This window comes from Trematosphaeria pertusa (assembly GCF_010094035.1).
Source record: "Trematosphaeria pertusa strain CBS 122368 unplaced genomic scaffold BU26scaffold_13, whole genome shotgun sequence".
NCBI lineage: Eukaryota > Fungi > Ascomycota > Dothideomycetes > Pleosporales > Trematosphaeriaceae > Trematosphaeria > Trematosphaeria pertusa.
Window position 1 is genome coordinate 43,833 of NW_022987224.1, and position 52,611 is coordinate 96,443.

The 52,611-nt window shown below is 36.8% G+C and overlaps 11 protein-coding genes across 11 annotated transcripts; 5 read left to right on the plus strand and 6 right to left on the minus strand.

Annotated features, from left to right (window-relative positions):
* Positions 1–3,136: 3,136 nt before the first annotated feature.
* Positions 3,137–3,292, plus strand: BU26DRAFT_433786 (uncharacterized protein; the record flags this gene model as incomplete). The annotated part of the gene is made up of 1 exon (XM_033824042.1): positions 3,137–3,292. A coding segment is annotated over one exon (156 nt), but the record flags the coding sequence as incomplete, so codon positions are not given.
* A 19,429-nt stretch (positions 3,293–22,721) lies between these two features.
* Positions 22,722–24,080, minus strand: BU26DRAFT_75780 (uncharacterized protein). The gene is made up of 3 exons (XM_033836312.1): positions 23,304–24,080; positions 23,094–23,253; positions 22,722–23,042 (listed from the first exon to the last, which is right to left on the minus strand). Exons 1-3 carry the CDS (start codon positions 23,912–23,914, stop codon positions 22,779–22,781), a joined length of 1,035 nt encoding a protein of 344 aa, XP_033680041.1. The 5' UTR covers positions 23,915–24,080; the 3' UTR covers positions 22,722–22,778.
* A 337-nt stretch (positions 24,081–24,417) lies between these two features.
* BU26DRAFT_607970 (uncharacterized protein) lies at positions 24,418–25,937 on the plus strand. The gene is made up of 4 exons (XM_033835809.1): positions 24,418–24,914; positions 24,960–25,079; positions 25,127–25,315; positions 25,372–25,937. Exons 1-4 carry the CDS (start codon positions 24,482–24,484, stop codon positions 25,494–25,496), a joined length of 867 nt encoding a protein of 288 aa, XP_033680042.1. The 5' UTR covers positions 24,418–24,481; the 3' UTR covers positions 25,497–25,937.
* A 459-nt stretch (positions 25,938–26,396) lies between these two features.
* On the plus strand, positions 26,397–27,182 carry BU26DRAFT_568343 (uncharacterized protein; the record flags this gene model as incomplete). The annotated part of the gene is made up of 5 exons (XM_033833763.1): positions 26,397–26,442; positions 26,503–26,517; positions 26,566–26,916; positions 26,964–27,002; positions 27,058–27,182. 5 exons carry the CDS (start codon positions 26,397–26,399, stop codon positions 27,180–27,182), a joined length of 576 nt encoding a protein of 191 aa, XP_033680043.1.
* A 381-nt stretch (positions 27,183–27,563) lies between these two features.
* On the minus strand, positions 27,564–28,970 carry BU26DRAFT_462816 (uncharacterized protein; the record flags this gene model as incomplete). The annotated part of the gene is made up of 3 exons (XM_033825105.1): positions 28,500–28,970; positions 27,982–28,447; positions 27,564–27,935 (listed from the first exon to the last, which is right to left on the minus strand). Coding segments are annotated over exons 1-3 (1,110 nt in total), but the record flags the coding sequence as incomplete, so codon positions are not given.
* Positions 28,971–29,396: 426 nt separating this feature from the next.
* On the minus strand, positions 29,397–31,262 carry BU26DRAFT_508397 (uncharacterized protein; the record flags this gene model as incomplete). Its single annotated transcript, XM_033827072.1, has 2 exons — positions 29,397–30,055; positions 30,116–31,262. The coding sequence occupies 2 exons, from the start codon at positions 31,260–31,262 to the stop codon at positions 29,397–29,399; spliced, it is 1,806 nt and encodes a 601-aa protein (XP_033680045.1).
* A 189-nt stretch (positions 31,263–31,451) lies between these two features.
* On the minus strand, positions 31,452–32,581 carry BU26DRAFT_75815 (uncharacterized protein). Its single transcript, XM_033836313.1, has 2 exons — positions 31,586–32,581; positions 31,452–31,532 (listed from the first exon to the last, which is right to left on the minus strand). The coding sequence occupies exon 1, from the start codon at positions 32,421–32,423 to the stop codon at positions 31,695–31,697; it is 729 nt and encodes a 242-aa protein (XP_033680046.1). The 5' UTR covers positions 32,424–32,581; the 3' UTR covers positions 31,452–31,532; positions 31,586–31,694.
* Positions 32,582–34,061: 1,480 nt separating this feature from the next.
* On the plus strand, positions 34,062–35,136 carry BU26DRAFT_522172 (kinase-like protein). The gene has a single exon (XM_033829717.1). It carries the CDS (start codon positions 34,194–34,196, stop codon positions 35,073–35,075), a length of 882 nt encoding a protein of 293 aa, XP_033680047.1. The 5' UTR covers positions 34,062–34,193; the 3' UTR covers positions 35,076–35,136.
* On the minus strand, positions 35,110–36,502 carry BU26DRAFT_533189 (uncharacterized protein; the record flags this gene model as incomplete). The annotated part of the gene is made up of 3 exons (XM_033831135.1): positions 35,110–35,560; positions 35,609–35,661; positions 36,485–36,502. The coding sequence occupies 3 exons, from the start codon at positions 36,500–36,502 to the stop codon at positions 35,110–35,112; spliced, it is 522 nt and encodes a 173-aa protein (XP_033680048.1).
* Positions 36,503–37,586: 1,084 nt separating this feature from the next.
* Positions 37,587–38,227, minus strand: BU26DRAFT_522173 (uncharacterized protein). The gene is made up of 2 exons (XM_033829718.1): positions 38,017–38,227; positions 37,587–37,965 (listed from the first exon to the last, which is right to left on the minus strand). The coding sequence occupies exons 1-2, from the start codon at positions 38,089–38,091 to the stop codon at positions 37,696–37,698; spliced, it is 345 nt and encodes a 114-aa protein (XP_033680049.1). The 5' UTR covers positions 38,092–38,227; the 3' UTR covers positions 37,587–37,695.
* A 1,758-nt stretch (positions 38,228–39,985) lies between these two features.
* On the plus strand, positions 39,986–40,294 carry BU26DRAFT_568348 (uncharacterized protein; the record flags this gene model as incomplete). Its single annotated transcript, XM_033833764.1, has 1 exon — positions 39,986–40,294. One exon carries the CDS (start codon positions 39,986–39,988, stop codon positions 40,292–40,294), a length of 309 nt encoding a protein of 102 aa, XP_033680050.1.
* Between the last annotated feature and the right edge of the window lie 12,317 nt (positions 40,295–52,611).

Below are 52,611 nucleotides of genomic sequence, written 5' to 3' on the forward strand. Positions count from 1 at the left end.
TTTACGTAGTATACCTAGATAAGCTAGAGCTACTATTATAATTAGATACTTAGATTAAGGCGTATAAAAAAGAGGAGACTCTAGAGAAGATAGTAAAGAATTTAAAACCTGTAAGAGTAGAAGACGTAATAGTAACGTAAAGGCGCTGCTAAGTAATTTAAGACCCCGCTAAGCTTAGAGCATTGTTTAAGAAGAAAGCCTATAACAAAGCCACCTTATAAACGCGAAAACAAGCCTTCTAGCTTAAATCTCTACAAAGAATAGAGTAACTAGAAGAAAGGTAGTAGCTATAAAAGCGCTTCTAGTTTAAAACTAACACAAATACGCTTACTACAAGCTAAAAGAGACGGTTAAGAGTATAACGCAGAAGTTTTAGAAGAAGAGAGACCTAGAAGGCGTATTTTAGAGCTTAGAGACGAGCTCTCCCTATAAGAGAGGGTAATATAATAGTCTAGTTTAGAATTTACCTTAGGTTATATAACCTTAGGTTACGTAATTCTATTACGTAACCTAGCCTAGCGTCTTAGCGCTTAGCACCTCTATATATAGAGCCTTTTAGAGCCTTTCTTCTACTTCTTACCTTTAGATAGCTAAATTTAACCTAACCTACTCTACTAGCACCTCTTATTCTTATAGCTCGTAGAGACTATGCTGCCTGCAGCTAACTTACCTAGCTAGGTGTTCTAGAGGCGCTTATAGTAGTAGAGACTATAAACCTAGCCCTTATAGCTATAGTTATAGTTTTTTTCTAATCTATACTATAGAGAGCTAGATATCTTCTACTTTTTAGGCTAGTATTTTCTTTATAAAGTATATATTTCTAATTATTATACTATAGTATTTAGGTATTCTACCTTTATTTACTCTAGAATTATAGGTATAATAGTATAAGTAGTCTTGTATAAGCTTAGATAGAATTTCTAGTAGTTAGCTTTCTCTATTTATATTCTTCTTCTATATATCTTTAGGTATATCTTTATATAATAGTATAATATAGTTTAACCTAGAAGTACTATTAGTTTTTATAGAAAGATCTTATATAATTAATAGTAACTACTTAGTTTATTTATAACTTAGTAAGAAGAGTAGTTTTTTATCTAGAATAGAGACGCGATTCTCTATAGCTAGCGCGAAATCTAGAGATATAAGCGTAATTTAAGATAGAAGCTATATAGAGTAGGTAGTAAAGATTTTACTAGGTACTTAGTATTATAGTACTATAGATACTAGTCTACTATTAGAACTATAGTATACTATATAGTACTAAGAGGTAAAAGTTATAGATATAAAAGTCTAATTAATAGCTAGATTATATTACTATAACGTACTTTATTATCGAACTCTCTATATTATTAAACCCCCCACGATTTCTTAGCAACGAAAATCAACGAAAATTAACACGTTTTTCTTAAATAACTAAGCAAAACCTTAATACTTTTCTATAAAAGTTTAAACATATATTTTTTATAGAATATTACACCTTATGTTAAAGTTACACTAAGATATATTACGTAATTAAAAAGCTATACGTATTTAACTAACTTTTAGAAAAAATCTAGTTTACTTCTAGTTAGTACTATTATATCTCTATAATAATCTATAAAACTTATAGTATATAGTATTTATAACGTAATAAAGGTTTCTACAAAACTTCTATAGTGCTAGCTCTTCTAGGTATAGTATAATAAGAGATAGAACTTTATAAAAAGTCTTTCTAGAGTTTTCTTCTCTAACTATATATATATATTAATAATCTAGCTATATAAAGTTATATATTATAAGATTATATACTATATAAGCCTTCTATATATTTAGAAGTAATAATTTTAAAATAGTTTTAGTATCTTTCTATCTTTCTATACTATACTACTAAAAAGACTTTACTTTTAAATAACTACTTAAAGCTACTATATTATTAGTTAATAAGCTCTATATAGTTAAAGCCTACTATAATTTATAAAATAATACGTTTATATAGCTAGATTAACTATATATATATATAGTTAGAAGAGAAAACTCTAAAGAAATTATTTTTCTAAATTCTATCTCTTATTACGCTATACCTAGAAGAGCTAGCGCTATAAAAGTTTTCTAGAAACCTTTATTACGTTATATATATTATATACTATAAGTTTTATATATTATTTTAAAGATATAATAGTACTTACTAGAAGTAAACTAGATTTTTTTTAAAAGTTACTTAAATACGTATAGCTTTTTAATTACGTAATATATCTTAGTACAACTTTAGTATAAGGTGTAATGTAGTGTAAAGAATGTATATATAAATTTTTATAGAAGGATATTAAGATTTCGCTTAGTTATTTAAGAAAAACGAGTTGATTTTCGTTGATTTTCCTTGCTAAGAGAAAGGTAATCGGCTCGATAATATAGTTAGCTCGATAATAAAGTACGTTATTTACTATAAACGCTTAGTAAATATCTTTAGCTAATAGATAAACTTATTAGAAATTAAAGGTTAAAATTAGTTAGCAATTATAGTATTTATTAACTAAGATAGAATAGGTAGATAGATAGTACTAAGAATTTACTAGTCTTATTAGTATTTAGCGAAATTCTCTAACTAGCTAAGAGTGCTAACGTTTTTCTAGACTCGCGCTACTAATTATAGTTTCTCTTTTCTATATCTCTATATAGTTTATATATTATAAACGCGTACTATTTTATAATTTTTTATAATAATCTCTCTCTCTAGATTAAATATAATTAAAGATAATTCTATTAGATTAGACTTAGATTTCTTTTAGTATCTATTTAAAACTACGTAGAAAGAGCTAGAAATCTAGAGTCTCTTAGAAGCAGCGCTATATATTATTAAGAATAGTAAGCCTTAGTACTTTAGGCTAATTTCTATTACTAACGTGTAATAGATTCTAGAAACCTACTAATTATATAATCTTATACTAGTATTTTAGATCTTTCTAGCCTCTTATTAACTCTCTTCTAAGTTCTAAAACGTAAGGCTTCTTACTCTATATAAATAAGTTATTAGGTACGTACCTAAAGAAGAGATCTAGAATACTCTCTATAACCTTATTACTAAATTAACTCTCTCTTTCTCTTACTCTACCTACTATTATTCTTTTAGTAAATACTATAGCTACGTAGTATAAGTAGTTTTGTAAACTTAACTAAATACTATAAATACGTAGACAAAGTACTAAAGAAGAAGTTAGAACTAATGTATATTAGAATTCTAGGTTTCTTTAAAGCTTTCTTTAGCAAAATTATAAGCCTTAAGCTAGCAGCGCAGGTAGTGTTTAAAAAGTAGAGAATAATCTACTCTATTAGAAGAAGAGTAGCTAGTAGAGCTAGCCTAAAGAAGTAAGAGAGAGAGACGTCTTACGCTAGTTCGCAGAGGTTATAGACTAGTTCGTAGACTTATTAGTAACTACTAGCATAGCCGTACTAGCTCTTGTAAGGCTCTATAGCTAACAAGCTAGATATTAGCTTTATAGACGACCTAGGCGCTAGCGTAAACTTAAAATACTACTAGAAGTAGATTCTTATGCTAGAAGAACTTAAGAGTAACCTATCTACTAATAAAGCCTCTAAAATATAGCTAGACCTTAAGTAATATATAAGAGAGGTGCTAGTTACTTAAGATAGTTGCTACTTTATCTCTAGCTTTACTCTCTATAGATTAGTTATACAGCTATAGAAGTTTAACTAACTAGAGAGTATTATCTTCTATAATAATATCTAAGCCTTGTCTAGAAAAGCTTTATAACTCTAAGTATTTTTTCTTAATTATCTAGAAATCTAGAGGTTGTTTAGAACGCTAGAGCTTAATAGACTCTAGAGAAAGTTACTAATAGCTTTACTTCTATTAAAGTAAACCTACTTAAGAATAAAAGCTATAATATAATAGCTCTATATATTATGTATAAGTTACTCTTAGTAATTCTTATTACTAGACGTAGTTCTAAGCTACTACTACTTTTATCTAAGCTATAGTAATTCTAGCATACGTCTACTATATAGCTCTAAAGCCTTATTTCTAGCTACTCTAGCTAAACCTACTATTTACTAAATAGAAAAAAATAGCCTAGAGATAATTTTATAGACCTAGTTTTAGGTATATATACTATAGAACTATAATTCTAGTATAGAGACTACTTATTAAATCTCTATTTACTATCTAAGTATAATAGATATTAAAAGCTTCTAGCTTTAGTAATACAAGCTTTTACTAGCAAAATATAGAAGTATTATAATTATTTATAAAGCTATATTATACCTTAGAGACGCTAGAGTAACTAACTAAATAGACTAAATAGTACAAAGATCTATAATAACCTATAGATAGCTAATTCTAGAATAGGTAGATACTTTACTAATATTTCTAGAGTAACTTACGTCTTTATAGTTAAACTATATAGTATAGTAAGAGTAAGGCATAGTAGTATAGATTATTAGAATATAGGTATTATAGTATTAGCTTCTTTATAACTTAGAAGTATACGCCTCTAAAAGAAGAGAATAAAAAAGAGACTAGTAAAGTTATAGTTAGAGTTACCTTCTCTAGATATAGGTTAATTACTAGTCTAGCTAAACATTACTATAATATAAGCTTATAGAGAATAATTTACTACTAAAAGAATAGAATAGGTGCTATAGAAAGCGTCTACCTAATATTAGGTATAAGTATACTTTAAGAGAACTTTATTAAAGGTAAGTATAGAAATAAGAAAGTAAGAAATCTTAGCTATATAGCTATAATCTAGAATACTAATACTAAAAGAGCTATAGAAATACTAAATAAAGTTATCTAACTAGAATTAACTTACACGTATAAATTCTACCTAGAGATAGACGCTTAAATAGAGCTAGCAAAGCGAAGTATATAAGAAAGTAGAAATAGAGAGTATTCTTAGCTAGATTTACGCTATATAAAAGAGGCGTTCTAGATAAGATAATAAATTTATTTATTATATAATTTAATAACGCTAGAGATAGCTTAGAGGTATTAGAATATAAGCTAAAACTAGAAGTCTAAGAGTAGTAGTATTAAATTATTAGCTCTTATATAACTAATTCTTTAATAGCTCTATCTTACCTTTATAAAGAGCTAAATAACTAGGTATAATTCTTAATTATACTCTCTTCTACTTTTATACTACTATTCTTAGGTTAGAGTATTTTACTACTTATAGAAGTTATACGCTCTAAGTCTACTACTCTTAAGAGTACCTTGCCTACGTATAGTAAATAACTAGTAATACTAAAGAAATAGATAAGATAGACTTACGTCTTAACGTTAATTAGAAGGCTAGGTAGTTCTACTAGTATAGTAGAGCTTTACGTAATAAGAGAGAGAACCTAGAGACTACGTAATAATATTAGCTAAGCGTAGATCTTTTATATAGAGTAGCTCTCTTACTAAGAAGGCTATATAAAGAAGCTAGTAGTATTTAAGATATTTAGCTAGCCTAGCGTAAAAAGAGGCTTAGATAGTCTTAGAAGTTCTTTTATAATTAGTATCTTAGCTATACGTAGAGATAGTAGTAGGTAGAAGAGACTTAGTATTATAGAGTTCTAAATCTAGATACTATACTAATAAAGATCTAGTAACTCTAAGAAGAGTTAAATCTTATAATTCTTAGACGCGTATAGTCTATAACCTATATATTATTACCTATCTTAGTTAGAGGCCTTTATTTCTCTTTTAATAACTTATAGAAATCTCTACTATAGGTTATATAGATTTATATAAGATAGAATAATATTAAAAAAGATAGATTATTCTCTTATTAGCTACTATATAATAGCTAGTAGATAAGCGAATTTATAGTCTAGAGGTAAATAAGCTAGTTTCTCTAAATAAACTCTAGTATCTATTTACCTTAAAATAGCTATCTATACTAATCTAAATAACTACCTTTAGTTATCTTATATTACTATTACTACTTCTCTTCTTTATCTCTTTGTTTTTTCTCTTTCTTTCTCTTCTATATTCTCTTCTCTCTCTCTCTCTACTCTTCTCTCTTCTCTCTCTCTTCTTCTCTCTTCTCTTCTTCTCTCTTCTCTCTTCTCTTCTTCTCTCTTCTCTTCTCTATTCTATCTACTCTACTACTTACTCTCTCTCTTTCTATTACTAGTAAGATAGAATTTAGCTATACTCTAGTAGTCTCTTATTAAAGTTAGAACTCTATTACTCTATACTCTTCTAGGCTAGTCTTCTAGCTATAAAGGTTTCTAGTTTATATAAGTAAATTATTAATATTAGTTAGCTTATTAGATTAGAGATTTTCTATACTGTTAGACTATAAAGTTATAGCTAACTAAGAATTTAGAATAAAAGTTTTTCTAAAGGTAGCTTAGCTAGATAGCTAAGTAGCTAGTAAAAAATCTAGTATAGGCTAAAACATACTATAAAACACAACTTTTAGTTCTTTCTACCTCTTCTATCTTAAGAGTATTCTATCTATAATAGCTAATTAACTATAGTTAGAGATTATTAAGAATAATTCTATTAGAAAAGACCTTAATACCTTCCACACTTTATTTAGTTTAATCTACAAAGACGTAAGCGTCTTCTATACTCTAGACGCGTTAGAGTAGCTTAGCTAAGAAGGTAAGATAGAAGAGTATAGTTTCTTTCTAACGTAATTCTCTAACTATTATATAGATCTCTAGAATCTTACTCTTAATCTTCTCTTAGTATTATAAAGTCTTTAAGCCTCTTATCTACTTTATTCTAGTAGCTATAGTAAAAATCTCTTTAGTAATCTTTTAAAACTTAATTCTATAGTTAACTCTAATAACTTTAACCTTAACTATATTAAATCTCTTCTTAAGTTAGCTCTTACTAATAATCTAGATAATACCTAAATCTAGAACTAAGTCTATAATACTATTACTAAATCTACCTTACTTTTCTAACTAATAGTCTCTTTATTCTAATAAACTCTATAGCTATATAATATAAGTAGCTTTGCGAACTTCTCTAAGTACTATAAGAATATAGATAGAGTTCTTAGAGATAAGCTTAGTACTATATACGTTAGGCTTTCTTAATTCTATAAGATATTTTTTAGATAGGTAGCAGGCCTTAAGATAGTATCTAAGGCTATCTTTAAGAAGTATATAGAAGATAGCAAACTACTCTTTAGTAATAGGTAGAGTAAATAGCTAATAGATATAAATTAGAATAATATCTTTAGCTAGTTTATAGAATTAAATAAGAAACTAGTAATATTTATAGAAGAGTATAAGTTAACTCTAATATATTAATAAAGGCTACTAGTATAACCTAATAAGCTAATCTAGAATTCTATAGTAGAACGTAAGTTAGACGTTAGCTTTATAGATAACTCTAAGACTAGAAAAGACTCTTAATATTACTAGTTATATATTCTTATACTAGGTAAGTTAAAGAGTAATCTATTAGCTAATAAAGCGTTAAAGGTATAGCTTAATCTTAGAACGTATATAAGAGAAGTTCTTACTACTTAGAATACTTATTACTTTATCTTAGGCTTTACTATCTATAAATCTCTTATAAGAATATAGAAGTTTAATTAGCTAGAAAAAGTTATATCTAAGTAGTTTAATATTAATAAAAATAGACTATAGTTTATATTTATAATTTTTAGGTTTCTCTAGATAAGTAAGAAGAAGCTTAGCTTTAATCTAATAATTATAATAGCGAATAATAAGTAATTTATTAAGATTAAGTAGAATAGTTTAATAGAGCGCCTTATTATTAATAAGGTAATATAACGCGTACGTTATATTACTAGCTAGGCTATAACTTATTAGAAAGTCTATTATAAAGAATACCTATAGATACTACTCGTTATTAAAGACTTATAGTAATACTCTAAACGCGATAGAAAGAGCGAATTATTACGTAAGATAACTAATTAAAGCGTTGTTAACGTAGCCTAATACTACTACTATAAGACTATTTAAGTATATAGTATAGATAATAATATTTAAAATAATATTTATAAAGAACTAGATATTACTATAGCTATAAACTACTAGCTAGAATACTTAATACTACTACTAAGTATAATTACGTCTAGAGCTTTATAGAGAGGTTATAGTAGCAGTAGTACTACTAGTAAGAAGTAATTATCTAGCTAAATTAGCGCCTCTTTACTCTCTAGTAAGTAATTCTATTTAGTATCTCTAATAAAGACTAGTAGTAACGTACTATTAAATTAGGTATATTAGCGTATTATTCTTTATAACTATAAAAAGCCTATCTATAAGATAAGCTTCTAATTAGCTCTACTTACTATATTAGAAAGCTATATTAAAGAATATAAGTTCTTATAGTATAAGGTTAGTTATCTTTATAGAGATATCTCTATTAATAATCTTATAATTAATAAGAATAATAATAACCTCTTCTAGCCTTTATTCTTAATTAACCTAGACCTTACTATTAGAGAGTAACAAGATAGCACCTTTAGAGTAAAGAGTAAGACTAGCATAAAAGCGTTTATAGTAATTAGAGCGCTTCTAGGTAAGTAGTATTTCTTTATATATAATCTTAAGTTATTCTTCTAGGTACTTTTCTAAATATACGTCTACTATAAAGAGTCTAGTAAGAGTAGAGCTATTCTATAATTTAAGAAGTAGAATTACGTTAATATAGAGAAGTTAGCTAGAATAAAACTTAGCGTTATAGTAAAGAAGGTAATTTTTATAAAGACTATTATTAATAACTTTACGCTATACTATAAACTACTTATTCTATTATTAAATTAGCTATAAAAGATTATTTTTTCTAAGAATAAGCTCTAGAAATAGAAAGATAAGAAGCTCTACTCTTAAATAAGAGAAATTCTCTAGAAAGGCTAGAAGAACTTAAAGTAATAAATAAGACAGGCGTATATTAATCTATATATAGACTTACTCTCTTTTTATATCTTTCTACTCTTATTCTTTTTTTTTTATCTTTTTTTACTAGAAACTACTAACGTTAAAATAGGTTTAAGGCCGCGTAGGCTAGTAACCTAAAGAAGATTAAGAGACTAGCTCTAACGTTCTAGAACGCTAACTACTCTAAGGCGCCTCTAAAAATTACTATATTCTATAACTACACGCTCTTTTTATAAACTTTCTTCTATAGGCGCTACGCTATATAGCCTCTAGTTTAACGCTAAGTAGATTAAGAAGCTCTACTATACGCGTAATCTACTACTTAACGCTAAGTAGAACTAGCCTAATAATAGACGCGTATACCTTTACTAGCACCTAGCCTTCTTTAAGAGAGTTAAGAACGTAATCTATAACTACTATAGCTTCTACCTATAGGCTAAGATAAATAAGAAGTAAGAGGTAGCTAAAAAGAAGGTAATTATATTTAGCTCTCTAACCTTTATAAAGAATAACCTAGACTACTAGTAGATTAGGTTATTTAACTCTCTAATAGTAAATAACTAGACTACTATAGTCTACGTAGGTAATATAGCCTATCTCTACTAGGCTATTATTAATAGAAATCTTAAGTAGGTTAAAGTCTAGCTTGCCTAGAAAGAAGAGAGTAAACCTAAATACGTAGAACTATACTAGCTAAACCTCTCTACACCTAACTATAATAAGCTTCTTACCTACTATAGTATAGTATCTAGTTAACTATAGCGTCTACCTTATAGTCTATCTTATAGATAGTAGAACTACGCTTTAAGAGAAGTAACTACTTAGTTTACTATTTTACTATAGATAGAGGGCTTTCTTATAGATTTATTAAAAATAAGAATTAGATAGTAGGTAAGAAGATATATTCTAATTACGTTAATTAGTTACTAGAGCGAAATAGAATTAGCTATAAGAAGCTAACTACTAGAAGCCTTCTAACTTAATAGTGTAGCGTATTAGATATAGAAGTAGTAAGGTTATAGTTACTAGCATAGTTATAGATTATAATTACACGTTATAGTTAAAGATTACGCGAAAATATTAGGCGTATAGCGTTAATATATATAGAAAGAGAGTATATAAAAGAAAGAGAGTTAGTTATAGAGCCTATTACTATTATTTACTATCTAGATTTTATTTAGTAGCTGTTAAGGCTATATATAGTAATAATACTAGACTAAAAGAAAAAAGTTAGTTATAAAAGGTTAGTAGAAGAAGACTAATATAGTAATAATTTAATAAATTCTAGAATATAACTCTAGAACCTTATAATAGCTACTTGCTAGAAAACGTCTACTTAGTATCTATATACTCTTAGAATTACCTCTTAGTATATAGTAGATAGTATTCTTTCTTCTCTAAAAATAAGAGAATTAGACGCTATACCTAGAGGCTAGACTCTCTAAGGTTAATAGTTATAGAAGCTAGAGGTTTAGAGTCTAAAATTATATCTTAATCTTATTAATAAGATCTATAATAGTTATCTTTTCTACTTTTATATTATTACGTATAGCTTTAGTCTATTTTTTTATATTATTATACTTTTTACGTTACGCTACCTTTTCTACTATAAAGAATTAAATATTCTACTTAGAAATTATAGTAGTAAGCTTATTCTAATCTAGAGTTTTATTACGTAGCTACGCGTAAAGAAAGCTATTAGAGTTAATAAAGAAGCTTTAAAGAACTATATAGAACTATATAGTGCTCTACTTCTTAGATTACTATACTAGAGCTAAGAGGCTCTCGCCTAGACCTACTAGTAATACTTTCTTCTCTTTCTTCTCTAGAATCTGTTTAAATATATCTAGATGCTTAAGAAACCTTACTCTTCTATTAGCTAAGACGCTCTAGTTATAGAGCTACTTCTAGAGAAGCTACTATAGTACTATACTAAGTAGCTAGACTAGACTAATATATAACTATTCTAGATTAATAATAGTAATAATTCTTAGGTCTTTAGTATTATTAATAATAATATTTAATAGCCTAAAGTTATTATAGATAAGCTTAAATAGACCTATCTAGTATTCTAGCTAGACGTAATAGTTAACTAGTAACTTTAGAACTATAATAAAGACGTACTTCTTCTTAGCGTTCTATTTACTAAAAGTTATATTCTTCTACCTAATAAGCTATTACTAGTTCTATTTAATAACGTAATAGAAATACTTAGCTATTATTAAAAAGCTATTACTTTATTAGTCTAGATAAAATTATATTAGTAGTTAGAGAGAACGTAAGACTATAAATAGAAGGTAAAAAAGAACTATACTAAAAATATTAACCTCTTCTAAGTAAATAATCTTATATACCTTTAGCATTAGTAGCTATAAATAGGTTAACTCTATAGGTAGGCTACTAATCTAGAGAAAATTAAGCTTAAAGAGCTAGAGAAGAAACTAGGTAAACTACTTATAGATAACTTTAAGTTTATTATTACCTACGTTTTCTTTTAGAAGATTAGTTCTAGGTTTAGCTATAGCTAGAATATTACTAAGTTTTAGGCTAGAAACAAACTTAGATATAATAAAGAGGCCTAGACTAAGTAGATTATAGTAACTAAGGCTCTAGGCCTTAACTTTAGGTATAGAGATATTAGTTTACTTGCGAATAAGCTTTAATACTACTACCTTACTAGTAACCTTCTTATTAGCGTACGCTATACTAGTTCTACTATTAATAGAAAACTAGATTATCTAGGCCTTACTACTAGTAAAAACTAACTTTTAATAAAAGTTATATAAACTATATTACAAATCTTCTTTAAGCTTATAAGATATCTTCTATAAATAGAATTATACTACCTACTCTAGAATACGCTTCTTACGCTACTATAGAAGATATAACTACTATCTTATTCTTTAATACTTAGCTATCTTAAGGCTATAGTTACTATCTATAATACTAGAAGCTACTTTCTTATATAGTTTAGAGTTAGTTAGTTTAACTCTATAGATGTAACAAAAGGTAGTATAATAGAAGGTAGTATAATAAAAGGTAGTATAATAGAAGGTAGTATAATAAAAGGTAGTATAATAAAAGGTAGTATAGTAGAAGAGAGGTATAGTAGAAGAGAGTATAGTAAAAGAAGGTATAAGAGTAAGCTCTAACGCTAGAAAGAGAGTAGAGAGGTTTTAGAGAAGGCGTGCGCATTTATACTAAGCAAGAAGAGAGTAGAGTATAGAATATAAAAGTAGAAAAAGAATAGTATAAAGCTATCTAAGTAAGCTAATTAAGAGTACTCTACTAGGTATTAGAATATCTATACCTCTAATACACGCCTCTTATTATAAGTTCTAACTTACTCTTAAAGAAGAGAGTAGCGTATAGTAAGAGCAAGAGCTAAAAAAAAAAAAGAGCTATTCTAAAATTTTCTTATATTTTCTTTCTATAGGTAGCTAGGTACTAGAAAAGAACTATATTAGCGTAATACTAAAGCCTAGAAGTAAAAGTAGAGGGAAAAACTAGAATTACTATACTTCTTTAATAGTAAAGAGAACTCTAGAAGCTTCTCTACGCTATTAAGAGTGTTATAGAATATATAGAGAAAATAGAGCTAGTAATAACTATAGTAAATATCTATCTAGCTTAGCTAATCTCTCTAAATTAGTAGGTAAGAACTACTAGTAGTTACTCTTACTTACTTATAGAGAGCGCTATTACGCTTAGGTAGTAGTTAAGCTGCTTTTACTAGTAGCCTATTCTAATAGTTAGTATCTAAGAACTTATAAAGTTAGGCTAGAACGCGTTTAAGAATACTTACTCTCTTTAAGATATTCTTCTTCTCTATCTTCTTCTTAGTATTCTTTTTCTCTTATCTTCTTCTATTCTCTTCGCGTCGCCTCTTTAAAGACGCGCTAGTCTTAGCTATAATAGTTATATAGCTAGTATCTATATCTATAGTATTATTAACTTTCTTTCTAGATTAATTATTAATTATCTTATTATAGTCTAATATCTTAAATTTACTACGTATTAGTACGAGTAGTATAGAAACTAGAGATAGCGTAGAAGAGAAGACAATATTATTACTAGAGAATAGTAAATATAGGTAATAATATGTTCTTTAAGTTATACTAGGCTACGTAATACTTAGCGCGGTAGCCTATAGTAGACTATAGTATTCTATTCTCTTAGTTATATACCTTCGCACGCTAGCTAAGTTAGTAAGAATCTAGTATAGCGTATAAATACTAAACGTATTAGATAGAGCTTTATAAGGCCTAAAGTAGAATAAGATAAGTATATATCTATATTTTACGTATTACTAATATATCTAGATAGATACGCTATCTACTACTAACTACTTACTCTACGCTATTAGAATACGTTAGTATTACTAGCTCTATAGAGTTACTAGACAACTCTACTACCTATTACCTACTATTCTATACTATTATACTATCTAGCCTTCTTTATACCTCTTAAGCGCTCTAGAACTAAAGAGTCTACTATTAAATATATAGCGCGAATATAACATAACATAGTATCTAAAGGTATAAAACTTTTACGTCTCTAGGCTAGTCTTACTCTTTACTCTAGAGGCGCCTTCTTATTACTCTCTAATAGTAAGGTCTAGGTTAATTAAGAATAAAGACTAGAAGAGATTATTATTATTCTTATTAATTATAAGATTATTAATTAAGATATCTCTATATATAAGGTTCTCTACTACTATTATCTATTTAAAGAGGTTTATAGTAATTAGCTCTTAGTAGTAGTAGAAGTTATTAGGTAGTTAAAGCTATTAGAATATAATCTATAATTTACGTTTATAAATATAGCTCTATAACTTATTCTATAAGTAGCTATTAATAGTAGTAGGTACTAGAATAGTTAATATAGAGTTTATTCTCTCTTATTACTAGTTAAACTAAGCGTAGATACTAGCAAGAGTAGTAGTCTTAGTAGGCTTCTTATTATAGAGGCTTATCTACTAAGGCTAATAATATCTTTATATAGTAAGAAAAATCTAATAGATAGTCTAATAATAACTAGTAGAAATACTACTAAGGTATAAATAGAGACTTACTACTTGTATAGACAATTAATATAAGTATTAGACGCCTAGCTAAGCTAGATAGACTAAGGCGTTTATTATACCCGCGAAGAAATAAGAAGATAAAAGTAGAGATAAAGCTAGAAGCGCCTAGAAGAGAGTATACAAAAAGTTTACTACTACTTAAGATAGAAAGGTAGTAATAGACTACGCCTATTCTTATCTTATTACGCACTAATAGTATCTAGTATTCTTCTACTAACCTTTCTAAGAGAATTAGTATCTATTTATTTAGATTATTAGAGTATATAGAGTATTATAGATACGCTACTCTTTTACGTTTATATAGCAACCTCTTCTTCGCCTAGCCTCTATTATAGTATAAGCGCTTTACCTATCTTGCTACTATTACTATCTACTACGGCTAGCCTAACCTATTACCTTTTAGCTAATATCTTATTATAGGTAGTCTCTATCTTTTTTAGCTACTCTATTGTGTCGCTTTAAGTATACTATCTCTATAGTAATAGAAGACCTAATACTCTTCTTAGAAATCTCTATAGCATGTTTGTATAGAGCTTTAACCTTATTAATAAACTCTTAAATAGACTACTTTCTAGCTAGCATCTTATTATATATAATCTCTATCTTTTTTAGCTACTTATTATATAGCTTTAAGTACTCTATCTTAGTAGTAATAAAGAACTAAATATTCTTCTTAGAAATTTCTATAGTAAGCAAGTTCTAGTCTAGAGTATAGTCTTTTAGCTACTTTTAGAGTAAGCTACTAGAACTATAGAAGAATCTCTATAGAACTATATAGTACTATATTATTCTCTTAGTTTTAGATTACTTAACTAACTTTAAAAGCTTCTTACTCTAGTACTCTAGCGTGTACTTCTCTTCTTCTTCTAGAACGCGCTTAAATAAGTCTAAGTGTCTAAGAAACTAAGCTCTTATGTTAGAGGTAAAGTTCTAGAGTTCTAGCCTTTTCTAGAGAAGCTACTAGAGTATAGTACTAAGTAGCTAAGCTAGGCTAGTATATAACTACTTAAAATTAATAACTCTAGTAATTTTTAGCTTCTCTCTACTATTAATAAGTATATTTACTAGGCTAAGATTATTATAGATAAGCTTAAATAGTTCTTTATTATACTCTAGCTAAATATAATAATTAGTTAAGAACTTTAGAACTCTAAAGAAGATATATTTCTATTAGGTATCGTCTTTATTCTTAACTAAATTTAGCTATCTAAGAAGCTACTACTAGTATTACTTAACAATGTAGTTAAAATACTTCTTAGTTATTAAAAATTCTTTACTACGTAGACCTAGTTATTCTTAGTATTAGAAAGAGAGAAGGTAAGAGGGCGAGAAGAGTATAGTAATACTAAGAACGTTAACTCTCTTAAGGCGAATAATCTTATAGACTATTACTATAAGCAGCCGCCGCGTATAGGTTAACTTAAAGAGTAGACTACTAATCTAGCTAAAGTTAAGGTTAAAGAGCTAGAGCGTAAATTAAGCAAGCTATTAGTATAAAATCTTAACTTTCTTATTATCTAGGTTATTTCTTAAGAGCATAGATCTCTTAGTCTCTTCTCTTAGAATATTCTTAAAGCTTACGTTTTAGATAAATTTCTCTATACTAAGAGTTACGTTATAGATATATATTACTTACTAATTTTAGATAGCTATAAAAGCTATAGCTCTATTAAATTCTAGTAGTACTATAAGAAGAATAAAAATATAGTTCTCTATATACTAGTATATTTATTATACTTTCTATAGCTACTTAATATTAGCTACTTCTTACTATTAAAGATAGTATATAGCTACTAAGTTAATATTCTAATATATAGCTATATTAACTATATTATAAAAACTAAGTTTCTATCTATATTTTATATAGCTTTTTACGTATTAATTATAAATAATAATATTAGAGTAGAATTTAAAAATACTAGCTTAGTTCTATTTAACCTAGATTTAGTAGTATTAAAGCTTAAAGTTTAATTACGTATACTAATACTTTCTACTACTAATACTACTATATAGAAGTATAAAATATCTAGTAATCTTATTAAAGTAAGATTCTAATTAACTCTAATTTAATTAAAGATTATATAGTATCTTAATTTATTACTAACTTATATTATTAAGTTACTTAATTAGCTTAAGAAAGATAATAAGCTAATAGCGTATTAGCTAGTACTTATAAAGTCTAAAGTTATCTAGCTTTAAGTAGCTAATATATAGAAAAAGAAGTATAATTTATATAAAAAAAAGTAAATTTAGAAAGAAAATACTTTTATAATTAAAGCTAGCTTATAGCTAGTTACTTAAAGAAAGGCTATAGATTAAAATAAAAGTAAAAAGTAGTATAAAGAGATAGTAGTATATAATAGCTAGCTAGCTTAGTAACGCTATAGACGCTATAGTAAGCTAGAGTATAATATATAAATATACTAGATAGTTAAAGATAATATAGATAAGTTAGATAGCTTATCTAGATTTATCTTAAGTAGCTTAGAGTTAGAAAAATCTAAATAAGATAGTAGCTTTTTAGTAAAGGCTTAGTATTTTTAAAAAGTTTATCTATATAAAGAGTTTATTTATAAAGTATATTATACTATTAATTTTCTTATATAGTATTATAATTTAATAATATATAGAGCTAATTATTTATAAATAATTAGAAGGCGTAGCGAGTCGCCTAATATAAGACGAAAGAGAGAGCTATACCTAATTAGAAAGGCGCTAAGTCTATACGGGTAAGCTTTCGCTAGTGCTCTTAGCAAGAAATATTAAAACTTTAGAAAGCTAGCTGCAGGCAGCTCTATAATAGCTGTAAGGCGTAGAAATCGCGATATTATTACTATATATTACGTAAGGATTACTTACAAATATATACAATAGCTATACAAAATTAAGCAAGCACGCGGCTAATAAAGCTGCGGCCGGGCGCACCTAGTGTATCTAGTTGTAGTTGCTCCGCGAGTTACTCCTAGATAACTCTAGGCCCGCAGGCACACCTGCAACGCCTACTAGCGCTGTATTATTACTGCCTGTTGCGCTAGGATCGCTTAGAAATATATGCGACGGCCATATAAAGCCAAGCGAGCGCGGCGTAGGGCGTGGTTATGGGTGGGCGCGCGCGGGCTGGCTAGCTGGCTGGCTGGCTAGCTAGCTGATTAGCTAATTAATTGTATCCGATCGCACCCAATTCTAATCGCACCCGATCACTTTTTAGCAGAACGTCGGAGTCCCTAATTAGGTAATTTTTTTGTCTAAATTAAGGAATTCTGCTAATTTAAATCGGGTAATTTTTTCGTCTAAATTAGGAACCGAAGTTTCGCCAGCGTTCTGTAAACCCGATTGTAATTACTCTACTTATACCTTGCTACGTAATTAAGAATACTTCTACTTATATAAACTAAGTTTATATTATTTTAATATAACTTTAAAAGTAGTATAACTTCTAAACTATAACTAGTATTATAATATATAAAGTAGATACGTATTTAGTAGCTTTCTAGTACTAAATTAGCTTTAAAGTATTTATCTATCTAGCTATTAGATTATTTATTATATCTAGTAAAAGAGATAGGTTCTATATATAATAGCTTAATATAAAGGTTTTTTCTAAAAGTCTAAAGGTACTTTAGGTATACTAGAATATAACTACCTACTCTAGTATTAATTAAGTTTCTAAGCTTAATTATAAGACTATTTATAGATATTTAGTAGAGTAGAGTAAATATAAAACTACTAAATAGCTTTTTATATAAATTTATTACTTTAGTAAATAGCTCTAGAAAGAAGACCTCTTCTAGAGCTAGACTTTTTCTAAATTATTAGATTTATATTCTAACGTATTATTCTTAGATATTTATAGCTCTATAGGCTTTATAAACTTTTTCTCTAGACTAATATTCTTAATAACTTTCTATATAGTAGAAGCGTTTAGATAATTATAGCTTATATAGCTAGATTACTAATATTAGAAGTAGATAACTAGTTTTCTAATTACTAGAGCTTTATCTAAGGTTAGTAGAATATCTAGAAAAGCTATAAGCGTATAATATAGCGTTAATATAAGCATATTACGCTTTTTAATCTTTTTAGATACGTAACCTTCTTCTTAGATAAGCTTTCTAGTAAGGTTTTAAGTAAAATCTATATATTAATTATAATTATTAGTATACTAATATTAGTAGATATCTATCTATATATATAGGTTTACTAGAAGCTTTTTATAAAGCTTTTCTACCTATTAGTCTATTAGAAGCTAGCGCTTCTATACTAGGTAGAAGAAATTAATCTAAAAGTATATAAAGTTAGTAGTATTTTAGTAAACAATTAGACGGCAAGCCTGCATCAGGAAATAGAGGCTTCCTATTCGGGCAATCCGGGCCTCGCTCACGACTTTCGTGCTACGCCCGAACCGGCAATCGACCTCGACGTCCACCATAAAAAGGCCCTCCCTCCGCCGTCATTTTCCCTCCCTCCCTCCACCCTTTTCCCTCTACTCTCCTCCCTCCGTCCGCCAACCCCCTCGCCTGCGCCAACTTCTCTCATTGGGCCTCAGCGAATCCCTTGTGAGGCATTTTTCGAATCCACCGTCGCTGCCGCCCACCGCCGCCGACCACCGCCCTATATCCTCGTCCCTGTTATTTCACCCCTATTCGGACTGCGCCGTCCAGCTTTTCGTGCCCCGGGCGATTGGAGCTGCTGAAGCTGATTCTCAGCTCGCATTTGCACGCGGTTAGCGGCCCCTCCCCCCTCACTTTCCACTCTCACGCTCTCGCGCACTCGCCTCTCGCCTTTCTCCATTGCAAGCTCTCCCTCTTCTCTCGCAAGATGCTCGCTCGCATCGCGTCAGTGGCAGCTGCGGTTGAAGGGCGAAGCTCGCTACCCGTCGCATAGCCGTACCAGCATGTGCGGTCCTGTAAACCCCCCTTCCCCTGCTCCGGACTCGCCGATGGCATTCACTGCGCACCGTCTTATTCCCGTTTTCGGCGAACGAATGCGTAGCTCTCACGCCATTGTCTTAGCTCCGATACGCCTATATTGCGCCCCCCTACTTCGGTCGAATACGCTGGACCAATCCTTCACTTAGTTACCGTGTCCCCGCTCCTGGCTCCAGCTCTTAGCGGTGATGCGGCCATTCACCCGCATGACACATTAATTTGGGCCGTCCTGGCGTCCACGTCAGCGCCATGGTTCCAGCAGGATGCTCCGCCTCGCATGAGGCATACGGCGTTGCTGTAACATCGCAACGCAACCAGCAGGGGACTGATGCCTGGAATCCGGCAGCTGACAGCTCGGAGATGGCCTCGGGTGTGCCGCAAGAGGTGAACGAAGCCCCACAGGCCAATCACCCGACCGCACAAGGCACCGTCGGCGAGAATTGCGCATTCATGCGTTATCCGGCACGGACCCATCCTACGTAAGAGGGTGGTTGACGATCAAAGAAGAAGCTAGCGATCGGTGGTTTTGTTCAAAGTAATATGGATCCTTGGACAGCTGAAAGACGCGCACGACCAGTTTGTAACGACCGCTTGCGAGCCAATCGCCAGATGAGCAAGGCCGACTCTTGATACGATGAAGCCATCTATGCTGCTTAGGAGAGCGATACGCGGCCGTTTCGGAGACGCACCGGCGTGGGTTTGAGTCTAAGCTTGGTCTCGGATTTGCCGACGATCAGAGAATCGTATGTCAATCGGAGAGGCCGCTAGGTTTTGGTGTCATTCAGTCCCTGTCTAGCTGACGAGGCGCGCGTCATACGCAAAGGATACCTGCGAGGACCTGAGACTATCGGGCGGATTCTGGAGAGGGAGACGTTTCCGGTAGCACATCCTTGCCTCCAACGGAGGTGGCGTCACAATCCCCCTTTCTAGCTGACGGATACTGGTGGAAGCGGTGCCGGTGATGGTTTCTCGAGCGTGGAACCTTCGCCTACTTAAACCTCTCCATTTTCGCTCTTCTCGCACCACCAGGACTCGTTCTAGCTGGCAGTGACAGCAGCAGCCGCCATGGCATCGTCCTTTAATACTTTCCGCCTCCCTCCAACACATCTGCACTCTCAGTTCATACCCTATAATGCCCCCGCCAAGGCAAAGCCACCCTCTCGACGTTATCCCCCGAAGAATGCCTCGTCTAGCGCAGATGAATGGCATGACATGGACGAGATTCTGGCGATCGGGCTAGGATCGAACACGAAACCGAAGGATAGAGGGGTTCTGGCGCCCACGTCCCGTAGAGCTGAAGTTGTGGATTTGACATGCTTAGGTAGGCTTCGCTACAGCCGACAAAGCAATATTTTGTTCAAGCTGGCGTTGTATGATGACTAACACGGACGCAGACAGCGAAGTTAACTGTGAAATCGGCGGTGTTGGAGCTGGAGGAAGTGGTGTTAGCAGTGACGACGATCTCTCCACCCAAAACGAACGTGAAAGCGTGGGGTTGGAGCAAAGCGTCTCAATGCGAACTTCTCTAGAAGACACAAGGGATGAGAGCTCAAACCAGCCTGCTCGTTCTGAGGGTACCAGTCAAGGTAAGTGTCCCACGCGCAATCAGGATACGGGCTTACGCATTCTATTTCTGACATTGCGTAGAGAATGCGGTCGTCATCGAAGACAGTCAGCCCGAATCAGATACCGATACCGACGGAGAGAACTGCCCGCAGGAAGACGATATAGGTGCGCAGGTTGACGATTCGCTTGAAGTCTCGGGTATCTCAACCCCGGAGTGTCACGGTAGAAAGTGTCCTACAGGCATGGAGGCTCCTATCTACTCAGAGGCCGTTGAGGGACCGGAGCCTCGGGCTAGTGGGCTCCCGCGTCGCGAACTCATGCCAACGCAGCCAACTGTAGACCACTCACTATCCCGCTCGAGCTGCGATGGCAAGGAGAAGAAAGCCATGCGTTTCGCCGACCGATCGCTGATGACGGATATCGAACGGTCAACGCAAGAGGCCGGTGGCCACACTGTCCTGCAAGCTACAACACATCAGCCGCAGCGACCGATGCAGATGAAGGCGAAGAGGCAGGGTGAGTATACGCCATTGCAAGTGTGTTCGTTCTATCTAATAGTAACAAGGCAAATTTCCTACACTTGAAAACACGAGCAGCAGCAGCGGCGGAACCGATGGCGATGACTACGACAGCGACAATAACCCAACCCGCAAGCGGAAACGCTCACCGCCAGCCAAGCGGCACTGTCCAATGTCGAATACGACATCGAAGCAGCGGCCTAAGCACGCCGCACACTCAGCGAGGCAGCGAAAGCCATCCCCCTTCCGCGGCAGGCCGCTCTCCAGCCGTCCTTCGGCCCCAAAACCTCTTTCAGCAGCGCAATACAGCGGTTACGATATCAATATATTCTATAGTGATGATAGCAGCGACGACAGCAGCGAAGAAAACGCTGATCACGGCCTCCATCTTGGAAGCAACAAGCAACCCAAGTCAACCCCACGCCCCCATCGCTCGCACAGACAGAAGCAGAAGCGCAATCGCGGCCGTGCAGACGACGATGAATACGAAGTAGAGCGGATCCTCGAAGCCCGCGTCTATCACAGAAAGCTACAGTACCGTGCCAAATGGCTTGGCTATGAGGACGACCCGGAGTGGTACGACGCATCCAACTTCAAAAATAGCCCACACAAGCTCCGCGATTTTCACAGGGCCAACCCTACCCGCCCGGGGCCCCCAAAAAGGCTGGGAGGGTGGGTACAGTGTTGGGAGGAGGACAGAGATGCGGACGATCATCCCGATGATAACAAGCCTGAGAGATCACACAGGGGAGGCGGAACACCATAAGGATTTGCATACTGCCGTGTCGGACTCAGGGTTGTTCCATCTCCCGACGTCATGTATTGCGCGTCACAGCGACCTGAGGCTTAGTCACCTATTAAGATCAGTTATATCCCGCAGCATTTTCCAACCAGTATCTTAACGATGCTTCTTTCATCTCCGCTTGTGACCATTTGCTTTTAAGGTAGAAAGTAGAGAAAGTCGAAGAAACCGGTCAAATGATGATCATGTTCTGGTGCTCAAGACCATGATGAAGTGGGGCATCACCCTGCCGAAGTGGAGGTTCTCAGACACTCTCCCACTCTACGTCCATTCTATTAAAAAAGAGTGTCCTATGTACAGTACTATATCATCCTCTTCCGCTCGTCTCCATGCATCAGCTTTCCTACAAAGTGTTAGGCAACAGCGCCCTCGGCCTCCTTTGTATCCGCCAAACACCTTGCCGTGACCACCATCGGTCTGCAATTTCGCTGACGATGTAAATACCGACGAAGGGGAGCAGCCTTGCTACTGAAAATGTCCAATAGCTAAATCGAAGAACTTGGAACCACAAAAATGCAAAATGCAATCGTTGCGGTGAGTCTGAGGGCTGACATCTCGTTTAGAAGCTCGATTGCCGGGTCGCCAGTGGCACATTTAGCAACACCGCCGTGCCTGAACATCATCACCGGCCACGAAAAAGGAGAAGAGCATGCTGATCACAGTTGTGAAAGTGATTAGGAGGAGACGGCAGCCATGATATAGACATGTCAGCATACCGGATGCCACAGCACCCCTTCACCCCTAAGTTGGCTGTGGGGTGTGTTTCGGCAAGTCTGAGTGTCCTTTTCGCAGGACACGTCAATCCTCGCCCGACGTAAATGAGAATTGATTCAACACGGATAAAAGTAAGGGGTCGAGCCCGCATATACGCAGAACAGCCAAAATTAGAAGTAAAGGACTTCAACCAGAGACGACAGGGCTGAGGCTATGTAAGTCTTAATAGCGGGAACCCCCCTCCAAAAAAAAAAAAAAAATTTTAAATTTTCAAGGCTACGGCATATGCAATCTTGACTACCTTTTTAATCTACAAGAATGCTCGACTGACCTTGCCCGTTCGATTCTTCTCTGGTTTCCTCGGGAATCCTTAAGAGCTCGCCAAGTGTCCCTTGCTTTGACGCCCAGAAGTTATATAACTCAGTGTCATGTACTTCAAGGGCATATAAAGAGATATCGTCGAGCTCCTTCTTAGTAACAGCGTGGCTAGACATAATTATTTGGCGACTCTTTTTTATCATGTCTGGCCACTTGTATGCAGTGGCAATGCGGTACATGTGAGAGCATGTCTTGTGATCCGTCAGCGCGTGTCTCGTCCTTAGCAAGAAGCGAAACATTGCCTGGTATTCTTCCTTGTCGCAATGGAATTCGCCTTTCTCAGCTCGCCAAAATTTCCGCCCTATATAGTCTCGAAGGCCGTGGGGGATGGAGAGAAATGATTCGTGCTGCACGTAAAGACGTTCTGCTCCGACAACTACCGTCCATGGCGCTTTGACATTGCTGCAGATTCATTAGCGGCTTCTGCTTATTTGATATGGTGAGATCCTTGCCTGTCAAGAGCCGCAGGGAAAGCTTCGACCTCGAGCTCTTCCCTGACGTCCAGCCTGCTCATGGGGAGATCGGCTGGGGGGCCAACCAGGGAGGGCTTCACTGGACTTAGCTTCTTCCAGTGAGCAACAGTGCATCCCGTAGTCCAGTGGTCTTTGATGTGAGCTAGTCGCTCGTCCTCTCCCTTGTCTCGCTTTTGTTGCTTAGGAATGATATCGGCACAGATCCCGCACCAGAAGTTGTGACCGAATTTGCTGGTGAGATGGCCTTTTTGAATGTCGAATGAGAGATCAGAATGATTCCTAGCAAGATGTTCCTCAAATTGGGAGGCTTTGGGATACGCCCACGCCGGGGAGCCCCTCTTGGAACAAGGGAGGCATATCCAACTCTCGGATTGAAAATGTTGGCCCGACTCATGACACCGCCAACTTGATTTGGATTCGAAAACCTCCTCGCAAACAGTACATGGGTACTTTGGACGGGTGACGAGTGATGCGTTCTCCTCCTCTTCAGCCCCTTCGTTCTCCCTGGGCCCCGCCAGTAGCGGTTGCGTCGTCCCCGGAGGAACAGGAGGCGCCGCCTCGCCTGTCTTGGCGACCGGAACTATGACCATCGTGGTCGTGGGTGGTCGTGGGTTCAGTACTTGAGCGGCGCGTACGTGTAGGAGATTTAGGAAAAGACGGTAGAGTGGAAAAGGAATGGGGAATGACGAAGTGGTACCCAGAATACTCCTTTCGCTTTCCGGTACCTTCGGCTAGTCAGCCAGCCAGCCAGCCAAGTGGGCCGGCTGGCTGGCTATATAGGATTGCGCCAAACTCAACCAATTCCGATCCCGTGTGTTAAGGCGCGCTTCAGCTACCTAACTAGCTGACACACATTGGCAATGACAGTTTTAGACCCCCAAATACGATACCATCCCTCTCCCCTCAAGTCGAGATATTGGATTAATGCTTCTTTTGGAAACTCTGCACATTACGAAGAAAAAGGTCTCGTAAATTACGCCTCAGCAGCGAATGATGTTCGGTCCCGAAATAAAAATCAACTAATTATCTGTGCGCTCAATGCCAAGAAGTGATGCGTGTGTTCTTGTCACCGATCCGCCGACCGGCCAGCCGACCTGGCTGGCTGGCTGGTCGGCTCACCGACATTCCCCAACAACTCCCCCATTCAGTCCGTCGCCATGAACATAACCTGGACACCAAATGGATCAGAAACGCCTACAACTCTTCGAAACCTCAACCAGGTCGCAGCTCACTCTACAACTGAATTGAAGTCATGTCGTCAAGCTTTGGAAGATGCCCAGAAAGTGTTGGAGAGCGCCTTCGAGATCCATGCAATCCTCTTGCGATTAGAGGATGCAGCTCCTCGATTCAGGCATGACCGAGTAGAAGATAACATCAGATCTATTATGCGTATCTGGGACTCTTTCGAAGACTGGACTGGCGGGCAACTTTCTCGTCTCTGCTTACTTACAAAGCCGGACGTCGACCGCGTGGTTCGCGACACGAATTTTCGAGAAGTTTTACGGAGTCGATTAACTGCAATGGCGGCGCCCCAGGGATTTACTGCTAAAATAAAGAAGTTCAATACGGATACTTCCTTCCTGGTTCAAAGTATGCGGCATTGTCGTTAAGGAAACTCAGCTGACCAGGACATAGGATTACATGAGGCCAGGAATCAAAGCACTTCCGTTGCTCAGAAACGAGGAAACCCATTTGATGATGATGCGAACTCGAAGCGCAGCTGCACGACAAATACACTTGGAACCAGGATGGATGGTAAGTAATGACGGCGCATCATCAGAACTTGTACTCAACTCAGACAGAGTTCTATGTCCCTCCTCCGCTGAGCAGCGACGACAGAAAAGACGGTCGACTTCCACACAACGGGACTCGGGAAGCTCACAGTCAGGGCTTCTCGGAAGCGACACAGCAAGCTCAATCAATTCAGATTCCAGTTGGCGAAAATCTGTCGGCATTTACACGTAATGAGGCTGATCATTCGGACGAAGCAGGTATGGAAGGTAACGGAGTACCAACGCCAATTCGGATACTAATAGCTGGATTGCAGACATATCTGACGATTTCCTTGGTGTGAACGAATCGCACGGTGCCATCAATGCTGAGATCTATGATGACACATGGGATAAATCCATCCAGCTTCCCAACTTCATGACTACTCTCTACAAAGAATAGAGAGGCAGCAAAACGACGGTCGCACGTCCGTGTTCGCTTCCAAGCGTATGGAGGTACCGACTTCCACCTCGATATTGGAAACTTTCGGCTCCCCAGAAATGATCTGGATTGGTATAAGTATTATCGCTCCGGAGGGTACGGGCAGAGTCGCAGGCTTCAAGAATCGGAGGGCGCGTTCGGTTGGATGCTGGGTAAGTTAGTTTTCTTAGCGTTTCTAGTACGAAGTCGTTGGTACCGATAGTGGAAAGAGTTGTAGAAATCGAGACCCGTATTGTATCAGCCCGGCGTCGTCGTTGCATTGCTCAAAATCTCCTCGAGGTTCGAAAGATGTCTGGTCAAGCCACGTTGCAAGATTCTTTATTTCCTTCTTCGCCGTCTCTGGCAATGGCTGCAAGGATACATGGCTAATCGGTAGGCTCATCGCTCCGCTGACCTGAAGAGCACATTCTGTAACGAATCCACCCTTCACTGGTTAATCCTCGGAAGTTTAGATTTGGCGTGCACGTGCACAATCGCCTCGCGTCTCACGATCCCCTCCACTCATCCTCCATTCTAACCTCACCGCGTACTATCTTTGTGCTCCCCGCTCTGTTGCGGGCCAGTCACTCTTCCATAGCTATCTTTTCACTTTCCTCTAGACTATGAACCGCTAATTTTCGACCTTTACCAACCTCTCGAGCAGCAACTGCCGGGCATCGGGCCTCGGGAGTATGGCAGAGTTAAGGCCTTGAGGCATTTGCTCTTCCATTCTCATGTGCCGTGCGAGCACGCTTCAACTTTGGATTGTGTGGTGTCGGATCACTCATGTCCACCTTACAACCCAGCCACTGCCTGCACGGGGACAAGTCGTCCCCTTCTCTCACAGACCTTCTAGCAGAGGTCTTCTCACTATAGTCGCGTATGGAGGAAGGGCATGTTCTCTTTGGTCGACGGCATATAACAAAGCGTATGATAGCGCTCTAACATTCCCTTCGTCTATACAAACGCCGAGGCTAATATAGTACAGCGAGGATCATTCACGGTCAAGGCGTGGCATGAAGAACACTGTCTGTTTCCAAACTTATTCAAGAGGACGACGCTCCTCACGAGAACGACGCTCCTCACGAGAACGACGCTCCTCACGAGAACGACGCTCCTCACGAGAACGACGCTCCTCACGAGAACAACGCTCCTCACGAGAACAACGCTCCTCACGAGAACAACGCTCCGGCTCCTCACAACAACGACGCTGAGGCTCCTCACGACAACGACGCTGAGGCTCCTCACGACAACGAGGCTGAGGCTCCTCACGACAACGAGGCTGAGACTCCTCACGACAACGAGGCTGAGACTCCTGAGCCAAGGAGCTCCGGTCACACTGGAGCTGGCCAAGGCGATCGGAGCAGCACTAACGCTGCTTCACGCCCTGGTGATACTAAGGGTAAACATTTGTCTATCTTGAGCGAGCGTACTTGCTGACTTATTCAGAATATCCGATAGATTTGGACTTGCCAGAAGGTTTCCAATGTAAGTATCCGCAACCAATGTTGAAGATGTGAAGTGTTCTTACATAATATCGCAGTCAATCCGATTGTAATTGGTGATAGTTTTGAGGAGCTTCGCCCTCGCAAGCGAAAGGGTGGTCTCGATAAGAACGGTCGATGCCGACCCCGGCGCCGGATGTGTCATAGGAGGAGCAGCAGATGATGGCATGATACCAAGATTAAAGCCTGCGCTTCGGCAAGTGGGTTGAGTGTCACTGGCAGAACGCCGTCGTTGCAAGCACATACGAAGGTGGAAAGACTCTGCATATTTTGGCGCGTGGGTGATAGACCTGAGCGGCGATCATGTCCTTCGCATATGCGCTGGATTCGCGAATACATTATCTCACAGGCGAATCAACCCCCGAGGTCCCGTGGACAAGTAGCTACTGGCAAAGAAGAGATACGGAAGTTATATTGCTAAATTGGATACCACAATATTCTAGGAACGGTCATTGGACTGGAACAGTGGGACTTCTTACACGAGAGTTGCGAACTGCGAGTAGAGACTTAGCTTCTATTAAACGAAGAGCTTCTGCTTATGCATTTCATAGTCCGGGTCATCGTCTGCCGTTCGCTCTATAGCCCTCTCCTCCTGGTCAGCATACTTCGCTTCGTCATCAGAAGCCATCTTGTCTGGAGGTGTTTCTGATCTCTTGTGCTTCCTAACTCCAGGGAGAATAGTGTGCCTGACAAGTGCTCTTTGCCCTCGAATCTTGTCTTCTGCTGTAGCAAGACATTGGCAAAGCTTCTGAGTGGACAGGGTTATGTGTTGTCCTTCGCCACTTATTGTATCCTTTGTGAGTTCCTCACAAGCAAAGTCAGAGAGTTGAAGTCGTAGACCTGGATGATTCGTAGGATTTCCTTGCTCGTCACGGAAGGCGTAGGAAGAAATGTCAGGAACGAAAGACAAACGAAACTTAGGTTAGATTGGGAAATACCTCATCCGCGATTTCCTGATCCACTCTTAACTCGTTCCCCTCAGTAGTCCTGACCATACGGGTTCGCCACTCTGACAACGTTGCCTTCTGCGACCTCTTCTTCCCATATTCAATGTCCAGGCCAACAACAACTTGCACGCTCGCGTCCGAGTCTAAATGATAGTCTTCGGCTAGCCGGCCCAGACTCTTCCTTTTCTGCGAGTATGCGATTTCGATAATAACACCGGGGTATTGCGCATCATCGTGCCAGAAAGAAGCATCAGGCTCGTACTTCGACTGCATGCTGGATGGAGCGTTGTCCACTGGAAAATATATCTCTGTCGATCGGGCTGGCCGCACTTTCTGCACGAAGCGGGCCGCTGTGTCCGATCCGCTACGAATCGTTTTTAGCTGACATCGAATCGCGTCCTCAACCCCGTCGATGAAGAGCTCATGTACTCCGGTCGGCATGCGAACGACGGGCCGGTGGCTTTCTCCGTTGTAATCATACCTGTTCATCTCTGTCGTTAGCCGCCATCTCTATCCCGCTTGAGCACACGCACCGTATCTTATCCTTTACGTATCCCGACAGCGCCTCGTCTCGGCCAAGCTGACGCTCTATCTCATCGTACTCTCCTGGTACAAGCTGGAGCTCTCTCCACGAGTCTTGCTTGATGCGCCCCCCGGCTCGGATGGCTTCGAAAAGCTCGATAACTCGTTGGGCGTGCGCGAAGGGCTTCTCGTCCGTCGGCGGAGGCGTCAAAGGGTGGTCAGCGAAACTCGAAGGCGGCGTGGTATGTTGGAGTGATGCTAGACGAGTCTGCGACGTAGACATAGCCGTATGTTGCACCGCATCGCGAAGTTGTACGATGGCTGTCGCGCAGACTGATCTCGGTTTAGAAGCTGGGCGCTCTGGTTGACTCAGCAACAGCCTCGCAACCAATGACGTAGATGTGGCTCGTGATGCGCTGAATGCGAACAGCAACAACACCAAGTTACTGTAAGAACAGTCGCCGCTCCCGCGCCGCCTTGGCTATGCCTGGTCTAGCTTCCGTGTCTGGTTCCCGCTGTGGATGCGTTTTAGTCCTAGATCATGTTACTAAGACCCTTGCTCGGACCTGACCCGCTATGTGAACCGTTTGGAGCTCGCTTGCAAGTCACGTGCTGACTAGAGGCCTTCTCCTGATCCTCTTCATTTGTAAAGTTACCATCAAGAGCTCTCTATCTCCGCAAGATCATGGCCGGAGCGGGTCTGCCGTCCTCCCTGCTAGCGTAATCAAGGTGTTCGCCCACTTGCTTCGACGTGGATATCTCGGATTGTGCGGAGGTGCTTCAGTTCATGTACGATATGTGGCATGAGACAAGGTTGGCGACGTTATAAAGCACCGAAATACTCGTTCTATTTATTCTAATTCAAAGCATGAATGAAGTAACTGAGAGATAGATTTCCTGAAGACCTCTTACCCCTTTCGTGACCTCGTACTCCGCGTCTTCCGTGGGTCCGGAACATTCACATGCTCAAATATCCCTTCAGAGCATTTACCACAGGTGATGTCATCGAAACCGTGCCTTTGCATTTCCTTACCCACATCCTGGAGCAGATCCCACAGTTGCCTCGCTGTCACACCCCTCTTCGGTCCCTCCTTCGGCGGAGCCCTCAGCTGTTCCCACACCTCGTCCATGTCAAGCTCACAAATCAGCTCCATCGCTCGCTGCATGTTCTCGCGGCTGGAGTCGGACGTGTCTTGAACGGCGCAATGCAGGCTCCGGACCAGGTTCAGAAAACTGTCCAGCATATTGAGCACCCCTTTCTGGACGTCTTGCTCGAAGATTTGGGCGCTGGCAAAGAGACTGGTGTTGCTCGCCCACGTAGTGCCCGTCAGGCACCCACCCTCGATTGTGTAAATGGTGTGAAGCGTTCCAGGTGGTAGATAGATCGCATCATGGGGGAATTGAAGGAAGCAAAGTCCTCCCTTGGCCAACGGCTCAAATTTGCCAAACGTATTTTCATGGCCGTAGTATCTGTAGAACGCTTTCATGTTCTCAGAAGTGGGAGGGTGAATTACCCACAGCTTGGTACACCGTTTGCCGCAAATGCTCAGTACATGGAGGCCATTGTCTATACGGAAGTCAATACAAGATAGTGGAGCCGAGCGATAAGAAAAGAACGGGATCTCACCATTATGTGTGTCCACAAAGGTGTACTTCGGCGTGATGTTCGCCTTGTGAAGAAACTCAATGTTTCGTGTATACACAATCTGGCGTTGTGTGAGACTTGCAGGCGGGGATAGCGGAAAGGTCGTACTGCCGTCTTTTACGAGCACGTCGAGAGCCCAGAAAACATGTCCCGGATCATCCACCTTGAACCATGTGGAAATCTTGTAGTGCTGCTTCTCTTTCGGGACCGCATGGTTTGCAAAACCCCTTTGACGATACACATTGACTGCTCTGTCCCTGGTGGCTTCAAGGCAGAGTCTTTTTAGGCCCTTCGGGATGCCCCAGTTTTCGGCACGGATGAGTCTGGGTTTATCTAGTCCTGACCAAGAAGACGTTTCTGGGTCGCCATCCCACAGTAGAAGCCTGTTGGATTGCATTGCTGTGAGGAAAGGGGCGAAAACCATCTGGACAGGTTCATCCTCAGGCCTGAGGAGAAGTTGCAGCCCCTGCAGGTCGGCGGCTCGGAGCGCCTTGATGGTGTCCTCATCGAGGGAAGAACGTTTTCGCAGGATGGATGGATATTCGTACGAAGTGTGCGCAGTTGAAGGTGTATTTGAAGAAGGCCGAAAAGATGGACACAGAGAAAGTGCGGCCGCATTCTCATGGTGAATGGAACCTTCGTCGTCGTCAATGGGGGGCGCCTTCCTCTTGGTTCCCGTCTGAACAGTGTCGGGCGGGGTCTCCGTGTTGCTGTCATTCTCTTTAGCATTCCTCTCCCGCCTCTGCATCTGGCGGCGACTCTTCCTTCGAAGCTGGTGTGGAATCCTCTCTTTCAACCACTCCGGGCACTCCGCATACGCAGCTTGTGCCTCCGGAATTGAAAGTAGACCATCGCATAACTTGTCGAATGCTGTTCTGTATGCCTCCTCCGTGTCGACCTCTGGCTTGTAATACTTCTTATACTTCTGCCTGAACTTCCCCTCAGGGAGGCCAAATATGCACGCAAAGAATCCCTCCGTCCACCTCATACCATTCGAAATAAAGCGCTCGAATTCGCTCTCGACGAGGCTTCTGCTCCTGCATTCCGCAATTACGGTGGCCCATGCTTGGGTCATGGCGCTATGTGCGGGTGCGTCGTAATGAGTCGGCAGTCGTGGTCGAGGTGGCATGCTGGCACGACACTGGCACCAAACTGGCACGAAAGTGTGCCATTGATCCGTGCGTAGCGAAGAGACGCATTATGTGCGCTAATTGGTCACATCTCGGCTACCCTTGGTGACGCGCCCGCGACGAACGAGATGAAAACTTGCGAACAACAATTCTGAATTAAAGAAGTGCGGGGACGGGAATGAATCGAGAATAAAGTAAACCAGGTCCTGGGAATATAGCGGCCCTAGGAACACGCCGTACTAGGACGGCTATATTCCTAGGATGGGCATCTAGGTCACTTAGAGTTAGAAGGAATATTCTCATTGCGACTTGTGCTACTTACAGAATACATGATTGAATTCTTCCTACTTGACCCGCCACCTGCTCATCCAAGAAGTTGAAATGGAGTTGGACCCAGCTTAATGGACGCCGGTCCAGTCTGGGGAGCGTGATCAGAGCGTGATACTACTAGCAAGCTCAAGATGTATATTCCTCTCAGTATACAGAGCATAATAGCGACCCATATCGACCTCCCATTTCTGGAATTCTGGATGAAAATATCCTGAATTTTCCCAATCAATCACGCACTTCACTGTTAGCGTCTTCGGGTCCATCAACAGATTAGAGGGCCCCAAATCGCCATGGATGAATATGAGTACTGGGTCCGAAAACGTCACTGGCTCCCACTTCGATCGTGTATCGGTTTCCAGCATCCATGCCGGCGGTATCACAAACCCGTCCAGTCCTGTGGTGTCGGAAGTTAAATTTGCGAGCTCGGGGAGCAGAATAGTCTGGATGAAGTCTTTCGCATTGGCCTGCGCAATGGCCTTGCAGTTTTCGCATTCGCCAACGTAGTTATGCCCCACAGTACCTGACATGTGACATGCCTTGCCCACTTCACTTAGTTCGACACCGTCTTCTCGACTCATCTCCAGGAACATGGTGCCGTCATCGTTGTCGCCACATCGGATAAACTTAGGAACCGGGATTTTCGTTTTAGCGAGTAGGAGCAGCGCTCTAGCTTCGTTGAGGATGCGCTCGGTTTTCCAATGTCGTGTTCTGTAGAATGCATCCCCGCCCTTTACGGCGTAGTATTTCTCCTTAGGACGGGAGCTTTTCTTGAACGTTGTGGGGGAAAGTTCATAGACTGAGTGAATAGTCGACCACGTTTCTGTTGTCATGGATTCACGATGGTTTCGCGATGGCTTGGATGGCAGGAAAGAGGATGGAAGCAGTGGGCGTGTATGACAGCACAAAACATCAGAGGGTCGAGGGCTTTTAGCCACAATGTAAGCTTGGCAGCGATATGTTGTTGAGTAGCCGTTCTTTCAAAGTTGAGAGGTTGAGGTCGATGTAGATTTATCATTTCTCCCGATGGACACGATGCGCCGCAGAAACCCCGGCTTGGCACCGATCCTCGGATGAGAGCTCCGCCATGCCTCCATCCTGCCATCCTGAACTCCCTTTAATCCCTAAAGCATCCGCACTCCACACTCGAATTTTCCCTGAACTAGTGGACGCGTGATCTTCATGGAGAATTGCTGCTTATTCTGCATCTATCCTTTGCGTCGTCCCTCTAAGCGCGTCGTCATGACCAATGCGTTGTGGCCAGCGATAATCAGCACGCGCCGACACAACAACATTCTCAAACAACACACAATGCACTCTCGCTCCGCGTGCCCAGCGCCTCGCCTGGCTGCGACTCTAGCAGCATCCGGCACCTGCACTCCTCCCCCAGCGTATAACTCCGCCGTCATCCGCAAGTAGCTCGCTAACTAACGTTAGTTAGCCTCGCCCCGCCCGCCTCGTCCGTCCTGAAAACGCTCCCACAGTCCATTCCCACGGGCACCACAATCCAAGCAACGTCGAACGCTCCAGTCTACGCATACAAATATAAATCATCGCTTGTCACGCCGGAAGGACAGCAAGGAACAATGGCCCTAAACTGTGGAAGTTTGGCGCAGGGAAAACGACGTCTTGTCGGACCAGGGCATTCGTTACATCGGCCGAGCACTTCGAGTGAATGCCAACTAAGAAACGACAACAGGGACGTTTGCAGCGGCTGATTCGTCTTTGCCTCCAATAGCTGAGCCGTATTATCTCTTAACGCCCTACGACCCGATTTTCCGCAGCGAGAACGCTACGCTGTTGACCGAGCGTGGATATATATACACCGGGCTTTCGCCTATGATCCAAGGCGAACCTGCTTCCGGCCTCCCAGTTGATGGAGAGCTTTACGCTTCCGGCGTACCTCTTTGGCACTGGCTCCTGAACCCGATGAAGCGTCCTCAGATGGAAGGGTCTGGGTTGTGTAATTGTGGACTCGCTTCATGTGATCGAACAGGTTGTAACGCCTGGGGAATCCATTTCCCGACACAGCACGCTCGCAATCGTGGAAGATGCAAAGGTGGGGCTTCTCTCGTGCCTCAGAAGGCAAGTAGTGGAAGAAAACTGAGCGCCAGAGCAGGTAGTGTTCTTGCACTTGAACGGCCGGAGGTGGGAGTCCACGTACTTGCTATTACATAGTTGGGACCTTTGTGGCATACATCTATTTAGGTCAACTTACTCATAGTTGCATTTGAACTTTGTTGGTTTGTGGTTGCACTGGTGCTTGCACGCACGCTTCACAGTGCAGATCCATGGCGAAAGCAGAGCTAATGTCCTGGAGTGATACGTTTTATACTGTGAAGTGATTTGCACAGAATGTGGTATGAGTGGGGGCGATCCGGCAAACCTTCGGCTATTCTCCAGCCGCCTGTCGCTCCCAAGCATGGATACAGACTCCGCACCTTGCACTTCAAATCTCCTCACTTTTGGCTGCCCAAATCCCACTTAATCACGCTCATTTCCCATCCCACGCGCCGTATCTGTACCCAATTTTCACTCAATCGCAAGCCCTTTACCGTAACCGCAAGCTCCTCTTCTTTACACAAACTTTCATCGCTCCTGTGATGGCAGACCCTTATATTAATCCTGCGAATTACTACGAAGCCCAGCACGATGGAAGCGGAGACCTCGCAATCAACAACACATATATTCGACGTTCCTTAGCTCGTTTAGCATTTCGCATCACGGCCAAGTTCTTTCACCGGGATGGCCGTTGTGTTCCAATCTCTAAACACAAAATTCTTAAAACCGGGTATTCAGTCCATTTGACCGAAGCCGCTACAATGAAGTATGTCTCTGAACATACATCGATCCCCGTTCCTAAAGTTCATTGCTCCTTTCTCCACAAGAACCGAGCTTATGTTATCATGGAACGAATCCAAGGCGAAGATTTAGCGAGTGCCTGGAAGAACCTGTCTAAGGAATCCCTTCAAAAGATCTTCTCGCAGCTAAAGGACATGATCCAGGAGCTTCGAGCTTTGGAACCTCCGCCTGGTACGGGAGTGGAAAGTTGCGTTGGTGGCTCCTTGTACGACTCCCGTCTCCCGCATGGTACCCCACGCTTTGGGCCTTTCAAGACGACTCAAGAATTCCATCGCTGGCTGAGACATAATCTTGAAGCAACACAGATAGGCGACCACGTCACCTTTAAAGACGCCAACGACATCAGAAACATGATTGCCAAGCAGGAGGGTCGATGGCCGTCCCCAGTTTTCACACATTGCGATCTAAACCCGTTCAACATCTTAATTTCTGGGGACAAGGTAGTTGGGATTATTGATTGGGAGTCCTCAGGGTGGTATCCTCCCTATTGGGAATTTACAACTGCATGGTTTGGGAACATGACCAGAACTGAATGGCAGGGCATTCTACATACCCTACTTGACGCCTATCCTGAAGAGCTGGAAATGGAAAGAACTCGCAACAAGTGGTGGGGCGAGTGGTGAAATCTGAGTTCGGCTGAATGTAACTCTTCCTGCCTTAAGGGACGGTCTCCTTTCCTTCGAGCAAATCATAAGTTGGTTTAGGTTTCAACATGTCCTCTGCTTTTGTATACCTCCCTGCAGCAGTTTTCTGGGCAACGTATTGCCTTGAAACCGCCTCAATGGTCTCCCAATCTAGCTGAGAAGAACCCACGCACTCTCCGTCTTTGGCAATCCCTGCTAGAGCCTGCCCAACCCAGGTACGACATCTCCAGTCTGGGTCCCCGTTGACGACGGAAAGATTGCGAAGAAGCTCAATCAGACGCCGTTCATTCTGCACCTTTGCAATGACAATACGGGCGAGTAAAGTGTTCGTTGATCGGACATCGTTGACAATCTTCTCTTCGTACGTCCATCCGGTGATAGGGTGGTTCTTCACATGATAACGAACACCGGGGGTATCTACACCCTTTTCCGCTTTCGGTCCAATTAGGAACGCCCAGTGATATCTGGGCGCATTAGCTATTACCAGCTAATAAGGAGAAACTATCAAATACCTCCTTTCTTCATTGTTGACAACCCCACTAGGGTACAAAGCAACATACAGACGCTTCTTATTTGCAACCGTAACGCCTGGAAGTTGATGGAGATAGCTTGAATGGGACACGTGCTGTGATTGGGGGACAGTGATTTGCTGCGAGCTGCTGGCGGATGGCACCGTTTGTGAGGCCTGGGAACTGAGCAAGGTTAGACATTGAATTGACACTGTAATGAGTTTTTCTTACCGTTGTGAAGCCCAGAAACCAGCTGGAAACCCTTGCGCTCCTGTTGTAAGCTGGTAGTACACTCCACGTGAGTCGTTGACGATGATTCTGTAATGATAGGCCAAATTAGCGTCATCGATCTGATTGGGTGTATATGACGCCATAGCCCAAAAAGATTCAGTTATTGCAAAGATTCGGGTTGTATCTTCAGCTGTTCTTATACCTGTCAACAGTGTCAACAAGGATGCATATGCAGCCGAGCTCCCGTTGAAGGCTTTTCGCAAGGATCGGCTAGGCGAGAGCGTTCATGGACGGCTTGAGCAAAGGGGGATGCTCTGCAAACTAGTCTATAATTACCATCCAATTAAGGCTCGACTCTAGATCATCATTCATGCTGCTGTATGCGGGCGCCTGTGTTTCTGACGGTCGAGTCCTCGTCTGACTGGCGTTCGCGGAGGACCTTGTCGCATTGAGCCTCCCTGAGGGCGTCCCAAATCTGTAGCTCAGCCTGATTGATCCCAGGTCTGGCTCCAGTTATCCGCCCTAGCGCTGCCACACCTGAACCGGAGGTAGTGTCCTGCTGAACTTAAGACGCTATATGCAGGCGGTGAAAATAAGGCCCACATGTATGCAGCGACTCCAAATTTCATGGACTTGGGGCCAATGCACCGTTGAGATGCGCGTCATAGCGGACGCCTTACCCGTTCAATTTCCTGAGGTGGTCATTGTCTGCACGTGACGCTAGAAATGTTCGATGGTGGGGCACGGCTGCAGCCGGTGAGGAGTAGCCGCCTGAGATTCTTTCATATGATCTTCCCGTTGGGCAGAAAACAGGCTGCAGCTTTAAGCTGCTCCGTTCTCGCATGCTCGAAACAGTTTATTGGCTACTTGAGAAGGTGCGCCAAGCATTCTTGAGCAGGCGGGTCAAATGGCAATTGGATAGGGTGGTGACACCACCTTTGGCAACTCGCGCAGCACCCATACATGAGCTGAGTACTCGTGATCTGACAACAACAGGTGCGAAAGTAAATTCTTGCCTTACCTGTTGCGTCAGGCAGATTTCGACTGGACCAGGCGACGCTAATCGCAACGGGGTGCGTGACGAGGATGGTAGCCCAAGCGTCTCGCGCCTCATGGACGGCAAGCCAGTCCGAGGCACGCTAGCCCATATCGAAACAAAATCAATATGGACTAACTTAAACCTGATTCCCATCGGCGAAACGAGCCGAGCTTACCTGTCTTGCTGAGGAATCTGCACCCAGCCTTGCCACCTGAGCATTTCTCAGTCGCACCTCTATCCCTACGCACTTCCGCATCTCCGTGCTCCCGACTCGCACATCCCAGCCAGCAAATGTCAAGTCAAGGCCACTTAAAAGGCCCAGCGTGGTGCGCAAAGATCATTCTTCCGCTTTATATGAGCCAGATGTTGTGGTCTCGGCTGAGCCGAATCTGCCAGTGCCACAAGATTTCCACAGGCGTATGCCGCCTTCATTGAGGCCACCTAAAAGGCTGAGAGAAGAGGTTACAGATGGCGCTTCGGGGTCAATTGAGCCAACTCTTGCGGCCTCGGCCGAGCTAGTCGAACAGGATCCTCCGTCTCAGACATCGCGCGAGTGTGAGTTCAATGCCTTCCACTCTAGTGTTCACATTGCTTTGCTTCTAATGCGAATCTCTTGAGTAGGGTCACTTACCGGCGATGCGTTTAAGTTAACTATCGAAGACGTCAAGGAAATCGCCCAAACAGACCAAGTTGGTAGCGATATAGTTTTAACGTGGCCGCTTCGCTTGCAGACCGCACCATTCATTACGGTTCCAATCTCCAATAGTCTAGCACTACAATATGTCTGCAGACCCAACTACCTGCAGGAAATGTCATGAAATCACTCCTGTTTTGTAACATATCTGAACCTGAGTGTACCAGAGCAGAAATATACCCACTCAGGATTCCAATCGATCATAACCAACTTTGCGTCTTCCCCAACTCCACCAAGATATTCGAAACGCCGATTATTCCCCTTTTTATAGATTCTGAATGCTCCAGTACCTTTAGTGTTAATTAACACCGAGATCGTTTGGACAGGGGCTGTTTCGACGCCTGGAGTTAGAGGTCTCTCTTCCCATTCCAATAACTGGCAGCCGCTGAGTCCTGTCTGTACAGTGATTAGCATATGCGTTCTATATTAATACTCCACGTAACTAACTCTTTCTTTGTAAAACTCCAAAATTCTGTTCTTGTCTTTCTCTGGTACTTCAATTCTTTCGACTTTTGTCGCCATTAAGTCCGTTCGGACGAAGGACGGTCTTTAGATCGCGAGCGACAATCTGTGCGAGTGCGTTGCGTGTGGGTATTTCCTCAAGGAGTGGTGCTGAAAAGGATATTCATTAAATTCCGTGTACCTTGGTAGAAGCGTTGAGACGACGATGGCTGTAGATATCAGCTAAAGCTTTTTTTGCCGGAACGCTCGGGCCTCTCACGTGCTGGGCCAAATGCGGCTGTTGCTGCCCAAGCACGATCATCTGATCCTCCCCACTGTCATCATAAAAAGCGAGCTGCTGCCACGACGGCACGACCGCATCAAACACGCAACGATCGCAAACAACCACAGACACATAGCCGCAGAACGACCGCAATCTATCGCGACGACAGCTCGTTTTCAACTTCTCCACCATGAATACCATCACGTCGCAGCTAGTGAATAGTTGTCTTTACAACGGAACGACCAAGGTGGAAGACTGTCACGACCCCTCTTGTCCTAATTCAGATGACCGCAAGTCCTCCAAGAGCAAGGTAATACACCCTAGCTTTCGCAGGATACTCGTTAACTTTTGCCGGTAAAGTAGCGACTAGAATTCAAAAGTGGCGATCTGAAGGCGGACATTGGGTCTGACATGTAATCACGATGGAGGATATATCCAGAACAATGAATGATTCGGCTGCCCAGTTGTCGGGAGCTGCTTGTGCCACTCGACACTGAGTCTCATGCTGTCATTAGTGCTATCTACACTTGCCTCTGAATTCCATAACGGTCTTCGACCATTTCACCTAGCAAAGGTATTGTCGCAGGGAGTGGTTATGCGCGCTAGAACCCGAACTTGGATGAGTAGACTGTGCCACGTCGGCAAGTTTCGGACGCAGCTTCGCGAGCACGAGGAAGCGTAGCAAAGAAATCCTTGTCTAGGGTATCAGCTTCCGCAACCCTTAGCAAGGTAGGTGCGGCTGACAGCCGGGTACCACGCTAGGTGCGACTCAGAAAACCTCACCCAAATGGGTGCGACCGCATTTTCTTAGTAAGGTTCGGAGAGCAAGCGATCCTCGACAAATCAGCCAATCGCATCACTGCAATCCATTCCTCGCAAACAACCGATTCGAATCATATGGACCTCCTAGTTATCACTTTCCTTTAGAGTGTAGGGTGTACATGCATGCATGAGCTCGATCACTGTAAGTAGGTCTTCGGTATTCATAGTTCTCGTCCACAGATTAGTCTAGTCAGGCAGCTTACTCATTGTGTGTTTAATCCAAAGAGGCAGAACTGGGGCCCATTGAAGAAATCATTCCTGTGGCTTAGAGAGTTGGAGGCTGAATTCTTATGCAGAGGTTGCTTGCAAACTGGAGGCTTTGCACTGGCCGCATTTGGGTTCGAATGTGGCTTGCGGAAGAAACCATTTCTCTAATAACGCTGGACCTCAGATCCAATCATCCCCTCCCTAACGAGAGGAACGGGTGATCAACTGCGGGGAACGCGTTGACCATGCATCCAGCGGCGACTATCAAGGTCATGCATTGATTCAATGTAGGGTTCATGGGGCGTCACATTGGTTAGCTGCATTGTGCGCGTGGGTGATGTGCGTAGGAAGATATGTATAAAGGTTCGCGATCACCGTCCACTATCAAAGCGATTTCTACATCCTCTCTCGTTCGAATCGCTCTATCCATCCTAGAGAGCATCACCGCCTGTCACGCTTCTTTGTGATCACGTTAAGCTCGTCTTTGCTCATCTCCTCAAGGATATCTCGCCACCCTTGAGCAGCTCGAAGCTTTTACTTGTCTCAGTACGCTGTAAGAGAATCCGCCAAGAGTAAGAACAAGCAGTACTTGTTTCTAAGTATTGTGTTAACATTTGCATAGGACCATCTTCTCTATCCTTTGCATCCTTCCATCCACCCACCATGTCCAATGATCAATCGAACACCTCCGCCCCGCCCTCCGCCCCGCCAAACACTCCTCAACCCTCGCAGCCCCAACCCTCTGGGGAGCAGGGCAGTGTTCCCCAAATCAATGGAGAACCTAATCACGGTAATGACGGAACGGAGAACAGCTCCCAGGACGATATTTCGGGGGCTGCCTCAGCAGATATGAGCCACCATTGGGATCTTGCAACCGATGGTAGCGTCCTAGAGCCTCACGATACTCCCGTTGAAGAGCCCCACGATACTCCTACTGAACCGAGAGAACAGGGGCCTGATGGCTCGAATTAATGGGCTACAGTGGTTTCTCTAGCAAATATATCCGTAGTATCATTGGGCAGTCAGTTAGCGAATCATGTGGTTCCTGTCCTGGAGAATCATTTTCCCATTGCCGTCCGATCGCGTGACGCCACCCCGCATACTGATTGAACGCCAGATTTCGTGATGTATTTCCCCACATATATGCCGTAACCTCTTCGATGCCCCGCGCTGCCACGACTCCTCATCTATTTCCAACCAGCCCTCACAATGTCCCTTGCTACGTTTATTCAGACGACGCCGGCTATGCAGACGAAAGCCCGCAAACTTGCTCCGCTGCTACGTGAATCGGATGCCACACAAGTCCTCACAGAGGACAAACGGATAAAATGGTTTAAATACCCGCGGAGAGAGGCATGGGACAAAGAATTCGATGCTCTACTCGAAGAGACTAAAACAATTGTATGTATATAATAAACTAAAATATACTTTCGCTAAGGTCGAAGGCAAACGACATCGAGCTTGTCGTAAAGAAACACGCAGGAGTCATGCTTCGGAGGAGTCAACCCAATGAAAAGCGTCCTCTACCAAGCCTGGAGCGCCTTGATGCCGGCTGGGTGATGGTCCCACCAGAGCATATCGTCTTTCTCCAGTCCGTCGCTCCTGAAGACTGCGCGGAGGCCACAGTCCAAGTCCGGGCGAACATAATAATATTATATTAGAGATAAGTAGTACGCGGTAAATAGCGTAAACTTATATAGTAATTCTTAGAAATACGAGATATTATCTAAGTATATAATATAGAAAATTCTAGCTAATATATATAACTAGCTTTCTAGTTTTTTATCTAAATATATACGTTTTATTCTTAAGTTTTTATAATATACTTTATTATTAATATACTTAGTAACTAAACTTTCTAGATAAGTAAACTCTTTATAATTTCTTAGTAAGAAAAATTAATAAAAATTAATAAGATTTTCTTAGATAATATACTTTACTAGCAATTACTCTATACTACTAAATACTCTAAAAATACTAAGCTCTTACTAAATACTACTATCTTAATTATAAAGCCTTTTATAAATATCTAATTAACTTTAAATAAATTCTAAATATAACTTATACTTTAGACTATTTAGTAAAACTTAAAGCTAAGCTTATAATACGCTATAGCTCTCTATAATATATTATAGAAAAAAGTTTACTATTAATATAATAGAGTAACTTAAAGATATAAAAAGATATCTAATTTAATAAAGCTTACTATAAATAAAAAGTAAATAATAATTAACTATATACTTAATCTAGATATATAAGAATTTACTTTCTAGCTTACTACTATTTAAAATATAGCTAATAAGCTACTTACTAAATAGAGTAGAAATACTATTAGTTAAATCTAGCTAAATTACTTTATTATATACTATTCTAAGCTTAAAATATAGCTTAATTATAAGTATAACTATTAGAAAGTAAAGTAAGAAGATTCTATAATTATTTAGATATAGTTTAATCTAGTAGATAATATAAAGGTAAAGTATAGTATTACTAATAAAGATATATATAATTTTAATAAATCTAGCTTTATAATAAAAATAATATTACTTTAGATAGTAGTTACTAGCTCTAAGAGATAATTATAACTAAAGAGTCTTTAACTAGATAATTATAAGTAGATTTTAGTAATTATAATAGTAAGAGTAGTAGATAATATATAGATTCTACTATTTCTTATTATTATAAGTAAGAACTATCTTTTAGTATAGTATAAAGATAGCTAGCTACTACGTAACTAGATTATAGCTATCTCTAAAAGTAGCTAGATAATAAATAAAATTAGTATTATATAGTTAAAGTACTTTAACGCGTATACTAAAAGTTATATTATAAATATATATTATCTACTAATTTTAGATAGCTATAAAAGCTATAGCTCTATTAAATTCTAGTAGTACTATAAGAGAAATAAAATTATAGCTTTTTATATACTAGTATATTTATTATATCTTTTATAGCTACTTAATATTAGCTACTTTTTACTATTAAAGATAGTATATAGCTACTAAGTTAAAATTCTAATATATAGCTATATTAACTACGTTATAAAAACTAAGTTTCTACTTATATTTTATATAGCTTTTTACGCGTTAATTATAAATAATAATATTAGAGTAGAATTTAAAGTTACTAGCTTAGTTTAATTTAACCTAGATTTAGTAGTATTAAAGCTTAAAGTTTAATTACGTATGCTAATACTTTCTACTAATAATACTTCTACCTAGAAGTATAAAATACCTAGTAATTCTACTAAATTAAAGTTATAATTAACTCTAATTTAGAAAAAAATTATATAGTACCTTAATTTATTACTAACTTATATTATTAAGTTACTTAATTAGCTTAAGAAAGGTAATAAGCTAATAGCGTATTAGCTAGTACTTATAGAGTCTAAAGTCGCCTAGCTTTAAGTAGCTAACGTATAGAAAAAGAAGTATAATTTACGTAAAAGAAAGTAGATTTAGAAAGAGAATACTCTTATAATTAAAGCTAGCTTATAGCTAGTTACTTAAAGAGAGACTATAGATTAGAATAAGAGTAAGAAGTAGTATAAAAAGATAGTAGTACGTAATAGCTAGCTAGCTTAGCAATGCTATAGACGCTATAGTAAGCTAGAGTATAACACATAAATATACTAGATAGTTAAAGATAATATAGATAAGTTAGATAGCTTATCTAGATTTATCTTAAGTAGCTTAGAGTTAGAGTAATCTAAATAAGATAGTAGTATTTAGTAGAGGCTTAATATTTTTAAAGCATTCACTAGTAAAGTACATTAATCTAAACTATATAGAATATAGTAAGTAGAATAATAGTCTAGAGTAGAGTACTTTTACGCTAGATGCTAATACCTAAGACTTATTAAATAATAGATAACGTATAGAGAATACTAGCTATAGTAGAGTAGCTATACCTAGTACTATTATTAGCTAGAGTTTAGTAAACTATAAAGAATATATTTAGACTAATAGCTTTTTTATAGTATACCTACTAGAGAAAATATATAGAGAAGTCTAGATAGAATAAAGTAAATAAGAAAATTCTTTTCTTTAAGCTATAGCGTAAGCTACTAAGTAATTCTAGACGTCTATATATAGAAATAAGTTAACTACTTAGTCTAAGTAATCTATAATCTTAGAGTCTTATATAAGAACCTTAAGTTTTATAATATACTATAGAGCGAGAAGACTAGTTAAGTAACAGTAATTAACTTTAAGTAGGTAGAGGTTATCTACTAGCTAAAGCACCTTATACTAAATAAATATACTAAACGCTATAGAAATAAACTCTTCTTTTTAAATAAAGGCGTTACCTCTTCGCTTGCAAAGATTTAGATAGTAATAGCCTCTAAGCTAGATATTAGAGAACCTTATTAATATCTAGACGCTACGTATAGTTCTTTATTACCTACTTATATCTTACTATTTTAATAAAGAGACTACTAACTATAAGAGAGTTTTAGATTAGTCTATTTACTAATAGACGTTATTAAAGCTTTATAAAAGGTAATACTTATAATATATATAGTCTCTATCTAGTAATATACGTATATTCTTATAATCTTAGTCTATTATATTAATAGCCTTCTAATAGCACGTCTAGAAGTATAGACGTAACGCTTTATAAAGCTTATTATTATGCTATAAGTTAAGACTTAACTTCTATAAGTAGTAGTTATATATTAGCTTAAATAAGATAATATCTATAGCCTAGATATTAATAGAGTAATTATAATTCTCTAGCTTAAGCTTAGAAGTAAGATAGCTAATTATACTATATATACCTAGCTTAGATAGTAATAACTTACTAAGTCTAATATATCTAGATATACTAATATCTAGTAAGATAGAATAGTACTACTTAATAAAGCTAATATTAGATAGCTTTAAGTTATAGTATAGCTAACCTTTACTATATATAACTTTAAGACTAAGTAGTATCTTCTAGAATATAGTTACTATCTATATTATTATACTTTTAAATTCTCTATCTAGACTATATATTAGCTACGCTCTATTAGAGTATAGTTTTAAGAATAAGAAAGACTTACCTTATACTCTAAGTCTCTATTAAGTTAAGAAATATCTAGAGTATTATTAGCGTTAGAACTATAGTAACGTTATTAAAAGCTACCTTAGAGAAGAACTTCTTACTATTAGTATAGATAACTTTATCTATACGTAGAACTTACTCGCTCTCTAGTAACTTTGTTAATAAACTAGTTAACTCTTAAAGTATCTAAACTTCTTAATCTACGTAGTAACAATTTTAAGAAGTTTACTCTAGTATCTTAATTATAGCTATATTACCTAATAAATTTAAAGTAAAGAATACTCTTTTATAGATTTCTATACCTAGAATACCTTCTAGCGTCTATTTATCTACTATTCTCTAGCTAGAAAGAAAGGTTAGTATTTCTATATTAATGTTACTAGCTAACTACTTACTAAGATTTTTATCTATATACTACGTATATGTCTTTAAGAAAAGATCTATAGTAGTAAATTTTATCTACTAAAAGTTATACTTAAATTTATTAAACTAAATCTTTATTTTATACTAGTTTAAATAGTATAGACTCTATATAACTTTATTACTATTAACTATTAGCTATACTATTAGAGACTAGAAGTTACCTATAATAAAAAGACTCTTATTTTTAAAAGAGAAGTTAAAGCGTATATAAGAATTCTAAAGATTATTATTATATAACTTTATAAAAGCTCTAGTATAGAGAAGTAGGTTAATAGATATCTTTTCTAAAAGGCCTTTTTCTACTATCTATTCTCTATTTAGCTTAGCTAGCTAAGACTCTAGGCTTAGTAAATAATAGCTAACCTAGATTATACTAAAATCTTAAAATAGTCTTTTAGTATTAGTATCTAGCTTTATAAGAGTCTTACTTACTTTACTATTAGTATTATTCTTAGTACGTTCTCTCTTACGTTAAAGATAAACTATCTTATTATTATATATCTACTTAGGCTTAATAAGTATATAGTAAAGAATAGCTTAAGTACTATCTATCTAGCTATTTTAGCGCTAAGAAGTAAGAGTATTATATACTTTACTAAATACTAGTCTAGTAAAGGTATTTATAGAGGTAAGAGAGGCAAAGACGTAATCTAATATTTAATAATAAGTAGAGTACTAATAGTAGCCTCTAGTAAGGTAAAAAAGCTTTAATAAAGTACTAAGTACTACTAGAAATATATACCTTTATAGATACTACTACTACTAATTTAAGAAATAGTTTCTAATAATTATATAAAGTTAAGATAGCTAGAGAATAACTACTTAAAGTATAAGATATAAAATATTTTATATACTATAGTACTACTATCTTATGTCTAGCCTAGTATCTATTACTAGTTATTACTAATAAATAGCTATGCGACTAAGATACTAGTTCTAGCTAGTCTAGTATACGTATATAACGCTTACGCTCTTATATATATAGCGTGCTACTATTAGCTATCTAGTCTATACTCTTTATATATACTCTAGATTCTACTACTCTACTTTCTTTTATATAGCTATCTAGCTTAGTATTACTACTATTACGCGCTACACGTTACTAGGTAGAGTAAGTAGTAGAAGCTTACCTTAGTATTAAATTTAATAGAATTAGTAAGAGTTAGTAAGAAAATATATTACTATAATTCTACTATTAATACTATATCTAGTACTTATAGTAAATATAACTTTCTATTTCTCTAGATAATTTTACTAAAGAAAGCTTTAAAGAAACCTAGAATTCTAATGTATATTAGTTCTAACTTCTTCTTTAGTACTTTGTCTACGTATTTATAGTATTTAGTTAAGTTTATAAAACTACTTATACTATATAGCTATAGTATTTACTAAAAGAATAATAGTAGGTAGAGTAAGAGAGAGAGGTTAATTTAGTAATAAGGTTATAGAGAGTATTCTAGATCTCTTCTTTAGGTATATATCTAATAACTTATTTATATAGAGTAAAAAGCCTTACGTTTTAGAACTTAGAAGAGAGTTAATAAAAGGCTAGAAAGATCTAAAATACTAGTATAAGGTTATATAATTAGTAGGTTTCTAGAATCTATTATATATTAGTAATAGAAATTAGTCTAAAGTACTAAGGCTTACTATTCTTAATAATATATAGCGCTGCTTCTAAAAGACTCTAGATCTCTAGCTCTTTCTACGTAGTTTTAAATAGACGCTAAAAGAAATCTAAGTCTAATCTAATAGAATTATTCTTAATTATATTTAATCTAAAAAGAGAGATTATTATAAAAAATTATAAAATAGTATATATTTATAATATATAAACTATATAGAGATATAGAAAAGAAAAACTATAATTAGTAGTATAGGTCTAGAAAAACGTTAGTACTCTTAGCTAGTTAAAGAATTTTATTAAATACTAATAAGACTAGTAAATTCTTAGTACTATCTATCTATCTATTCTATCTTAGTTAATAAATACTATAATTACTAACTAATTTTAACCTTTAATTTTTAATAAGTTTATCTATTAGCTAAAGATATTTACTAAGCGTTTATAGTAAATATAATATATAACGTACTTTATAGGCGAAAGCTCTACACGAGCGAACCCTCTACAATTTCTTAGCAAGGAAAATTAACGAAAATTAGCCTGTTTTTCTTAAATAACTAAGCGAAACCTTAATATTTTTCTATAAAATTTTAAATATAGATAGAACTATACTATATACACCTACCATAAAAATTACACTAAGATATATTACGTAATTAAAAAGCTATACGTATTTAAGTAACTTTTAAGAAAAAATCTAGTTTTCTTCTAGTAAGTACTATTATACCTCTATAATAATTTATAAAACTTATAGTATATAGTATTTATAAACTAAGAAAGGTTTCTAGAAAACTTCTATAAGGCTAGCTCTTTTAGGTATAGTGTAATAAGAGATAGAAGTTAGAAGAATTTCTTCTTTAGAGCTTTCTCTTCTAACTATAAATATATATAGTTAATCTAGCTATAAATCTTATTATTATATAAATTATAGTAGACCTTAACTATATAGAACTTATTAACTAATAATATACTAGCTTTAAGTAGTTATTTAAAAGTAAAGCCTTTTTATAGTATAGTATAGAAAGATAGAAAGATACTAAAACTATTTTAAAATTATTACTTCTAAATATATAGAAGGCTTCTACTATATATTAGCTTATAATATATAACTTTATATAGCTAGCTAATTAATATATATCTATAGTTAGAGAAGAAAAGTCTAAAAAGAGTTTTTTAAAATTCTATCTCTTATTACGCTATACCTAGAAGAGCTAGCTCTATAGAAGTTTTCTAGAAACCTTTATTTTGTTATAAATACTATATACTATAAGTTTTATAAAAAAATATTAAGGTTTCGCTTAGTTATTTAAGAAAAACGGGTTAATTTTCGTTAATTTTTCTTGCTAAGAAATCGTAGAGGGTTCGCCCGTGTAGGGCTTTCGCCTATAAAGTACGTTAGAGCTAATTATTTATAAATATTTAGAAGACGTAGTAAGTAGATTATATAAAAAAAAAAGATTTAGTAGATAAGCTTTTATATTTTACTATAAAGCTAATAGAGCTATATACCTAAAAGGTTCTATAAGTAGAATATTTTAGAAACTAAACTCTAACTCTAAGCTATAATACTTACTACTCTAACTCTAGTTTAAGTAGCTATAGATCTAACCTATAGATAACTTATTATAGTTATTATTAATAAAATTAAACTAATTATCTAAATTAAATATAATATGTAGAATAAGCTTAATATTTCTAGTCTAAAGAGTAATATACTTTCTATAAATATAGGTAAGATTAGTAGCTATAAGTAGATTAGACTAATATATAGACTAATATATATAATAGAATATATACTTTATAGAAGAGTATATAAGAAGTTTTTAGTTAGTATCTAGAAAATACTAAGTATATTAGTTTACTAGTATATATTAGCCTTATACTTAGTACTAATTTTATAGTAAAGATAGTAGAATAGCATTATAAGTATAAAAGTACTAACTATTCTTTAGTAGTACTTAATCTTCTAAAGAGTCTATACTTTAATATATTAGTAAATTATATATAGAATTTAGAAAAATAATAATATAGATACTTACTACTAGACTCTATATAGCGTATTTTAGATTTTCTAGACGTAGCTTTATAATAGATTTAAGCGTAGAGTACGTTAATATTATAGCTAATTATCTTCTAAATACTAGTACCTATATTAGTCTTATAGATCTTCTTTTACTTTAATATCTTCTAAGTCTTTCTATTCTTACCTCTAAAAGCTAAAAATAGTTAGTAAGACCTAATATATAGACTAATATCTAACTAACTAGTATTTATCTAAGTAGATTTCTTTTTTAGTATCTTAGTAGTAATAGTACTATAAAAGCTACTATTACTATAACTACTATAAGTATAAGCTATACCTTTATACGTAAGTCTAGCTAGATTATAATAGATAGTTAAAGAAGTTATAGTAGCTTATAGAGTAGACCTAGTAAAACTATTAATTAAAGAGGTAAAAGCTTACTTAGTAGAAGTAACTAGTAGAGTAAGTCTAGATAGTAAAGTAGAATTAAGTAAAGAAGTAAATAGATAATATATACTAGAAGATAGTAGAAAACGTAAACTAGAAGATAGTAGAGAACGTAGACTATAAGATAGTAGAGAATATAGACTAGAAGATAGTAGAGAATATAGACTAGAAGATAGTAGAGAATATAGACTAGAAGATAGTATAGAAGAAGTAGCTAGTAGATTAGAATTCTCTATTTAAGACTATAAAGCTAAAATATCTAACCTAGTAGAACTCTCTAGTATAGAAGAGAGTATAGAAGACTTAGACTAGATTTTCTAATAAGATTAGTAGAAGTTAAGGTATATCTAGAGCTTTAGATAAGACTTCTTAATACTTAGCTTTTCTATATTATAATAACGTAGAATAAAAATCTAATATATAGATAAACGTATTAGAATAGTAATAATAAGTATAATAAGAAAAGTTAAATTAAAAAGTTATAATAAAAAAATAATAATAAGAGTAAAAAAAAACTTAAGTACTTATAAAATAGTAGAATAAAAAGTAAAGAAAGATATTAGTTAAGCGTATTAGTCTATAATAGCTAAAATATTACTCTATATATAAAATTCGCTAAGTAGAGTAGTAAGAAAGTATAGTATAAGAAAGAAGAAAATTTTTAGAAATTAAAAAGTTAAGATAAAGATAGTATACTAAAAATTATATAATTATATAAGTATAATATTATTACTCTACTTCTATAGTATAAGCTATAAAATTCTCTTATCTATCTATAAATAAATAAAATTTTTAACTTATAAGTATTATAAACTAAAAAATCTATAACTTTTATTAAATATTATACTAATACTCTTTTTTATACTAATACTTTTTTTTTAGCTTTTATAGACTAATACGTAGACTATTATACTAATTATAATATAGCGCTTTAAAAATTATAAAAAAAAGAAAAAGAGTTATCTATAAACTATAATACTATTAAGAACTAATAAATATATAAAAAGAAAAAAGATAAAGAATTCTAAGTACTACTAAATAAGAATACTACTAATAAGTACTACTTAGACTTCTAGAAAAAAAAGTTTATACTAGTAGTCTAATAGAAAATAGATAAGAAGAAGAATAAGACTAAGAAAGATTAGCTTATAAAAGAGCTTAAAGTATAGTCTAAGAATATTACTATTAATTATTAGTAAGTACTTATAGATATTAGTCTATATATTAAACTATATAACTAATATTCTATAGATTCTCTACTAGTAAGTACTAGACCTAGTAAGTAAAGTCTAGAAATTCTAGTAATAAATACTTATCTTAATAAACCTTCTATATATCTATATAGTATATATATAATATTAGCGTTAACTTTAACTCTTTAGAGATAGCTATTAATTCTAATACTACTACTTAAACTATTCTATTCTTAAATAATAATAACTAGAATACTATAGATAAGAATAAAGATATTAAAATAAAAGATATAATAGAAAACGTAGAGTTTAATTCTATAGTAATAGCTAAATTCTAGAAAAAGACTACTAAGTTTATACTACTACGTAACTAGCGTATTATCTAAACTAAATAAAGAAATATAATTAATAAAGTTAGTTAAAAGCTTACTATACTTAATAATTTTAGCTAAAAGGTATATATTCTCTATATAGAACTATAAGCTATTCGCGTAAGTATAAATATAGCTTTCTAAAAAACTAATATATTAACTAATATAATATAGACTTACTTTAACTTTATCTATTCTAGCTCTAAAGTACTAGTAGATATATTAAGTAATATTCTTAACTAATAGAATAGAATAAGTAGTAAGATAGAATATAAATATACTATAGATAAAACTAATAATATAAATAAGATTAAAATACTTTATTAACTCTATAAACTTATACCTAAAGATAAAAATAGTTTTAACTTTAATCTAAACTCTAACTTACTACTACTATAGTTCTATATACTATTCTTTAGCGTAGAATAAGTAGTTATAGCTCTAACTTTTTAATATTAGATATAGAAGCTATATATATATAGTAAGATTAACCTAGTAAAAGAAGATAAAGTACTATCTCTTCTAAAGCTATTTAATAATTACTACCTAACTAATTATAGGTAAGTCTAGTATTAGTTTAAGTATTAAACTATTATTAATACTATAAATATAGTATTACTAAAGAGTTTCTACTAAAAGAACTTAATAATAATAATACTAAGTATATACTAGAGTAAATATTAGAGGTTAAAGTAGTTATACTCTTATATATAGAGTAATAGATTCTACTAAAAGATATTAGAAGGCTAATAGTAATACGCCTAGATATAGAGAAAAACTAGAGATTATAAAGATAAAATCTAGACTACTAAGATAGTTATACTCTATATATAGAGTAATAAATTCTACTAAGAAATATTAAAAGGTTAGAGATTATAAGAGCGAAATCTAGACTAATAAGATATTAGATAGTATATTAGACTAGACTACTACCTAAATTAAATATCTATAGTCTAAACCTATTACCTACTTTACTACTATATATCTATCTTAATATTTTTAGAAGTTATTAACTTCTTCTACCTTAGATACTAGAAGCTAAAGAGCTTATTAAATATAAGACTCTTAATACTTTTAACCTAAGATACTACTATATATAAAAGACTAGAGGTATAGTCTCTAGTACTACTTATATAGATTATAGCCTTCTTAAGACTAAGACCTTATAACTTATATATAGTTATAGCCTATATAAAGTATAAGAAAAACTAAATCTAGAAGCTAATAGTATAGTTATAGTAGAATTTCTAGAAAATAGAAAAGATAAAAATAATAACCTTGCTATTAGTATATATATATAGGCTAGAACTACTATAATAGTTAAAGGTAATAAGAATAACTAGTAGCGCCTTCTTTTAATAGTCTTGTATAGTAGGCGCCTATAAGATACTATTAACCTTGCTAGTAGTACTATTAATAAGACTATACTCTATCTAAATATTATAGAGAAGTATAAATTAGGCGCTAACGTAGATAGATAACTTACTAGATAAGTTACTAGCCTTTTCTATAGGTATATATTAAAGTTTCTTATAATTATACTTAGTCTAGGCTATAAGAACTAGCTATAAGGTATTCTATATAGAGATATAGTTAATAATAGCTACTTCTACTTAAGTACTATATAAGTAAATAGTAGAGCTAAAGTTCTAACGCTTACGCTTAGTAAGAGAAGGTTAATAGCGCTATATAAATAGACTTTAGTTAACTTAGATATACTCTTTAACCTAAAGTTTATTAAAAGTATTCTAAAAAGTAGTCTAGTCTATACTCTATTATTATATAATAATATCTAGAATAATTATTTTTATAAATTAAGTATAGAGAGACTAACTATAAGTCTCTATAGATTTAGCTTTTAATTAGTTATAAAGTAGTCTACGTGCTATAGAAGAAAGCTAATAAAAGTCTTCTAAAAGAATAACGTTTACGCTAGTAAATAGAAGGTAGACCTAAGCTAGAAACGTCTTACTATATTAGCTATATATCTAGCTAAGTATAAGAAGGCTAACTATAGACTTTTTATTAAGAATAATATATTAGACTCTTGCTAAGCTTAACTAGATTAACTAAAGAGTAGCTAGAGGTAATAGCTTAAGTACGCTACTACGTAGTACTAAAAAGATATAAAAGATAGAGTTTAGCGTTCTTCTAGA

Coding starts and splice junctions, on each gene's coding strand:
- BU26DRAFT_75815 (XM_033836313.1), bottom strand. CDS start 32,423: ATGACAACAGAAACGTGGTCGACTATTCACTCAGTCTATGAACTTTCC.
- BU26DRAFT_607970 (XM_033835809.1), top strand. CDS start 24,482: ATGAACATAACCTGGACACCAAATGGATCAGAAACGCCTACAACTCTT. Junction 24,915..24,959: donor TACTTCCTTCCTGGTTCAAA/GTATGCGGCATT, acceptor ACCAGGACATAG/GATTACATGAGGCCAGGAAT. Junction 25,316..25,371: donor TGATCATTCGGACGAAGCAG/GTATGGAAGGTA, acceptor GCTGGATTGCAG/ACATATCTGACGATTTCCTT.
- BU26DRAFT_522173 (XM_033829718.1), bottom strand. CDS start 38,091: ATGGCGACAAAAGTCGAAAGAATTGAAGTACCAGAGAAAGACAAGAAC. Junction 37,966..38,016: donor TGGAGTTTTACAAAGAAAGA/GTTAGTTACGTG, acceptor ATCACTGTACAG/ACAGGACTCAGCGGCTGCCA.
- BU26DRAFT_75780 (XM_033836312.1), bottom strand. CDS start 23,914: ATGGTCATAGTTCCGGTCGCCAAGACAGGCGAGGCGGCGCCTCCTGTT. Junction 23,254..23,303: donor TTCCCTGCGGCTCTTGACAG/GCAAGGATCTCA, acceptor ATGAATCTGCAG/CAATGTCAAAGCGCCATGGA. Junction 23,043..23,093: donor GCGACAAGGAAGAATACCAG/GCAATGTTTCGC, acceptor ACGGATCACAAG/ACATGCTCTCACATGTACCG.
- BU26DRAFT_522172 (XM_033829717.1), top strand. CDS start 34,194: ATGGCAGACCCTTATATTAATCCTGCGAATTACTACGAAGCCCAGCAC.